The sequence below is a fragment of the Hordeum vulgare genome, chromosome 1H (genome assembly GCF_904849725.1).
Source record: "Hordeum vulgare subsp. vulgare chromosome 1H, MorexV3_pseudomolecules_assembly, whole genome shotgun sequence".
In the NCBI taxonomy this organism is placed as follows: Eukaryota; Viridiplantae; Streptophyta; class Magnoliopsida; order Poales; family Poaceae; genus Hordeum; species Hordeum vulgare.
This window is the reverse complement of record NC_058518.1, coordinates 454365599-454437687: the sequence shown is the minus strand read 5'-3', so window position 1 is coordinate 454437687 and position 72089 is coordinate 454365599.

The following is a 72089-nucleotide window of genomic DNA, read 5'->3' as shown; positions in this document are numbered from 1 at the left end:
CATCGCGTGACATTTCCCCAAAGGGGACACACACAGCAGCTAAGAAGGACACATGACGGTCAACCAATGTGTTCGGAGCAGTAGCGAACTACCATGGCTCATTGGATCACAAAGGGGCATTTCCCTGTAAGGAATGCTACTAAAGCCTACGGCTAGGTAATCGAACCCCATACATATCAAGTACGACACACGTACGCATGGCATACTGTATGTATAGATACATCGATGGCATCACAACATAACCATAAACATCCAAGCTTTATTTAAAAGGCTCGGAAGAGCCTCACACATAATATTACACAGTAGGGGTCTCACGACCCATCATAACATTAATTCAAGTTACAAGCCAGCGGAAGTAGATAAACTGTCTGAGTACAGACAGATGAAACTAGAAGGCACATGGCCTGACTATACTACATACCCACCCTAGGGCCAGATCATAGCTGGGATACCAGCTACTCGTCATCGTCGATGTCTAGGAAGAACCCTCCATTAGGGTCATTAACAACCTCTGCAACAATATTAAGCAAACATGAGTACTGAGGTACTCAGCAAGACTCTAGGATAACTATCTACTCATGCAATGTATCAAAAAGGAATTGTGGGGTTTCATGCGGAAAGCCAGCATTTGACTCGTGGCTAGACAACTTGCATTTTTAAATAATTTTTGACAACTTGATTTCTCGCACACGAGTCCACTAACACCACAACAATACTCCATCGTGGAATCATTCCGTCTTCATACGGAAATGTCGTCCACGACAATCACGCTTATTTTGACAATTTTATGAGTAGCCGTTAAAGTTATCTATGAATAACATAAGTCTCCAAGTAGTCCATATCCGCGGACGCGACTATTCGAATAGATCATAACCCTACAGGGGTGTACTTCTTCACACACGCTCTCGCCACTTATCGCCATGTGCACGTCATGCACTTCGGCAACCTTCAAGCGGAAGCCCAGCGAGGGAGTCGGCCACGACCGTTAACCACGCTAATACTTAGTCGAGGTCTATCGCCTATATGAGGGTAACCCGCAGGGAAGTCCGGCCGAGGTTTCCGCCACGGCCCCAAACGATGTGTGCGGGGTTGCCAAGCCCACCATCCACGTGCCACTTGGTACATCGTGCCACTGCCTACCGCATCACAGCCCACCTCTCAGGTCACCGCTATGCACGACCTCCAGCATGACTATAAACACCAGAAACTACTTGCAACTCCTGGACCGAGTACTAAGCGATTAATAAGTCGAGAGGGTCAATTAAGTATCCCAACGTGTGGTAGTATCTAGTCTTGGATTACATACACGGAACTCAGTTCCTAAGGACGGTTCCAATGAAACAACCCGCCATGTACTCCTACATAGCCTTCCACCGGTACCTTTACCAAATCATGTTCAACCCACAACCTTTACTTACTGAACACATTCTCACAGCTCTGTTCATCTTTCAAATGACAGACCATACACAACTCTAAGCATAGCATGCATAGCAGGATAAGGCACATCATGACTCAAGCATCTACCAGGTATGCTAGGTTGCAAGGTTCAGCTATTTACTGTGACAAAGATAGGTCATGCAAAGGAAGTGGGTTCAACTAATGTGGCAAAAGCATTTGAAGCATTTGATCCTAATGCAATAAGTAAGTACAGGAGTGAGAACATGAGATTTATCGGGATGATCAAAATGGTTGCTTGCCTTGTTGCTCAGAGGAGGGACAATATCCGTTAGTCGGATATTCGGTGGAATCCGGAGGAGCGGAGCCTACCGATAGAAATGACATCAATCAATAACAATCATATGCAACAAAATGATGCATGAGCATGGCATGAAGATGCATGGTGGTATGCTAATGTAGCTATCATTTATTAAGTTTGAAGTTGATTTGAATCAGATTCAAATATCACTTCAAACGAGGTATTCTCGAATACCATTTTAATTGATTCGACCTGATGCTCAGATCAACTTGTCTTTAACATGCATGGGAATGATATGTTAAGTTGATGGTTGTGATTGAACAATGTTTGATCATAGCATTTGAAGTGGAATTCAGATGATTTTCAAATTCCAACTCCAAAGCATTTATTAAATTTAACCTGTTCATTGTTCTACATGTTTGGTCCAGTAACATTTTCAAACATGTTTGAAATTGACATATTCAGATTCCTTGGATTTTTTTGATACTTTTTCATATATAAATTATTTTCATTGGAGTTACAGATTAATTTCTATGATTTTTAGAAGTTTTGGGTAATTTCTAGAATTCTTTTAAAACAGAAAAGCTACTTATTGCGTCAGCATGGCATCAGCAGGTCCAACTGGCCGTTGAAAGTCAAACCTGACTAGTGGGACCCACTGGTTAGTGACTCTAGTCAGTTTTAGATTAGATTTAAACTTAATTAGCTAATTAACAACACTGGACCCACATGTGAGTGACTTATTAGTTTAATTAATTTTATTTTTATTAACTACAATCATCCAGAGGTTGGCCCCAGGCGTCAGTGGCTCAGGCCAGCTGAGATCCACCGGCGGCGAGGTCGTCCTTGTCGGCGGTGAGCCTCAGCGACCACCAGAACGCGGAGGGGCTCGGAAACGGCGCACAGGCGGCCAAACTCTGCGCGGAGTGCACCAGAGGAACGACACGTCTCATTCATGTTCATTTTTGCACCTAGCTGGGGCTGATCTGGCCGGATATGACGCCGACGACGAGCTTGGCGGCGGCCGAAGCTCGGGCATCGTCGGGTTAGTCGAATCCGAAGGAGATAGGCACGGGGCTGAGCACCTACGGCATATACTCGACGACCTGAAGCTGCTGGTGGCCTCAGAAGGACGAGCCGTTCACCGGAGAACTTCCGGCGACGAGCTCCCGCGGCGGATCTCGTTGGGCTCCGGTGAAATCAGGGCTAGAGGAAGAGATCGAAGGGGGAAACTTGGGGGAAAGCTTGCTAGGCTCACGGAGAGTGCAGTGGAAGGCTTAGACGGCTCGGGGAGGCGCTGTGGGCGATGAATCGAACGAAGCTCGCCGGCGGCCAAAGCTCGAAGACGACGGTGCCGTGGGCGTTGCAGGGCTCGGGGGGTCTTCTTCTTCTACATGAATGACCAGCTCGTCGAGGCGGAGCGAATGGAGCACTCGGGGGGAGATCCTATGGCTAGAGGGCTCGGGCAGCTCGAGCTCGAGCTCCTGTCAATGGCGGCAGTGGGGCACGAAGCAACTGGGAAGAAAGGGGAGGAATGGATCGCGGGGATGGATAGGGCTGTCCTCGGGGAGGTTATGCCCGTCTTTCCAGCGCACCGGGACATCCAAGCAGGCACGGAGCTGCGTGGAGGCGCCGGGCGTCGCGGCGGCCACCTCCTTCTCCCATTGGCAAGGAGGAATACGACATGGGGAGCTGGGCCTGGGCCAGGTAAGCGACAGGTAAGAGTTTTGCATTTTTTCTTGTTTTGTTTTCTGATTTGCTAATTATTTTGATTTGCTATTTATTTCAGCTCCAAAATAGTTTATAAAATTATTTTGAACACACCAGAATATTAGTTGGAATATTTCCAACCATTCCTGAAGTTTTCAACATTTTTGAAAACTTAAAGTTTTTGAATTCAAATTTAAACTTGAATCCAGCAGCTTTGGAATTTAAATAAAATGCCAAATGTGTTATGAAGATAGTTTTCTTCACAGATTATTTGCTTTCAAGAATTATCAGAAAATTTGAACTTTTCTTGAGGCCATTTTGGGTTCATTGATTTAACAAGTTTGGAATTTCCTTTAAATTGAGAAGTGGCTAGGGTTTTTGAGTTTTTCTTCACCACCTGCTTTGATCTTGTTGCAATTTTGTTGGATGCAATGCAAAGAAGATATGAGCACAATGCTATACTTTGGTTAGGGTTCCAGGGATGTGACAAATCTCCATTCCCTCGCCACCCTAAATTTCGTAGGTGACGCCTGCTAAACACCCCTTTCTCATAGATCCCACCCCACACTCTAGAGCATTGCAACACAAGCCGGACGACGCTTCTTGGGGACCTCGGGGAGCGTGTGGCCAAAAGGAGATGGCAGAAGAAGGTTCATGCTACACCAAAATTGATGCTCATTGGGTGACGATTACACAAGAGGACTACGAGAAATTCAAGGCTACCAGTGGTGAACGTGAAACCAAGGTCAAGTCAAAGAAATTCAAGAAACTTTAGTCCAGGAACATCAGGGACCCCCACCTTGGAAGCCATGGTTATACGGGGAAGCAACCATGTGGGATAAGGAGGACGTAGAACGTGAGCATCAACAAGAACCACACCCCTTTGCAAAGCTCACCTACCAGCAGGAACATGACTTCATGAGGGCCCAGTACACGCAAGACAAGGAGACTGGGGAATGAACCACTAACGCCCGACGAGGGAGTTCATAAGACTACTGGTAATTATTATTTTACCACCTTAGCTTCTAGTCAAGTCGATCCCCTTGCTAGTTCCCTTCTAGGCCACTTTGGATTGCCCATGGTGATCTGCAGGAAAAATGAAGAAGCCTTTGTTGGGGAACATTGCATGGGAAACAAAAAAATTCCTACGCACGTGCAATACCTATTCATGGTGATGATCATCTACGAGAGGGGAGAGTGAATCTACATACCCTTGTCGATCACTAAGCAGAAGCGTATATAATGAGGTTGATGTAGTGGTACATCTTTGTGATCCAAATCGCAACCCGTTCCGTGATCTCATCATGATCCGTCCCGTGATCCCATCACGATCCATCCCGATCTAGTGCCGAACGGACGACACCTCCGCATTCAGCACACATAAAACTCGATGATGGTCACCGCCTTCTTGATCTAGCAAGAGGGATGGAGAGGTAGATGAGTTCTCCAGCATGGTGGCATGGTGGTGGTGGTGGTGGCGAATTAATCGAGCAGGTCTTCGCCAAGCTTCTGCAGAACTAATCCAGAGGAGTAAACGATCTAGAGGGAGAGAGGGATGGGCCTTTGCTTGAGGTGCAAAAAGCATCTCTACCCTCTAGTATATATATAGGAGGGAGAGAGGGGAGGAGGCAGCCCTAAGGCTCCTCCTTGGCTCGGCTGAATAGATGGAGGTGGAAGAGTCCACCTCCAATCCTACTCCAAGTAGGACTCCTTCTACTTGGAAACCTCCTATCATTTGGGTTCTTCCCTTCTTTTGCTCCTTGGCCGAAATAGCCTTATTGGGTTGGCCGCACGATCCCACTAAGGGCTGGTCCACCACCTTTAGGCCTATTGGGTTCTCTCCCGGGTGGGTGGCCCCTCCCAATAAAACCCCCGAACCCATTCGTCACTCCCGGTACATTATCGGTAATGCCCGCAAACTTTCCGGAAGCCAAATGCAACTTTCCTATATACCAATATTTACATCCGGAAACATTCCAGAGCTCCTCGTGACGTCCGGAGTCTCATCCAGGACTACAAACAACTTTCGGTTACCAAACTCACATAAGTTAATAATACCGAAACGTCACCGAACCTTAAGTGTGCAGACCCTGCGGGTTCAAGAACTATGTAGACATGACCTGAGACACTCTCTGGTCAATAAACAATAGCGGGACCTGCATGCCCATATTGGCTCCTACATATTCTATGAAGATATTTATCGATTGAACCTCTATGTCAAGGATTCAGTTAATCACGTATGTTGTTCCCTTTGTCCTTCGGTATGTTACTTGCCCGAGATTCGATCGTTGGTATCTCTATACCTAGTTCACCCTCATTACCGGCAAGTGTCTTTACTCGTTCTGTAATACTAGATCCCGTGACTAAATCCTTAGTCACATTGCTTGCAAGGTTTATTGTGATGTTGTATTACCGAATGGGCCCCGAGATACCTCTTGGTCTTACGAAGTTACAAATCCCAGTCTTGATCCATGCCAACCCAACAGACACCTTTGGAGATATCTGTAGAGCACCTTTATAGTCACCCAATTACATTGCGATGTTTGATACACACAAGGTATTCCTCTAATGTCCTCGAGTTGCATGATCTCATGGTCATAGGAACAGATACATTGACATGCAGAAAAATAGTAGCAATAAACTGACACGATCATATGCTACGTTCATAGTTTGGATCTTGTCCATCACATCATTCTCCTAATGATGTGATCCCGTTATCAAGTGAAAACACTTGTCTATGGCCAGGAAACCTTGACCATCTTTGATCAACGAGCTAGTCAACTAGAGGCTCACTAGGGACAGTGTGTTGTCTATGTATCCACACATGTATTTGAGTTTCCAATCAATACAATTCTAGCATGGATAATAAACAATTATCATGAGCAAGGAAATATAATAATAACCAATTTATTATTGCCTCTAGGGCATATTTCCAACAGCCTTGCCCTTCAAGACAATGACTCCTTATTCGTGGAGGATTCCTCTCCACCGATGTAGCTGACTAGGATTTTTGTAATTCTAGGCCTCCGATGTCTTATATAAATCGTAGTTGGGCTAGTCGATAGAAAACAAAAATCTCAGGGTAGATTATTTATACTCTATAGTTCGATACAAAGCAATAAACACAAGCATGGCATAGGGTTTTATCTCCTAGGAGAGCCTCAACATGGGTAAACCTCGTGTCCTTGTTACCACCGTATCTAGACGCCTAGTTCGGTACCCGTACCCAAGATCTGCCAAATTCAGCTTTGTCAGGAATGGATTCTGTCGGAAGCACCTATTCAGAGCCGATGCTTCAAGCTCGGCACTTTCGGCTTCAAGATGAAGTTCTTCGACAAGGGCAAGTCCATCATCAACCTCTATCGTTGTGATAACCACGGTAAGTGCCAGATGTATTCTCAATTAGATGTAGATTAGGTTATGAAGCACTATCATGAACTGATGTTTGTTATGGGCATGGGATGCCAAAATCAGGGGTTCAAAACCCTCACGCCTTGTACAATGATGGGGTGCTTAAATAAAGAGAATATTGTTGCATCTCAAAGAAATTTTGTTCTACAATGGGAGTGCTTCAAATTGGTGCTTATATTTTCTCTAAACCTGTAGCATCCATGAGGGAAGCAGAACGGTTATCTCCCCTAAGCACAGACTGGCAATAAAGCCAACATTTGCTTCCCGTCCCACTTCTAAGCCCTCTGTAAGCACCTGCATAGAATAAAAACCTAGTTTCAATCTATGTCACAGTTGTGTACGCACCTGCATTGTCATGGCCCGAGGTTAACAATGTGGAGGGAAATGGGATGCGATGCACAAAACACTCTTAATCACATTAATTAGTATGTGTGTGCTATTATGTGCTTTTGAATTTCATGTGTGTACGGTGCATAAGGTGGTAAGGTCGCCATATTTAAAAGGGATGGGCAAAACAACAAGGTTGCACAGAATCAAACACTTGTGCTTTGCATGTGCTCACTCCGTAAACATAGATGCAGTAACCAAGCAGCATGCACAAAAATGACATTCGATGAGATGCATGCTACCAAACGAGGTGCAAAAAATGGCTCAGTGCCTGTTTTTCCTTAGTCAGGCTGAGCCGACCCACAGATATAGAGAACCAAACAACCCCGTGAGTCTTGATCAAACCTAATTTCTTCATTGTTTATATGTGGTATAGATAATTGTTCATGCATTGCAATGATGTGGGGACCCCGACTCGTGAGTCATGATCACCGAATGAACGTGCACAGTGATCCCACATATAAATGCTCACTAAGCACACAGAAACTGAATAACAAGAGTCTTACATCCATTACATACCGTTTAGCTTGGATATGGCCTTTATGGCCAAGTCTTCATATATATACATCGGAAAATCTTCTTCGGTAGCGTTAACCCATGTCATCTGCCTTAACCCTACAAGCATTCTGAATGGGAACCGTCCTAGCTTGCGCGTACGTCACCGAGGTATTCTTCATCATACCCCGTTCCCTCATGCGTGGCCAATAAAATAACCAGCGGCAAGCCAACGTGTACTTTGAATGTACTCGCAAGCAACCCATGTTTGGAAAAAGGAAATAACAAAGCACAAAATAGCACTAAGTAGGTAATTCAGAGAAAGCTAATTTTGAGTGCAATGACATGATCAATCTTGTAAAAGCATGCATCATGGTGTTGCAGATATCCATATGAACAAGTTATAGATATCATCATAAGCAGAGGTTGAACGTCCCACGTTCATTTGCCATGCCAAGTCATCTGACTTAACTCAAGTATCATAGTAAGCAGGGGTTCAATGTCCCACGTTCATTCATCATGCGAAGTAGTCCGACTTAGCAAGTATCATCTTTCTCATATCATCACCTTTTCACGTACTCTCTCACACACACTTGGTTTATGCGGAAACGACTTGATGTAGTTTAAGAAGGATTATACAACTGTCCTTGACCGTGGACACGTCTCTTTTGAATAGTTTTACACTCTGCAGAGGTTGCACGCTATACCCACAAGACTCACGGAACTTCTGTGTCATCCACGACTCATGGTATTTTGCATACCTAAGGTAAGCACCCGAACAATGCCTTTCACCTAGTGACACTAAACAAAGAGTCCACTCGATTGGTACCCAGCCCTCATGATGTACATCATACGAGCCTCGCTCTAGATCATACCATCCATGAAGGGACCAACGGTGTGCCCGGTACCTGTAAAAACAGCTCATGGTCACCCTACCTGGCACGACCCCGTCACGAGAGTGACCACGCCACTCTCAACACTAGTAATGCGGGATCTCTGCTAGCATCGACCAAAGTAACCAACAAATCCCTGTTCCAATATTAGGGTATCGTGGTCGCATATGTAAGGTTGGAATGATCGACAAATCTTAAATCTAATCTCGTTTCTAGAACCACACACACGAAACTTTTCTCGGCACACCACTTCTTTCCCAAGTGGTCACCCATCTCAACTGCATCTCCCTTGGGTATCAGTGGCACGTGATGGGGTTTTTCGAAAAGCCTTTGAAATCATTTCTTTCATTGTCACCATGCATAGTCCCATCCCATTTGTGTAGCAACTACTAGAAACTAACTACATCCCACATGCGCAACCCGCATAGGTGGTAGGGTCATGCCCAAGTGCATGTTTTAACGAGGTGTTCCTTGGGGACAACCCAACAAGGGGCCTTTCATCCAACATGAATATATGCAAAGTAAGGTGCTATATGACATGCAAATAAAAGTTTCTTAGACATGGTCAAAGGGTTGCTTGCCTGGTTCAGCAAAGTCTTCGAGGTCTTCTCATGCCTCTCGTCCAACTCCGAGCACTTCGTCTATTTCGTCATCTATCGCCGGAATAACCACAATAAGCCACGCAACAAGCAGAAAAACAAAGTGCTCAATAAACAGTAGGTTTATTTTTCTTGGACATCCCTGGTCATAACGAAAATATCTAAAGTTGTTCCAAGGGATTTGGATCACCAGAGATTTTTGGATGGCGGAAATGGAAACATCACTGGCCCCACAAGGGGTCTATAGAAAAATTCTATTAAAATGAGTGGAGGCACTCATTTAATAGGGCATGATTGTAGAAACATTTAGGAAGTGATTTCACTGGATTTGCAGTTGGCATGAATGTTCTAGGGATTTTCCAATATGTGATAAATGGTAAAAAGGGATGTTCATTTGGTGCAACAGAAATATAGCAGAAAAAAATGTTGACTAAGGCTAGAAAAGTAGGGCATGATATTTAGAGCAATAATAAATTGGAATAACTCCATTTGGAGTTGATTTGAGCTCTCTAGGAATTTTGCAAGGTGGCGTTTGAATAGATCAAATTCAAATTTGAATTTGATCTCTACAGGAATTATTTTTGGAAAAGTGCAAAGCACATATTTGAATAGGCAAGGTTCTTAGAAGTTCCTGGAAATTTGAATAATTCAATTTGGACTTAATATGATTTAATTATGAATTAAATGGCTTCTCTATAAAAAGAATAAGGAAAAATAATGATTACTCGAGCGGGCCAAAGCCACGTGCTTAGCACAACTGTGACAGCCCGAGACCGACACTCCAAAAGATTCCCCTTTTATTCTGTTATCGCCTGGTTAATTATTGGTTGTCGCATTCATCATCGCATTATGCTCATCATCTGCATGGCATCGGCATTCCGTTGTCGTCAGTTTTCAAAACTTGCATCCGTTATTAGTTGTCGGTTCTCTCCGTTTTCGTCGTTGACCCTTTCGAGACCAACCACACACGCACGCACCCGCGGCTTCGTTAAAGTATTGATTTTAAAGTGCGTATAAATATTCTCGGATTGTGTTGAAACATGGCGTGCAGTCTTGTTTTAGTTTAGGTGGGCCACATGCCAAATTTCGTCGCAATCGGAGTCCATTTGATACCCGAACGGTTGACCGTAGCGACACCGTCTTCGGTTTATCGTTAGACATTCTTCGGTGTTTTAAATTTTGTTTCCGGGCTGCAAACCCCTCTCTTATCTTATCCCATCATGGTTACACAGCCCACCTAGCCTATTAACACCACCCCGACGTCCGGAGCCATCCAATCGAGATCGTACGGCTCGAAAACAGGTAAAAAAACCTAGCCCTAGACCTACCTTCTATAAAACGAAGGGTCTCCCCTGCTATTTTAGCCTCTCCCTCTCTCCTCCTCAAATCCCGTGCAGCGCAACCCCGCCGCCACCTGAGCCGCCGCATCAACCGCGCTCACCCAACCTCAGGCCCGCCCAGGCCCGCTCTTGGCCCGTGAGGCCCGAACCACCATGCCCCCTTGCATCCAGATCAAGAGGATCCCCGATCCAGCTGCCTCGCCTCCCACAGGACCTCGTCGGCCGGCCACCGGAGCACAGCCAGAGCCCCGACGTCATGCAGTCGCTAGGGTGGACCCCCCTTGTCGCCCTCTCCCCATTCTTCCCGTGCTCCTCCCTCTCCCTCTCATCTCTCCCTTCGTGCTCTGTGCTGGAAGCCATGGACGCCCGAAGCTCCACCATGGATAGCCTGCAGCTTGCAGCCCTCGCCCACGCCACAAGGTCCCGCCGAGGACCGGATCAGGCGGATCCTGGCCAGATTCGGTCGTCCACAAAGCTCGGACGCCTCGGCCTCGCCTACGGTTTCACATCCTCAAATATTTCTGAGTGTTAGAATCTGTTATTTTTGGCCAAGTTGTCTAAATGATTCTCTTGCATATGTTGTTCTTTTGTGGTTGGTCAAGTGCCATGATTTGTAGTGCTTGTTGCCCTCTCTCAAATGGTGCCACCATCTTGCCAACTAGGTTTTTCATCCTAGAGTTTCTTCTTGTAAAATATGCTATGAAGTTGTAAACTGTCGTGATTCCCTTTGTGAAATTGACTAAGTCTGAGAGTGTGTTGTTATTTTCATGCCATGTTTAGGGGATGCTACCATGTATTATGTGCAGTTTCAGCTCATGCTCATTGAGAGTGATTTGTATTAGTTGTTTACCTCTTTCACCATGTTAAATTTAATGCCATGAAACATGCCGTAGAGTAGAGTTTTATTTCCGTCAACATGCCACCAGGTTAAAAATTGCAAGAGTAAACTGAGATTTTTACCAAGTCCTAATCTCTAATATTTCTTGCCATGTTGGGAGCTTAATTATGAGTGACTCATAAACCTATATATGTTGATATTAGTTAGGTATTATTGTGCTCTTTTATAGCTTCATATTCATGTCTTGGTTGAACTTGTTGAGTGGCTGTAGCTACTAGTTTTCACATATTCATCTGTCGTGTCTTGAGAACGAGATACGCGACTCCTATCGGGTTCGTCGACACGTCGGGTGGTCTTGCTCGATTTGTCTTCACCTCCTCGAGGTATCTTGTGCATGGGCATTTCGGGGATACCTTGGGCTATCTCAAGGTTGAGGTTTTCCACTAAGCAATCCGAGGAGATCATGGGTTTTCTGTGGTCGAGGTTTCCTATGCAGCTTGTGGTAGTTTGTGATGGACTAATTGGAGCACCCCGGGAGGTATAACATCTTTCAGAAAGTCATGCCCGTGGTTATGTGGCAACTTGAAAACTTTGTTTAACATCTAGTTCTAGATAAGTTGAAGTAAACATAATTAAAATATGCCAACTGTGTGCAGAACTGTGACTATCTCTTTCATGAGCTCCTTCTCCGACTTAGGACACGGTGGGGTTATGACTGACGTAAGTAGGTGTTGAGGATCACTTAGTGATCATTATGTAGCTCACGACTGTCATGCATAGAACACTCACTTTACATTATGTTCTCGTAAGTTAGCCACCAAATATGCTTAGTGTTGCTGCAACCTCAACACTTACCCTTCCACACCCAATAACTTGCTTAGTTTCGGTATCATGGTCGCAAGATTGCTGAGTCCGTGTGGCTCATAGATTACTACGACACCACAGGTCCAGGTAACACCGATCTAGAGTGAAAAGGACGTGGATGTCGCCTAGAAGGGGGGGGTGAATAGGCGCTTTAAAATAGTTAAGGTTTAGGCTAGAACAAATGCGGAATAAAACTAACGTTTAATATGTCAAGGACAAAACCTACAAACAACTAGGCTCACCTATGTGCACCAACAACTTATGCTAAGCAAGATAAACAACTAAGTGATAGCAAGATATATTACAATAAACAATATGTCTATCACAAAGTAAAGTGCATAAGTAAAGGGTTCGGGTAAGAGATAACCGAGGCACGGGGAGACGATGATGTATCCCGAAGTTCACACCCTTGCGGATGCTAATCTCCGTTAGAGCGGTGTGGAGGCACAATGCTCCCCAAGATGCCACTAAGGCCACCGTAATCTCCTCACGCCCTCGCACAATGTAAGATGACGTGATTCCACTAAGGGACCCTTGAGGGCGGTCACCGAACCCGTACAAATGGCAACCCTTGGGGGCGGTCACCGAACCCGTACACGTGGCAACCCTTGGGGGCGGTTACCGGTACCCGTACAAATTGCTCGGGGCAATCTCCACGACCTAATTGGAGACCCCGACGCTTCCCGGAGCTTCACACCACAATGATTGAGCTCCGAGACACCACCAAGCTTCTAGGACGCCAAAGCATCCACGAAGAACAATATAAAGGGTACTAAGTACCAAAGGTAGTAAGCTTCTCAACTTCTCACTTCCACGTATCACCGTGGAGAACTCAAACCGATGCAACTAATGCAATGGCAAGAACACACGAAGTGGTCAATTCCCTCACACTCAAATCCCTCCACAACAACAAAAGCTATGGAGAAATATGAGAGGAAGAACAAGGAGCTCACAAAGAACTCCAAGATCAAGATCCAAGGGGTTCCCCTCACATAGAGGAGAAAGTGATTGGTGGAGATGTGGATCTAGAGCTCCTCTCTCTTTTCCCTCAAGAACAAGCAAGAATCATTGGAGGGATAGAGAGTAATCAAGCTCTAAGAATGTCAACAATGGAGGTAGAACAAGAGCTCAACGGATGGATAAGACTAAGGGGGAAGAAGACCCCCTTTATATAGTGGGGGAAGGAATCAGAACGTTACCCCCACTCTCTGCCCGAGCTCCAGCGGTACTACCGCTGGCTGCAGCGGTACTACCGCTGGCACTCCAGCGGTACTACCGCCAGCTAGCGGTACTACCGCTGGCACTCCAGCGGTACTACCGCTGGCCCCAGCGGTACTACCGTTGGGCCCCTGGTAGTGCAAAGGCACTACCACCGCCAAGAAAGTCTTCGCAAAAAGGTCCGTCCACGAACAACCGCTAGGCAGGCGGTACTAAGCTCCTGGAGCGGTACTACCGCTGACCAGGGGCGGTACTACCGCCAAATCTAGCGGTACTACCGCTAGCGGTCGAGCGGTACTACCGCTCGCCATTGAAACAGCCATAACTTTCGCATACGAGCTCCGAATCGAGCAAACCCAAGCTTGTTGGATTCAGGACGACAAGGGCTATCCAAACAGCGGCGGTTATGAAAATGCGGTTATGAAAATGCCAATGATATAAAGATGTGAGTCCTCTAAGAATGAAGAACAGGTAAAAACTCCAACATCGAAAACATCATAGTAGTTGCATATGGACTCCGTTTTCGATGAACTCGAGCTTGTCATGAAGATGACCATAAGCTCTAAAACTCACAAAGAGAAACACCAAATAAGAACCAAGAAGTATGATGCAAGGATGCAAATGGTTTGAGCTCTCAAAGAACGATATGATCAAGCTACTCACTTGAGAGCCCCCCTTGATACTACATCAATCTATCCTAAACAGAAAACCTATCAAGGGCAAACCTATACCTTGCACCTCGTCCTCTTGAGCTAGATGATGATGATCTTGGCTTCCTCAAGATGGACCACCTTTCTTGATTGCGTTGGCTTGACGAAGACTAGTTGATTGCTCCCCCATACTCACTATGGGTGAGCCACTCTTCAGCATATCTTCACAAGTCCATTGCCACCACAATGAACAGCGGGCTTCAAGCAAGATATCTTCGTGTTGATCCACTTGAACTTGCACACCGCCATCTTGATGACGATCACCACTTGACATCATCCTTCATGGGTTGTATGAGATCTTCCTCTAGACGCAAGCCCATGGAAACACACCTAACCCCCACATAGAACTCTCACGAAGACCATGGGTTAGTACACAAATACGTAATGGACAATGCTTACCATACCATGGGATCACTTGATCCCTCTCAGTACATCTTGTACGCTTTGTGTGTTGATCATCTTGATTTACTCTCTGTCTGAGATCTTGATCAACCATGTGTCTCTATGACCATTCTTTGGATAATACCTTGAATACCATCTTGGTCATCATATAAACTCCTTGAACCCAACAGATGGACTTCAAGAAGTGCCTATGGACAAATCCTATAAATGTAACTTAAGGCAACAATTAGTCCATAGGAATTGTCATCAATTACCAAAACCACATATGGAGATATATGCTCTAACATAGAGGTGTTTGACTCCACACAACTTCGGTGGGAGTTCGATGAAGGTAGTGGACGCATGTACGTGACATACCCTGTTGATTAAAGGACCTTGGTCGTCTCCTGGGATAGCGAGACAGAGTCATTGCATTTTTCCATTTATCTTGTCTGTAGCCGGACCCTGTTTTATGGATGATTGAATAATGTTATGTGATTTGTATCTTAACGTGTGGCTAGTGTAAGCCATTCCATATACTCATCTCTTCATGTATGTATTGCAATGATTTCTATACTTGTCAAACGCTAGGATGCGCCTCTTTCCACATTAAGGCCTTGTCCCCAAATATGGAAAGTGTGTCATCTTGGACGCTACACTTTCTCTCTTGTTTTGCTTCTCAATACAATGGTCTCTTGGAGATCTATTTGATGTAACTCTTTCTTTTGCGGTGTGTTTGTTGGGATCCGATGAACTCTGAGTTTATGACTAGATCTATGAAATTTTATCCATGCTTGATTATTATAGCCTCGCATTTCTTCTACGATATTTGGGTTTTGTTTGGCCAACTTGATCTTTTTATCTTGCAATGGGAAGAGGTGCTTTGTGATGGGTTCGATCTTGCGGTGCTCAATCTCAGTGACAGAAAGAGACATGACACGCATGTATCATTTCTATTAAGGATAAAACGATGCGTTCTATTTCTACATGAATAGATCTTGTGTACATCATGTCATCGTTCTTAAAGAATTACTTTGTTTCTCCATGAACTTAATACACTAGATGCATGCTGGATAGAGGTTGATGTGTGGACTAATAGTAGTAGATGCAGGCAGGAGTCGGTCTACTTGTCTTGGACGTCATGCCTATATACATGATCATTGTCTTGGATATCATCATAATTATTCGCTCTTCTATCAATGGCCCAATAGTAATTTGTTTACCCACCGTTTGCTATTTTGTTGAGAGAAGTCACTAGTGAAAACTACGGCCCCCGGGTCTATTTTACATCATCTATTTGCAAGATCTATTTTGCTATTCGCATTTCTAATTTATTTGCTCTTTTATTTTCAGATCTATATTATCAAAAACCCAAAAATACCTTGTTGTGTTTTATTTACCATTACTTTATTTGCATCTATCAATCTATATTTTTACTGTTTTATTTTACCCACGAGGTATTGACAACCCCTACACGTGTTGGGTTGCGATGATTTTTTATTTGTGTAGGTACTTCTTAAATACTCTTGTGAATCTTCCTACTGGATTGATACCTTGATTTCACAACTAAGGAAAATACTTGACGTCGCTGTGCTACATCACCCTTTAAGCTTGAAGGGAAGTCAACACAATCAACGAGGAGTCAAACAGCTGGAGCGCACGCTCGCCACAAAGATGCACTATCCTTGACGCCTCCAACTTGGTTTTTGCCATCATCATGAGAGATGCCTCTCTCGCGGATATGGTAGCTTCTCCCCTCAAGGCGGCTTCTGTTGCAACGGACGCAACACATTTTGTCAGTCGACAATGCCGAAACCTCGGTTAGAGCAGCGACCGAACGAGGATGGGACCTGCCACGGTAGTCGCAACCCCTGCCGCCTCGACGTGGTTATGGCTTTCATCACAAGAGACGCTCTCTTGTAGATATGATCGCTGGCCCTAGTTGAGTCGCCTCGTCCATGTCATCAACCCCATTGTCAAGGGCTCCCCCATTACGGTGGACCCTTCTGTCACCGGCTAGAGTCGTCACCATGGGCGACATAAAGGAGGTGGGGATGAAGATGTGCATGCTGCCATCTGATGTTGCAACACGAGATTTAGTGTAGTGCCCCATAGCCCATTATTTAAGAAGACGAAGAGAATTGCCCAACACATGGGGTACAACATAGGCTACCCACATGCACTCGACATCACTTATGCTTGAGGAAGGAACTCCGGCTTCGCCGTAACGATCATCAATGAGGTAGATATTGGGACAACCGCTCGAAGTTTATGTTGGTCTATGCCAAACAATCCACACAGACTATTGGCAAGGCAACTCTGATTTCGAAGTCAGAGCATGGAAAGGAAAATATGCAAGGATTGCGCTGCACATGATCCTCACAAACATACACCCATCACTTATCTTTGCGCCCACTCGAAGGTCGTGGCAGCTTCAACTCCAATGCAAAGGCACAAAGCCCTAAGACTTGCGAACACACTAGAAAGTTGACTAACAATCTATGTCGCAACCCAACCGTCACTCAATGCCATCACTGTTATCACAAGGCACCATGCGAGACCGCCCTCCCACCACCACACACCGCCGGTTGGCCACTTGCTGAACACAGTGTCGCACGCGTCCGACCATAGGAGAATGTGTATGAGCTCGATGACCTTCAAACAATGCCCCCAAGTGGGAGCGACGTGGAAATGACGTCGTTGTCCGCCTCACACCAGAGTCTTGGGCTTTCGCCCAAAGGGCATGAGCTAGGCTGGATGAAGAGAGAGAGCTCCACAACGCCCCTCTCTCCAGCAAGGAAGCAAGGCTTATAGATGTCTTGTCATCGGAACTAGCAATACGAGGAAGGATCTCACCTGGAGCCATCCACCCCCATCCCACACAACTAATGGCTGAAAAGCCCCATGAGCCTGCAAACCTGCTAGACCGCATACCTCTAGTGTGGCTACAACACCATCACCACACAATAGTCAGAAAACCATGTCGCTCGCAGAAGTAGATAAGCCAAATCTGACCGAATCGATGAGATCTTCCATCTCCCCATTGCTCCCATGATGCATCCTTCGTAAGCTTAGAAGTGCCGCCATGATCTTACCGAATCGACCAGATCTTGCATGTTTCTGTTGTGATGCATGCTCCATAAGCTCGGGTATCCCATGAGTCCCCGCGGAGCAACATGGGCGCCATCCTAAGGTTCCGTTTGAGTCATTCCTTGTATCAAACACTAGTACGAATAATGCTACTATTCACGTGGCAAAAACTGATCGATGACGCGGGGCAGCACACTAGTGATAAATGTTATTGGTGGTGTGCTAACACGTGGCAAGCCAGCAATAACACGAACAACAGTGACATGATACCACATGGCACACCACTAATAACCAAAAAGAATAATGACATGTCATTTTAGGTACACGTCCACTAACATCATCTCTATCTATCCGTACACAACAGTCGATGCGAAATTATCCAAAAGAGGTGAACAATGTAAAGATTAGGAATGAAAGTGTTTGTGCGAACACTTTCGTTCCTAATCTTTACACGTTATCAGCACTGTCTCTACCAAAAGAGCCATCACGGGACAGAGAAAGAAAAGGTGAGAACAATGGCAGAAGATTTGTCTTCCCTCGCTTTTGCCTTCGCGCGATTCATCCAGAAGGAGACCTACCGCCGTCGATTTCCTCGCGCTCAGGACCACGAGACCACCCATCACCGTCATGGACTTGGAGGATCCAGTGGCCCTAGACGCACCTTCTTCGCGAGGAAGAACCGCCGACGTGCTCGCTCCCGTCATGGTCGCCACGGCCCTGCACCGCCAGTGCAGCAAGCAGGACCGGGTACCCACGCTGTGCCCGTCGAGATAGTCGCGCCGGCGCCTCCAGCGCCATCCTTCGTCGCCCCTCCGATGCCGTCTTTTGTCGCCCCTCCGATGGGCTGGCTTCTCGCTGGATCGTCGGCGCCATTTCTGGGAGAGGAAGATGCTGGACTGGCTCCACCGCCAACACCGCCGTACTACCGCGGTCTCCGTGAGACCGCTCCACCCCTGCATCCACAACTCCCAACGCCGACTCCATCAGACGAGGATCCGATACACTTCTTCCCCCCTGGCTATGGACCGGTTCCAAGCGGGGATTGGGAAGTGATGCCAACGGAAGAGGAGCAGCAGTGGCTCACCACCGCTATGAAGAAAGAGCCCTCGGCTCCGGCTCCGGCGGACGGGACCAGCGCCCCCATCCTCGACATCAACGCAGACGTGGGTGTGCAGATTGAAGAGGCGGCTTCGTCGTCCACACCACCATCGGCAACGCGAGCAGCAACTCCGCCCCCGCCGCCTTCTACCCCACCGCCGGAAGCCCGTCGCATCTTCCGCCGCTTTGCGGCCGCCCTGGAGAGGACCCGCTCCGGCCTGAGCACCGGCTCGTGGGCTCCGGCGGGTTTCAACCTCCCCGGCTACCCCGCGGGAGGATCCCTCTTCCTCTGAACCGGGCCGCCTCGCGGCTGCGACGGTGGCTGGGCGCTGCGGCTGCTGCCATGGGAGAGGAGGTCGGCGTGGTGCTGTGGGGAGCGTGGTGAGGTGGGGAGCGTGGAGACGTGGGGACGGGAGAGAAACGGGGAACGAGAGAGGTGGAGACGTGGGGGACGGGGGAGAAACGGGGAAGAGTGCGGCGCCGAGAGGGAAACCCTAACTCGTGCGGTCGCCTCTTATCCTCTCCCTCTCTCTCGAAGGTTCCCTGGGCCGGGCCCTCCTCCACGTATCTCTCTCTGTCGGTGCAATGGGCCGACGCCTCTTTTTCCTCCCTTTTCCCACTGTCGGTTGCTCCTGGGCCTGATTCTCCTCTCCCTCTCGCTGCTAAAGATGGGCCTCCTTCTCTCAAATAAAATCAACAGGGCAAAACATCTGGAAAAAAAAGGTAGAGGCTGCTGGTGTTTTGGTATTTCCATCAGGAAAAAGCCCATACACTTATATTGCGTAGCAGCCTAGTTTTTTTTTTAGTGTGATATATTATTGTATTTGAACCTTAGTTTATTCTATGTCTCTGTTGTATTAGCAATTTGTATATACTTAGACTATGTATCATCTAAAAAATAAATAAAGTCTCAGACTATGTGTACATATTCTATAAGATTGCCTCAGCATTTTTCATTTTTTTTAGAATATGTAATTCTCAAGTACAACAATTTATTTTCACAATTCGAATTTTGGGAATCACAAGATAGATGAGGCATCTACTGCACTTTGCAAATTATCCTCATCACTAAAAGAATATCTTTGAGTGCTCTCCCAAATATGCGAATTGAAGTATATAGCATCAGCTATACTTGCAAATTTTGCTTCATCAAAGCATGTGTTGTTACTTATAATTTACTCTCATAGTAAAACTAAATCATGCATGAAATACCACTCAGGAAATGGCTGGCGTCATGAATCGTGAATTTCATGAACTTGAACTAGATGGTAGTAACTATTTACCATGGGCTATGGATGCAAAGATAGCCCTCGAAAGCCGTAAACTCGGTTTCACTATCACCACACCCGATGAAGGCGCCGGAGAAATCCCCACGGCAGCCAAATATACAGCTTTAAGTTTCTTAAGGCACCATCTTCATTCGGACTTGAAGTCAGAATATTTGATGGAAGAAGATCCACTAGTTTTGTGGAATTCCCTCAAGGAGAGATATGACCAACAAAGAGCAGTTATGCTGCCAGAAGCACAGAGAGAATGGTCCCTCATAAGGTTCCAAGACTTCAAATCTGTGGCAGCATATAACTCTGCAGTTCACAAGGTCAACTCAAAACTAAGGTTTTGTAATCAGGCAATTTCTGAAGAAGACCTTATTGAGAAGACCTTGTGCACTTTCCACCCCTCGATGAGGGTACTACAACAGCAGTACCGTCAACAAAAATACAAAAAGTATTCTGTGCTCATATACACTCTACTTCAGGCTGAGAAACATGATGAACTTCTCATGAAGAATCATCAAACACGCCCAACGGGCTCAATGTCACTCCCTGAAGCACATGCTAACACTCAGTTTACCAAAAAGAATTTCAAGAAATTCAATGGAAAGTGGAAAAAGAACAACAAGCAGAAAAGCTTTGGTCAATCTATAGGTAAAGGTCACTTCAAGAAAAATGACCGAAACACCAACTCCGAGATTTGTCAAAGGTGTGGATGTACTAACCATCGTACTAGCAAATGCCGAACTCCCAAGCATCTAGCGGATTTATACATAAAATCCATTGGGAAAGGCAAACAAGTTCATGGGAAAGCCGAAGCTCACTTCAACGCTTTACAACAAGAAGGAAACCTTGAAGCTAGCACTTCTCAAAGCGCTCCTAAGGAAACAAGGCAGAAGGATGAAGACCTTCTTGATATTGACAACCTGATGGTGGAATACACCCAAGACGCATATGGAGATCTCATATAATCTCCGCATCACTCATTTGATGTTATCAGCTATTTTATTGTAATAATGGATGTTATAATTTGTATAACTCTAAATAGAATAAAGTCCTACGGACCAATTGTATTATGTAGTTCAAACATAATATCATATTTCTATTTGTAACTGTAATATGAATACTTTGTATATGTATATTTATATGTGAGTAATATGAATAAAGTTTCCTAAAATATTCTCTTGCTCTATATAGATTTTGCGGGAAAATAATCCAATGGAAGAAGAATTATGTTTAGTGGACAGTTGTACCACTAACACAATTTTAAGGGAAATAAAATATTTCCAAACTCTAACTAAGAGAAAAGGGAATATCATGACCATCGCCGGTGGCGATGCATCAATTATTGGTTCAGGACGAGCCACACTTGTTCTACCTATGGGTACTACGATTGTAATTGAGGATGCACTCTTGTATCCTGAATCTACACGCACCCTTCTAAGTTTCAAAGACCTCAGATCAAATAATTTCCATCTGGAAACAATTTCTGAAAATAATTCTGAATATTTGCTTTTAACAAAAAGCAATGGGTCTGAGAAACAACTTCTTGAAAAATTCCCCTCACTTTCATCTGGATTATATTACAGTTATATAAAACCCGTACCACATGTTGCGTACAAAATATTTTTTCAAGATCTTGATAAATTCAAGACTTGGCATGATCGCCTAGGTCATCCTGGTATAGGGATGATGAGAAAAATTATTGACAATTCTATTGGTCACAGCCTTCCAACTAAATTTTTTCCAAAATCATCAGATTTTGTGTGCACCGCATGTGCAACTGGGAAATTAATTATAAGACCATCTTATCTTAAGGTAAAAAGTGAGTCACTTAACTTTCTTGAACGCATTCAAGGAGATATATGTGGTCCAATTCAACCACTATCAGGACCTTTTAGATATTTCATGGTGCTCATAGATGCATCTACTAGATGGTCACATGTATGTCTATTGTCCACACGAAATCATGCTTTTGCCAAGTTAATTGCTCAAATTATCAAATTAAGAGCAAATCATCCTGAAAATAGGATAAAAACAATTCGAATGGACAATGCCGCTGAATTCTCTTCACGAGCATTCAATGACTACTGCATGGCTATGGGCATTCATTTAGAACATTCTGTGCCTTATGTCGATACTCAAAATGGTTTGGCTGAGTCTCTCATAAAAAGAGTAAAATTAGTTGCTCGACCACTATTGCAGAATTGTAATTTACCAGCATCTTGTTGGGCACATGCGGTATTACACGCCGCAGATCTGATACAAATCAGACCAACTGCATATCATACAACCTCCCCACTTCAACAAGTACGTGGCACTCAGCCAAGTATTTCCCATCTGCGAAAAGTCGGTTGCGCAGTATATGTACCGATATCACCACCGCAGCGTACCACAATGGGCCCCCACAGAAAACTAGGGATCTATGTGGGTTATAATTCTCCGTCAATTATTAAATACCTTGAACCTCTTACACGGGACCTGTTTACTGCCCGCTACGCTGATTCAATTTTTGATGAGGACCATTTCCCAGCATTAGGGGGAGAATCAAACCACAAAGAATGCCAGGAAATAGATTGGAATGTAACAGGCATTCAGTCCTTAGATCCACGTACTAAAGAATCTGAAACTGAAGTTCAGAGGATCATAGATTTGCAACACATTGCAAATAATCTGCAGATGCATTTACTGACCATAAAGGTGTCACTAAATCGCATATTCCCGCTGTTAATGCACCAGAACGAGTGGAGGTACCAACTAAAACCACTCAAACCCCAAATGAGAGCAAGAGGGGGAGAAATCTGGTTAGCCGGAATATAGCTTCTCAAAAGCCTCCGCGGAAACAGAGGAAACCAAATCCTCTACTAGTAAATGCAATTCAGCCTCAAGTTGAAGGACACCAACCAGATGCTCAACATCTTGAACCCAGCATAAATGCGCATAAAAACATAATAGCTGGGACATCGGAACACCATGACTCTATTGTTGTGGGAAATCACATAGAGTCTGAGGGTATAAAAGAAATTTCCATAAACTATGTAGAATCAGGAGAATCATATAATAGAGAGACTACAATTGTCGACATATATTTTGCCTCTGAAATTGCTGAAACCCTTCAACTAGATCCAGAACCAAAGACCGTGAGGGAGTGCCTCAAGCGTCCTGATTGGCCTAAATGGAAGGAAGCAATTTAGGCAGAACTGCACTCGCTCAACCAAAGAGAGGTATTTTCCTCAGTAATACCTACTCCTCAAAATGTCTTCCCTGTGGGAGAAAAATGGGTTTTTGTTCGAAAAAGGAACGAAAACAATGAGGTGGTGAGATACAAAGCGAGGCTTGTAGCACAAGGGTTCACGCAGAGACCCGGCATCGATTACGATGATACATACTCTCCTGTTATGAGTGGAATAACGTTTCGATACTTAATATCTATGGTAGTACAAATGAGTTTATCCATGCAGTTGATGGATGTAGTCACAGCATACTTATATGGGTCACTCAAATCGGACATATATATGAAAGTCCCTGAAGGACTTAAAATGCCGAATCCAAAAGCAAATCGCAACGCATATTGTGTAAAATTACAGAAGTCACTATATGGCTTAAAACAGTCGGGTAGAATGTGGTATAACCGACTAAGTGAGTTCCTTATTCAGAAAGGCTACTCAAATAATGATGATTGCCCTTGTGTATTTATAAAAAAGTCCTCAAATGGATTTTGCATCATCTCGGTGTACGTTGATGACCTCAATATCATTGGAAGTATACCTGATATCGAAGAAGCACGCAATCATCTAATGGCGGAATTTGAGATGAAAGATTTGGGGAAAACCAAATTCTGCTTAGGCTTACAGCTTGAGCACCTTCCCTCAGGAATTTTAGTATACCAACCTGCCTATATTCAAAAGGTTTTGGAAAAATTTAATATGGATAAATCATATCCAACCAAAACACCCATGGTTGTCAGATCCCTTGATATGAATAAAGATCCTTTTAGACCTCGGGATAATGACGAAGAGATATTGGGACCTGAGTTCCCATATCTCAGTGCCATTGGTGCGCTAATGTACCTTGCAAATTGCACCAGGCCTGATATTGCATTTGCGGTAAATTTACTAGCTAGACATAGCGCTGCTCCAACAAAGCGTCATTGGACGGGAGTAAAGAATATCCTTAGATATTTACATGGCACAAAAGATCTTGGCTTATTCTATCAGAAAAACCAAGACATGACTATGGTAGGATATACTGACGCTGGCTATCTATCTGATCCTCACAATGCCAGGTCAGAGACAGGTTTCGTATTCTTATATGGTGGAACTGCTTTTTCATGGAAGTCAACAAAACAGACTCTCGTAGCAACCTCCACTAATCATTCTGAAATCATTGCATTATTTGAAGCATCAAAAGAATGTGTATGGCTTCGCAGGATGATTAACCACATTCAAACAGCATGTGGTGTTGGTTCATTAGGATCACCAACTATTATTTATGAAGATAATGCAGCTTGTATTGCTCAAATGCAAATGGGTTATATAAAAAGCAATATCACAAAACACATTTCTCCTAAATTATTCTATCCTCATGAATTACAGAAAAATAGAGAAATTGATATTTTGCAAACTAAATCATGTGACAATCTAGCAGATCTGTTCACAAAGTCTTTACCGAATTCAACATTCCAGAAATACATTCATGGAATTGGTATGAGACGACTTCGTGATTTGAAAAGTTCAGGGGGAGAAATCTCCTGAAAATATAACCCTTTTAATTATCATCAGGTAATGAATATTGTACTCTTTTCCTTTATGAGTTTTTCCAACAGGTTTCTCATAAAAGGTTTTTAACGAGACAATTAAATACAAGCATTGATGCATGCCATATCATGTTTCTCCTTATATTTTTCCTACTAGGTTTTAAAGGAGTTTTTCATGGCACATCTCATTGTACTCTTTTCATTATGAGTTTTTTTGAAATTTTATCTCGTAATGTTTTTAATGAGACAATATCTTCATTAAGATCATATGCTATACTTTCTATTTTTCCTATGAAGGTTTTTAAAGGAAAGTGTAAAGCATATTTATTGTTCTCTAAAACTCACTAATAATTTTCTCCTTCTTTGAAGGTTTTTCTCATATGAGTTATCAAGAGACAATAATCACTATATGTTGTATCATTTTCTCCTTATCATTTTTCCCACTAGGTTTAAAGGAAGTTTTAACAACATATCTATACATTTTCTCCTCATTTTTTTCCCACAGGGTTTTTGGGGGAGAATCTCAAGAATTGACTGATGGATATACAAGGAGCTTTCCATAGTGGATTACTCAAGACGGCGTTGTACAAGGGGGAGTGTTGCGAACCGACTAAACATGTAACGCAATTAGCGAACCATCATTAGGACGGGATTAGTCCGTTATTAGTCTGAACGTCGTACGGACGCATCCGTCCGTACGGACGCATCCGTCCGTACGGACGCCTTTTTGTACAGACGCCTTTACATCTCGCGTCCCAAATCCTTGTATAAATATCTCAGATCAATGAAAGAAAGATGATTCGCACAAACACTTTCGTTCCTAATCTTTACAAACAACAAACTATGGAGTCACACGACCAAATGTAAACCGACAAAAACATCTAACAAGCCCATATTTATTGAGAATATCTAACCATGCGACCAGCATGGTGAGCAATATCCAAATCACCTAAAACAATTGGCAACCTCTATACGACTACACCACTGGTTCCTTCTTGGCCAACAATAGTTTCTTCAGCAAGAAAAGAGCTGGAAATATCTACACGAACAACAGCAATGGTTCCTTCATCGGCAACAAATACTAAGTACTCCCTCCGTTCCAAAATATAAGACCTTTTAGATATTTTACTAGGAGACTACATACAGAACAAAATGAGTGAATATATACTCTAAAGTATGTCTATGTATATCCGTATGTAGTTGATAATACAATATCTAAAAGGTCTTATACTTAGGAACGGAGGAAGTAGATATCTACCCATCATAAATCTAATAACTCAAACAATAGTTGAAAAAGTAACAAAGTATAATAATGCGAAGTAAAACATCAGGATCATCGAGTAATCCTCCTGGCACAGCCGTCCTCCTGCACGACGGGCAGGTGAGGCTCCTCTTCAGCCACTCGTCGATGCAGCCGGCGTGGAAGACGTGGCCGCAGCGTGGCAGCCGCCGGCGCCTCTTGTCCTCCGGGTCCTGCGCCGTCTGCTCCATGCATAAGGCCACTCGCAGCCTCCGCCACATGCCGCCGGCGTCCGTCATCTGCTCCAGGCATATGCAGCAGCGGTCGCCTCCGGTTGTACTGGTACCCGTGCCGTCGCTTTCTCCCTCGCTGATGAGGCCCTGCTCCACATCGTCGCAGTTAGGGATGACGCCCTGTTCCTCCTCGTTGCAAATAGGGATGACGGCGCCCTGTTCCTCATCGTAACAAGTAGAATGCTCGTCGGCCTCGCTGTACAAGTTCGAGCCGTCGTCATCGGAGGAGGAGGAGGAAGAAGAGGAGGAGAGGTTGTCTCTGTTTTTAAATCGTGTTGAGATGATACAGTAGACGACATAGACGAGGCGGCAGCTGAAGGCGCAGCACCCGAGTGCGGTCGCATAGAATCCCAAGCCGATGATGAACTCGACAGGCGGCATTGGATCAGTAACGACCGCAAGGAGAGGTCGATGTAATAATAATCGCTTCAAAGAAGAGCGATTTGTGACCTTCTATTTACTACCTCCTCAATCTAGCATGTGCTGCTGTTATGTTTCAAGTATCTACAATCCTTATCGGTTTAGCTTTCTTGATCGGATCACAAAAAAATCGTTTGAAAGAGCTGAACACGACGTGGAATAGAGGGACTGTTCCTGGTTGAACGACCTAGATAGACCACAGGCCCATATGGCCTTTCTCTTCACGACTTACAATCTTATGCTCCGACGCCCATTAAATTAGGGGATGGATAAACAATTTAGGACTCTATAAGTGGGTGGATCCTAGCTACGATCTGACCTATTTTGGAAAAGTAAAGTTTCTTTGTAGCTCGTCCTATATAAAGCTCCTTATCCTCACCCTCCAACATTTATTTTGAGATCTATCCTTTCCATCTAACTTACTACAAGAAAAATTCCCGTTTTTATTTCTCTCAAACGAAATAACATATGGACTTCAAACTTTGCAGATCAAACAAACTTTCTAACAAAAATGTGTGAAAAACTTTCAGATTTTTTGGTTTGACATAAATATACAAAAAGGAGTTTTTTGATTAAAAAAATACTTTAAGCATTTAAAATGCATGAAAAAATCCGAAAGTTTTTTCCACGTCCTTGTTAGGTAGTTTTATTGTCCTTCAAAATTTGAAGTTTGTATGTTGTTTTGTTTGAAAGAAACAAATAGGACAAATGTGCCTGCACGGATCTTGATGCTAAAATGAATGGCTTAGATAAAGGGTACCATGGAGGTCGAGCTATAGAAACCACACTCGATTGGAAAGGAAAACCCTCGCGTTTGGTCGAACTTTCGGCCGGCTTGCATGCCACCCTGGCTGCCTGGCTCAAACGTGCAGACCAGCGTAGGCAGTGGGCCCGCACGATCGCTCTTTCCCTTACGCTCTTCATCCCCTACCTTCAATCGTTTTTTCTCCACACGCCGCAACCCTGCTTCTTCCCCTGTGTTGCCGCCGAGACACCACAAGATCTGTCGCCGGCGAGCCACCACGAGCCCCCTTGTCGGCGGCCGGTGCTCCCATAAGGATGACCGTGTGCTGCAACCATGGAGGACGGAAGCGTGTGACGACGGTGATCGAAGATGATCACGGGGGCTACAAACGTATTGGAAGAATGTCAGAACCAGCAAGGAGATGCCATGGTCAGACCCACGCGCATTCACAATTGTTGGAACTGTCACATAAAACAACTTTAAGAGTTGTTGAAAAAAAGTTTCAATCATAGATAGAGAAACCTTCAATCAGCAACCATAGCTGGATTTTTCTACTAGTGTCAAAGTTTTTTGCTACATCCATGAAGGTGAAGTTGCAACCTCACGACGCAGCGGTGGTGTTTTTCTGCAACTATAGTTGATTTTTTCTTCTACCGGGGAAGTTTTTTGCTACCTCCATCAAGGCGGAGCTACGACCTTTTGATAGCGATCATGATGATTTGATGCAACCATAGTTAGATTTTGCTACTGCCGATGAAGCTTTTTGCTACATCCATTTAACGGGGTTGACTGACTAGTGGTTGTCACCGATGCAATTCCGTGTAGCTAGGATCAACGACGAGGAGGAGTGCTACTGCAACAAAAGACCTTCCAATGGCGCCAGAAACGTGCTACGGCACCAGAAATCCTTCTGCTACGGCTACGCCTTAAGGGACTTCCTAGGCAAATATGCAAAGGATTTCCCCCGTGGCCTTGGAGCCTTGCGTTGGTGTTCCCTCGAAGCGGAAAGGGTGATGTAGCGCAGCGGTGGTAAGTATTTCCCTTAGTTTGAGAACCAAGGTATCGATCCAGTGAAGGATTATCTCAAGTGCCTGCACAAACACAAAATGCTTGCTCCCAACGCTATGAAGGGGTTGTCAATCCCTTATAGATTGTTCGCCAAGTGAGAACTGAAAGCAACAAAGTAACAAAGCAAAGTAAAAGCGAAAGTGGAAACGATAGGTGTGAATAGACCCGGGGGCCGTAGTGTTTACTAGTGGCTTCTTTCATGAAAGCAAGTAGATGGTGGGTGAACAAATTACTGTCGAGCAATTGATGGAACCGCGCAAAGTTGTGACGTCATCTATGGCAATGATTATATCTATAGGCATCACTTCCAAAACAAGTAGACCGATATTTTCTGCATCTACTACTATTACTTCACACGTCGACCGCTATCCAGCATGCATCTAGTGTATTAAGTCCAAAAGAACAGAGTAACGCCTTATGCAAGATGACATGATGTAGATGGACAATCTCATATCTACGACAAAGCCCACCTTGTTAGACTTGATGGCAACTACACGATGTGTGCGTTGCTGCCCCTACTGTCACTGGGAAAGGTCACCACACGGTAAGAACCCAAAACCAAGCACTTCTCCATTGCAAGAATCATAGATCTAGTTGGCCAAATAAAACCCAAGACTCGGAGACACTTACAAGGATATCAAATCATGCATATAAGAAATCAGCAAAGACTCAAATATATATCATAGATAATCTGATCACAAATCCACAATTCATCGGATCTCGACAAACACACCGCCAAAGAGGATTACATCGGATAGATCTCCATGAAGATCATGGAAAACTTTGTATTGAAGATCCAAGAGAGAGAAGAAGCCGTCTAGCTACTAACTACGGACCCGTAGGTATGAATTGAGCTACTCACGAGTCATTGGAGGGGCGATGATGTTGATGTAGAAGCCCTCCAACTCCAAAGTCCCCTCCGGCAGGGCGCCGGGAAGGGTCTTCAGATGAGATCTCGTGGAAACGGAAGCTTGCGGCGGCGGAAAAGTGTTTTCGAGGATTCCCTAATTTTTCTGTATTTTAGGGAATATATAGGCGAAGGAGCTAGGTCAGGGGGGCGCCAGGGAGGCCACAAGCCTGCTGGCCGCCGCCCCCCTGGTGGCGGATAGGGGGCTTGTGTGCCCCCTGTAGCTTTCCTGGCTTGGCCCTCAAGCCCCCTGGTCTTCTTTCGTTCGTGAAAAAATTATTTCGGTGATTTTATTTCGTTTGGACTCCGTTCCAAAATCAGATCTGAAAAGAGCCAAAAACACAGAAAAAACAGGAACTGGCACTTGGCACTGAATTAATAAGTTAGTCCCAAAAAAGATGTAAAAGGTACATAAAACATCCAAAGATGACAAGATAACAACATGAAACCATCAAAATTATAGATACGTTTGAGACGTATCAAGCAGCGACAGAGCTACAACCGGGGGAGCTACAACCGTCGTCGGTGAGAGTTACAACCGTAGGTGCAACTGTTGCATGGGTTGAGGTGACAATGAGGACAGTCGGCGAGGGTGAAGGATAAACTGAAAAGGGTGCGGACCGACAATGATAAGGCCGGCGAGGGTGGGGACCGATGATAAGGATGGCCACCAGAGGAGACTGGAGGCGCGGCGACGAGGATCCCGAGCAGGAGTTGCGGATCCAGCACGGGGAAGAAGAAGTCAGTGATGAATCATCTTTTGTTGCCCGGATCCAATGGCCACGTGGCTCGCATCCAACGGTTGGGCGCAACCGGGAGGTACTTTCAGCCGACGCGCCAGCGCCTAGCACCTGCCTTTATGAAAATGTTTCGCGACATTTAAAAAAATCACATTTCCAAAAATATGTTTGTGTCATTTTTAGAAAATGTTTGTGCAATTTAAAACAATTTCCTCGTAATTATAAAAAAGTTTTGTACCATTCAAAAATATTGTTCATAACATTTAAAAAAAAGTTCTATGGCTACACAAATGTTTTACACGTTTTTGTAGAGAAAATCAAGTCATTTATGCTAAGTTTTTAATGTGTATTAAAAATTATTTAACATGTGTTCAGAAAATATTAAATGTTTCTCCAAAATAGATTTAACGTATATTAAAAAAATGTTCAGCGTCTACTCAGAAAATGTTCAATGTTTATCGTACAAATGTTAAATGCATAGATGAAAATTGTTCAACATGTATTTAAATAAAGTCAGCATGTATTGAAAAATGAAATAACAAAAATAATAGGAAAAACTAATAGAGAAAAGGGAAAGAAAAATGATGGAAACAAATAGAGAGAGACACAATAAAACCCAAAGAAAATAAATAAAAGGACAAAGAAAATAAAAAAGCCCAAAAGAAAATCGTACAAAATATTTTAATACTCCTGCTTAAAAAGATTTTAAGACTGGTTGGTACCGGTGTACAACCGTCCCAAAACAGCTATACTGACACTCTCAGAGCATGTACACCGCTCCACTCTGGACCGATGCCTCATCTGCCACGTCTACATGTCCGGTGCCATCTCCTCCAAACCTGTTGCTTGTAGACCAAAACGGGCTCCTGCAAAAGAGCTCGGCTCTTCCCTGACAAAAGCACCAGGCAACCGCTCGGGCGACCCGGTGTGGATCTGGCGCCTCGCTCGGGCGACGTTGTGTGGACCACCCAGCAAAAACGCGGGAATCGGGGGAAGGGGAGAATGTAGGGCGCGAATCGGGAGAAGGCAAGGGCGAATCGGGGGAAAAGGAGAAGGGAGGGCGCGAATCGGGGGAAAAGGAGAAGGGAGGGCGCGAATCAGGGGAAGGGAGGGGCGAATCGGGGGAAGAGGAGAAGACAGCGCATGATAACCCACAAGTATAGGGGATCAATCGTAGTCCTTTCGACAAGTAAGAGTGTCGAACCCAACGAGGAGTAGAAGGATCTAACAAGTGGTTTTCAGCAAGGTAAAATCTGCACGCACTGACATTGTCGGTAACAAGTGATTGTGTGGTGAGATGATTCGTAGCAAGTAACAAGTAACAAAAGTAGCAACGGTGCAGCAAAGTGGCCCAATCCCTTTTGTAGCAAGGGACAAGCCTAGACAAAGTCTTATAGGAGGAAAAACGCTCCCGAGGACACACCGGAATTTCTGTCATGCTAGTTTCATCATGTTCATATGTTTCGGGTTCGTTACTTTGATAGTTTGATATGTGGGTGGACCGGCGCTTGGGTACTTCCCTTACTTGGACAAGCATCCCACTTATGATTAACCCCTCTCGCAAGCATCTGCAACTACGAAGGAAGAATTAAGACAAAGTCTAACCATAGCATTAAACTAGTGGATCCAAATCAGTCCCTTACGAAGCAACGCATGAACTAGGGTTTAAGTTTCTGTCACTCTAGCAACCCATCATCTACTTACTACTTCCAATGCCTTCCTTTAGGCCCAAATAATGGTGAACTGTTATGTAGTCGACGTTCACATAACACCACTAGAGGAAAAACAACATACAACATATCAAATTACCGAACGAATACAAATTCACATGACAATTATGAGCATGACTTATCCCATGTCCTCAGGAACAAAAGTAACTACACACAAAGCATAATCATACTCATGATCAGAGAGGTAATGAGTAGCATCAAGGATCTGAACATAAACTCTTCCACCGAATAATCCAACTAGAATCAACTACAAAGAGTAATCAACACTATTAGCAACCTTACAAGTACCATTCGGAGTCGCGAGACGGAGATTGGTTACAAGTGATGAACTAGGGTTTGGAGATGAGATGGTGCTGATGAAGATGTTGATGGTGACGAGTCCCCTCCGATGAGAGGAGTGTTGGTGATGACGATGGCGATGATTTCCCCCTCCGGGAGGGAAGTTTCCCCGGCACGATCGTTGATACGTCCATTTTGCATCATGCTTTCATGTTGATATTTATCGCTTTATGGACTGTTATTATACTTTGTGGTACTATACTTATGCTTTTTCTCTCTTATTTTGCAAGGTTTATTTGAAGAGGGAGAATACCGGCAGCTGGAATTGTGGACTGAAAAAGGAGCAAGTCTGAGTCCTCTATTCTGCGCAACTCCAAATGCCCTGAAAATCAACGTGGAATTTTTTGGGAATATATAAAAAATACTGGGTGAAAGAAGTGCCAGAGGGGAGCTACCAGGGCCCCACAAGCCTGGTAGATGCCACCTACCCCCGTGGCGGCGGCTACAGGGCTTGTGGGCGCCCTAGTGGCCCACTGGCCCCCCGCTTCTGCTATATGAAGGGTTTCGTCCAGGAAAAAATTAGGGTGGAGCTTTTTCGTGGATTCTCCGCCGCCACGAGGCGGAACTTGAGCATAAGCAATCTACTGGTCCAGCAGGACGATCCTGCCGGGGAAACTTCCCTCCCGGAGGGGGAAATCGTCGCCATCGTCATCACCAACACTCCTCTCGTCGGAGGGTAGTCATCTCCATAAACATCTTCATCAGCACCATCTCCTCTCCAAACCCTAGTTCATCTCTTGTAACCAAACGTTGTCTTAATTCTTCTTTCGTAGTTGCGGATGCTTGCGAGAGGGGTTAATCATAAGTGGGATGCTTGTCCAAGTAAGGGCAGTACCCAAGTGCCGGTCCACCCACATATCAAACTATCAAAGTAACGAACGCGAATCATATGAACATGATGAAACTGGCATGACAGAAATTCCCGTGTGTCCTCTGGAGCGTTTTTCCTCCTATAAGACTATGTTCAGGCTTGTCCCTTGCTACAAAAGGGATTGGGCCACTTTGCTGCACCATTGCTACTACTTGTTACTTGTTACTTTTCACTTGCTACGTTTCACCTCACTACACCATCACTTGTTACCGCTACTTTCAGTGCTTGCAGTTATTACCTTGCTGAAAACCGTTTATCAGAACCTTATGCTCCTCGTTGGGTTCGACACTCTTATTTATCAAAAGGACTACGATTGATCCCCTATACTTGTGGGTCATCAAGACTCTTTTCTGGTGGCGTTGCCGGGGAGCCAAGCACCTTTGGTAAGTGGAATTTGGTAAGGAAACATTTATATATTGTGCTGAAATTTATTGTCACTTGTCACTATGGAAGCTGTTCCCTTGAGGAATTTGTTCAGGGTATATTCACCACGAACGGAAGCACGAGGGGTTGCTCCTCAACCTGAGGTACCTAATGAAAATATCTTTTATGAAATTCCTTCGGGTATGCTTGAGAAACTGCTGGCTAATCCTTTTACAGGAGATGGATCATCACATCCAGACATGCATCTAATCTATGTAGATGAAGTTTGTGGTTTATTTAAGCTTGCAGGTTTGCCCGAGGATGAGGTAAAGAAGAAAGTATTTCCTTTATCTTTGAAGGATAAGGTGTTGACATGGTATAGGCTATGTGATGATACTGGATCATGGGACTACAATCGGTTGAAATTGGAATTTCATCAAAAGTTTCATCCTATGCATTTAGTACATCGTGATCGGAATTATATTTATAACTTTTGGCCTCGTGACAGGGAAAGCATAGCTCAAGCTTGGGGGAGGCTTAAACCAATGCTATATTCATGCCCCAATCATGAGCTCCCGAGAGAAATTATCACTCAAAACTTTTATGCTCGACTTTCTCATGATGATCGTACCATGCTTGACACTTCTTGTACCAGTTCTTTTATGAAGAGGGATATTGACCACAAGTGGAATTTATTGGAAAGAATCAAACGTAACTCTGAAGATTGGGAGCTTGAAGAAGGTAAGGAGTCAGGTATGAATTTCCAGTTTGATTGCGTTAAATCTTTTGTTGAAACAAACACTTCTAGAGATTTTAGCGCTAAGAATGGACTTGACTCTGAGATAGTAGCTTCTCTATGTGAATCTTTTGCTGCTCATATTGATCTTCCCAAAGAGAAGTGGTTTAAGTATCATCCTCCTGTAGAAGTCAACATAGTTAAACCCAATCTAGTTGAAGAGAAAGTCATTGCCTTTAGTGATCCTATTGTTCCTTGTGCCTACACTGAGAAACCACCTTAACCTGCTAGGAAAAAGGATTATTCTAAAGCTCCAACTATGATACGTAGGGGTTACATTAGACCACTTGCACCCCCCTGAGGAAATTAGAGTTGAACCTAGTGTTGCTATTATCAAAGATCTCTTAGCCGAAGACATAGGCGGGCATGTTATCAAATTCTGTGAGGACTCCGCTAGAATTGCTAAACCTCACACGAAAGACAAATACGGACCTGTAGTTGGCCTGCCCGTTGTTTCTGTCAAGATAGGAGATCACTGTTATCATGGTTTATGTGATATGGGTGCTAGTGTTAGCGCAATACCCCGGTCCCTATATGATGAAATCAAAGATGAGATTGCACCTGCTGAGTTAGAACCCATTGATGTCACTATTACGCTAGCTAATAGAGACACTATTTGCCCTGTGGGAAATGTGAGAGACGTAGAAGTCCTGTGTGGTAAGACGAAGTATCCTACTGATTTCCTCGTCCTTGCTACTGCACAAGATAGCTTTTGTCCCATCATATTTGATAGACCCTTTCTCAACACTGTCAATGCTCATATTGATTGCATTAAACAAACTGTCACTGTTAGTTTCAAGGGTGTGTCTCATGAATTTAACTTCTCTAAGTTTGGAACACAACCCCATGAAAAAGAGTCGTCTGGTAGGGATGAGATCATTGCTCTTGCCTCTATTGCCATACCTCCTACAGATCCTTTAGATCAATATATGCTTGAGCATGAAAATGATATGCATATGGATGAAAGAGATGAGATAGATAAAATTGTTTTAGAACAATATCCTATTCTCAAGAATAATCTGCCTCTTGAACTGCTTGGGGATCCTCCCCCACCAAAGGGTGATCCTGTGTTCGAGCTAAAACAGTTACCAGATACTCTTAAGTATGCCTACCTTGATGAGAAGGAGATATATCCTGTTATTATTAGTGCTCACCTCTCGAATCACGAAGAGAAGAAGTTATTAAAAACTTTGAGGAAGCACCGTGCTGCTATTGGATATACTCTTGATGATCTTAAGGGTATTAGTCCCACTCTATGTCAGCACAAGATTAAAACCGATCCTGATTCTAAATCAGTTGCTGATCATCAAAGGAGATTAAATCCTAGGATGAAAGAGGTCGTGAGAAAAGAAATATTAAAGCTGCTGGAAGCAGGAATCATTTATCCTCTTGCTCATAGTGATTGGGTAAGTCCAGTACATTGCGTACCTAAGAAGGGAGGTATCACCGTCGTTCCTAATGATAAGAATGAACTAATCCCACAGAGGATTATTACTGGCTATAGGATGGTGATAGACTTCCGGAAACTGAACAAGGCAACCAGGAAAGACCATTATCCTTTGTCGTTTATTGACCAAATGCTAGAAAGGCTATCTAAACACACACACTTCTGCTTTCTAGACGGTTATTCAGGTTTCTCGCAAATACCTATTGCACAATCTGATCAGGAGAAAACCACTTTCACCTGCCCCTTCGGTACCTTTGCTTATAGATGTATGCCTTTTGGCTTATGCAATGCACCTGCCACCTTCCAAAGATGTATGATGGCTATATTCTCTGACTTTTGTGAAACGATTGTTGAGGTTTTCATGGATGATTTCTCCGTTTACGGTTCTTCCTTTGACGATTGCCTCAGCAACCTTGATCGAGTCTTACAGAGATGCAAAGATACCAACCTCGTCTTGAACTGGGAGAAGTGCCACTTCATGGTTATGAAGGCATCGTCTTAGGACACAAAATCTTTGAGAAAGGCATTGAAGTTGATAAGGCTAAGGTTGATGCAATTGAGAAAATGCCTTGCCCCACAGATATCAGAGGTATACTAAGTTTCCTAGGTCATGCTGGTTTCTATAGAAGGTTCATTAAAGACATCTGTAAGATTTCTAGGCCTCTTACCAACCTCTTGCAGAAGGATGTTCCTTTTGGTCTTGATGAGGATTGTGAGGAAGCTTTCGAAATACTTAAGAAGGCCTTGATAACCGCACCTATTGTTCAACCACCTGATTGGAACTTGCCCTTTGAAATCATGTGCGATGCTAGTGATTATGCTATTGGTGCTGTTCTAGGACAAAGAGTTGACAAGAAGTTGAATGTCATTCACTACGCTAGTAAAACTCTAGACGGTGCCCAAAGAAACTATGCCACTACGGAAAAGGAGTTTTTAGAAGTCGTGTTTGCATGTGAAAAGTTCAGATCTTATATAGTTGACTCCAAAGTCACTATTCACTCCGATCATGATGCTATTAAGTACCTTATGGATAATAAGGACGCTAAGACTAGGCTAATCAGATGGGTTCTCCTACTACAGGAATTTGAATTGCGCGTTGTTGACCGAAAGGGTGCTGATAACCCTGTAGAAGATAACTTGTACAGGCTAGAGAATGTCCTTGATAACCCACGACCTATTGATGACAGCTTTCCTGATGAGCAATTGAATGTCATCCGCACTTCACATAGTGCACCGTGGTATGCTGATTACGTAAACTATATCGTAGCCAAATACATACCACCCAGTTTCACCTACCAGCAAAAGAAGAAATTCTTCTTTGATTTGAGACACTACTTTTGGGATGATCCTCACCTTTATAATGAAGGATTAGATGGTGTTATTAGACGTTGTGTGCCTAAACATGAACAGGGACAGATCCTGCAGAAGTGTCATTCCGAAGCCTACGGAGGACACCATGCTGGAGATAGAACTGCTCATAAGTTATTGCAATCAGGTTTCTATTGGCCCACTCTCTTCAAGGATACCCGTAAGTTTGTCTTGTCTTGTGACGAATGCCAAAGAATAGGGAACATCAATAAGCATCAGGAAATGCCTATGAACTATTCACTTGTCATTGAACCATTTGATGTCTGGGGCTTTGATTATATGGGACCCTTCCCGAGTTCCAATGGGTATACTCACATCTTAGTCGCTGTTAATTATGTCACTAAGTGGGTAGAAGCTATCCCCACTAGAAATGCTGATCATCGCACCTCTATTAAGATGCTTAAAGAAGTTATTTTCCCAAGATTTGGAGTCCCTAAATATCTGATGACTGATGGCGGTTCACACTTCATACATGGTGTTTTCCGCAAGATGCTCGCTTAGTATGATGTCAACCATAGAGTTGCATCTCCTTATCATCCTCAGACAAGTGGTCAAGTGGAGTTGAGTAATAGGGAGATCAAATTGATCTTACAAAAGACTGTCAATGGATCTCGATAGAATTGGTCTAGCAAACTTGACGATGCACTATGGGCTTATAGGACTTCTTATAAGAATCCCATGGGCATGTCGCCGTATAAAATGGTTTACAGTAAGGCCTGTCATTTACCTCTTGAGCTGGAACACAAAGCTTATTGGGCAATCAAAGAGCTCAACTTCGATTTCAAACTTGCCAGTGAGAAGCGGTTGTTTGATATCAGCTCATTAGATGAATGGAGGGCCCAGGCATATGAGAATGCCAAGTTGTTAAAGGAAAAGGTTAAGAGATGGCACGATAAAAGAATACAAAAACGAGAGTTCAATGTAGGTGATTATGTCCTGCTATACAATTCTCGCTTAAGATTCTTCGCAGGCAAGCTTCTCTCTAAATGGGAAGGTCCTTACGTTGTCGAGGAAGTATATCGTTCCGGTGCCATCAAAATCAATAACACGGAAGGTAATTTTCCTAGAGTGGTAAATGGGCAAAGAATCAAGCATTATATCTCTGGTACTCCCATAAATATTGAGACCAATATCATCAATGTCATAACTTCAGAGGAGTACATTAGGGATGTTTATCAGCCTGTTTCAGACCCTGAAAACGAAGAGGTATGTGTTTCAGTAAGTAATTGGACTCCGAAACTTTTCCAGTAGGAAATTTCTCTGTTTTGGAATTTATAGAAAATTAGAAAAATAAAAAGCAGTCCGGAGAGCGCACGAGGCGGCCACAAGCTTGGTAGCCGCCCCTGCCCCCCCTGGCGGCGGCTACAGGGCTTGTGGGCACCTCGTGTGCCTCCCGGACTCCGTTTTCTTGCGGAGCACTCCTTCTGGTCCAGAAAAAATCATTATATATATGCCCGAGGGTTTTGATCTCCGTATCGCGCAGTTTTCCTCTGTTTTCGTTTCGAGCCTGTTGTCTGCCGCAGATTTAGAGCAAAGATGTCTTCTCAGGATTCAGAGGGGGAGAGCGATGTGGCTGATTACCTTGCTAACCCCAAGGTCTATGGGGACTTGGAACCATATGGCTGGACCACTGACGAGGAAGAGGACTATGATCCCAAGGGGAAGGAACAAACGAGTTCCGATGAAGAGGAGGCTCCTCTACCTCAACCTAGATGCACTCATGTGGAGTTCAAGAAGTCAAGCCTCCCTGACTCAAGGAAGAAACCTAAGAACTTGTTTATCCCTTCTCGTTTCTTGCAGGAGAGTAAGCAGGAACTGTGTCAAAGGGTTTTGAAGCTTGAGGAGGAAAATGATGATCTGAGAGAGCAGAATTTTATGCTCAAGTGGAAATTAGACAAGCTCAAGACCTCTTCAACAACTCCACCACCATCACCACCAAAGGAAGACAACTAAGCATTGGTATGGGCAATCCCCTTGGCTTTTGCCAAGCTTGGGGGAATTGCCCTGGTATCGTATCACCTTTGTATCTTTTGCTTTTATCTTTGTTTTAGTTCTTTCCTTTTCAGTTTTTACTTTCTTCTCTTAGTGGAATAAGTCTTTAGTGTTTAGTTTGAGTCTTTTGCCTTGTGTCTCCCCTGATGTATTCGAGCTTGCGAGTTATATAATAAAGAGTATCTTAGTCAAGGGCTTTGTTTTGTGTCGTGATCAAAACTATGAAAAGAACGATAGCATGAAAGATCATGAGATGATCCTATGGAAAGTGATAGCTTCACTTATAACAAGTATGATGATTGAAACTTGTTGAGAATAGACCAACATAGACCCCAGTCATTGTTGCAATTAATAAGAATTAAGAAGGAAAGAGAGGTTCAGATATAAATATATCATTTTAGACACTTTTTACAATTGTGAGCACTCACCAAACTATTACATGCTTAGAAGTGGATGTTGGACAAGGAAGACAACTTAATGAATTGTGTTTGCTTGGTACCAAACAATGTTATATGCCTAGAGATCCTTTAGCATGTGACAATTTCTTCCACCTCATTTTAGCCAAAACTCCCGCACCAAGTAGAGATACTACTTGTGCATCCATAAACCTTCGACCCAGTTTTGCCATGAGAGTCCACCAGACCTGCCTATGGATTGAATAAGATCCCTCAAGTAAGTTGTCATCGGTGCAAGCAATAAAAATTGCTCTCTAATATGTATGTTCTATTAGTGTGTGGAAAATAAGCTTTATAGGAACCTGTGATGAGGAAGACACAAAAGCGACAGACTGCATAATAAAGTTCTTTATCACAGGAGGCAATATAAAGTGACGTTCCTCCGCACTAAGAGGACATGCATCCAAACCTCAAAAGCGCATGACAACCTCTGCTTCCCTCTGCGAAGGGCCTATCTTGTACCTTTACTTTTTGCCCTTGGAAGAGTCATGGTGATCTTCACCAATTCCTTATTTTGCCTTTGTCTTGGCTACCGTCACATGCTAGGGAAAGATCTATATTCATATATCAACTTGGAGATTAGTACTTATGCTTAATTATTGTTGACTTTACCCTTGAGGTAAATGGTTGGGAGGCAAAACTATAAGCTCCTATCTTTCTCTGTGTCCAGCTGAAACTTTGATACCATGAGTACCACGTGAGTTGTAACAATTGTGGAAAACAAAAGAGATGATTGAGTATGCAGGTTTGCTTTACAAGCTCTTATTTGACTCTTTCTGATGTTATGACAAATTGCAATTGCTTCAATGACTATGGACTATTGTTGGCTACTTCTCGGTAAGGTTTTTGTTTCATACTTTGCTTTGTGAAGGATTTGTTACTTTCCCATAAGAATCTTTATGATGTATTGTTGTTCTATTTGTGATCATGATGCCCTCATGTCTGTATTATGTTTTATCGACACCTTCATCCCTAAACATGTGGACATGTTTATGGATCTTGGTTTTCGCTTGAGGACAAGCGAGGTCTAAGCTTGGGGAGTTGATACGTCCATTCTGCATCATGCTTTCATGTTAATATTTATCGCTTTATGGACTATTATTATACTTTGTGGTACTATACTTATGCCTTTTCTCTCTTGTTTTGCAAGGTTTATTTGAAGAGGGAGAATACCGGCAGCTGGAATTCTGGACTGGAAAAGGAGCAAGTATGAGTCCTCTATTCTGCGCAACTCCAAATGCCCTGAAAATCAACGTGGAATTTTTTGGGAATATATAAAAAATACTGGACGAAAGAAGTGCCAGAGGAGAGCTACCAGGGGCCCACAAGCCTGGTAGCCGCCACCTACCCCCTGGCGGCGGCTACAGGGCTTGTGGGCGCCCTGGTGGCCCACTAGCCCCCCTCTTCTGCTATATGAAGGGTTTCGTCTAGGAAAAAAATAGGGTGGAGCTTTTTCGTGGATTCTCCGCCGCCACGAGGCGGAACTTGAGCAGAACCAATCTAGAGCTCCGGCAGGACGATCCTGCCGGGGAAACTTCCCTCCCGGAGGGGGAAATCGTCGCCATCGTCATCACCAACACTCCTCTCGTCGGAGGGGAGTCATCTCCGTCAACATCTTCATCAGCACCATCTCCTCTCCAAACCCTAGTTCATCTCTTGTAACAAATCTCCGTCTCGCGACTCCGATTGGTACTTGTAAGGTTGCTTTACTCTTTGTAGTTGATGCTAGTTGGATTACTTGGTGGAAGAGTTTATGTTCAGATCCTTGATGCTACTCATTACACCTCTGATCATGATTATGATTATGCTTTGTGAGTAGTTACTTTTGTTCCTGAGGACATGGGATAAGTCATGCTGATAATAGTCATGTGAATTTAGTATTCGTTCGGTATTTTGATATGTTGTATGTTGTCTTTTCCTCTAGTGGTATTATGTGAACATCGACTACATAACACTTCACCATATTTGGGCCTAGAGGAAGTCATTGGAGAGTAGTAAGTAGATGATGGGTTGCTAGAGTGACAGAAGCTTAAACCCCAGTCTATGCGTTGCTTCGTAAGGGCCTGATTTGGATCCACTAGTTTAATGCTATGGTTAGACGTTGTCTTAATTCTTGTTTCGTAGTTGCGGATGCTTGCGAGAGGGGTTAATCATAAGTGGGATGCTTGTCCAAGTAAGGGAAGTACCCAAGCGCCGGTCCACCCACATATCAAACTATCAAAGTAACGAACAGGAATCATATGAACATGATGAAACTAGCATGACAGAAATTCACATGTGTCCTCGGGAGCGTTTTTCCTCCTATAAGACTTTGTTCAAGCTTGTTCCTTGCTACAAAAGGGATTGGGACACTTTGCTGCACCGTTGCTACTACTTGTTACTTGTTACTTTTCACTTGCTACGTTTCACCTCACTACACCATCAATTGTTACCGCTACTTTCAGTGCTTGCAGTTATTACCTTGCTGAAAATCGTTTATCAGAGCCTTCTGCTCCTCGTTGGGTTCGACACTCTTACTTATCGAAAGGACTATGATTGATCCCCTATACTTGTGGGTCATCAATTGTCCTGCCGGAGCTCTAGATTGGCTCTGCTCAAGTTCCGCCTCATGGCGGCGGCGAAACCACAAAAAAGCTCCTCCCTGATTTTTTTTCTCGACGAAATCCTCCATATAGCAAAAGAGGGGAGCAAGTCGGCAGTGGGCTGCCCACAAGCCCCCATGGCGCGGCCTCGGGGTGTGGCCGCGCCGTGCAGCCTTGTGGGCACCCCATGGTGCCCCTCTGTCACTTCTTCGGCACAGTATTTTTGATAAATTGGGGAAAAAATCCCCGTTGATTTTCACAGCGTTTGGAGTTGCGCGGAATAGGCATCTCAACTTTGCTCCACTTTCAGGCCAGAATTCCAGTTGCCAATATTCTCCCTCTTCATGTAAACCTTGCAAAATAAGAGAGAAAAGGCATAAGAATAGTACCGTGAAGTGAAATAATAGCCAAAGAAGCGATAAATATCAACATGAAAACATGATGCAAAATGGACGTATCAACTCCCCGAGCTTAGACCTCGCTTGTCCTCAAGCGAAAGCCGAGATCAATAAATATGTCCATATGTTTAGGGAGAGAGGTGTCGACAAAACAAGATACGAACATGCATGCATCATGATCAAGCTCAGAACAGCAATACCAACATATAATCTCTCATGCTAAAGTGATAATTCCTTCACAAGGTAAAGCATGGATCAAGAACCTTACCGAGAAGTAACAACCGATAGCCTTTAGTCATTGAAGCAATTGCAATTTATCACAACATCAGAAAGAGTCAAATAAGAGCTTGTATAGAAAATCCACATACTCAATCATTCTTTCGTTCTCTACAATTGCTAAAACTCACGTGGTACTCATGAGATCAAAGTTTCAGCTGGACACAGAGAAAGATAGGGGCTTACAGTTTTGCCTCCCAACTGCTCACCTCAAGGGTAATGTCAACAATAATAATTCATGAATGCCTAACTCCAAGTTGACATATGAATATAGATCTTTCCCAAGCATATGACGTTAGCCAAGATAAAGGCGAAATAAGGAATTGGTGAAGATCACCAGGACTCTTTCAGAGACAAAAAGTAAAGGTACAAGATAGGACCTTCGCAGAGGGAAGTAGAGGTTGTCATGCGCTTTTGAGGTTTGGATGCGTGTCCTCTTAGTGCGGAGGAACGTCACTTTATATTGCCTCCTGTGATAAAGAACTTTATTATGCAGTCTGTCACTTTTGTGTCTTCCTCATCACAGGTTCCTATAAAGCTTATTTTCCACACACTAATAGATCATACATATTAGAGAGCAATTTTTATTGCTTGCACCGATGACAACTTACTTGAGGGATCTTATTCAATCCATAGGTAGGTATGGTGGACACTCATGGCAAAACTGGTTTGAAGGTTTATGGATGCACAAGTAGTATCTCTACTTGGTGCGGGAGGTTTTGTCTAATATGAGGTGGAAGCAATCGTCACATGCTAAGGGATCTCTAATCATATAACATTGTTCAGAGCCAAGCAAACACAATTCATTACGTTGTCTTCCTTGTCCAACATCTACTTCTAGGCATGCAATAGTTTAGTGAGTGTTCACAATCATAGATGGTGTCAGAGATGATATATTTATATGTGAACCTCTCCTTCTTTATCACTTCCTATTAATTGCAACAATGACCAAGGTCTACGTTTGCCTACCCTCAACAAGTTTCAATCCTCATTCTTTGTATATGTGAAGCCATCACTTCCCATAAGATCATTACATGCTCTTTCATGCTTTTGTTCTATTCTCACTCTTTTGATCATGGCAAGAGGCAAAGCCCTTCAACTAAGACACTCTTTATTATATGGCTCACGAGCAAGAATACATCGGGGGTGACACAAAGCAAAACTCAAGACTGAAACACTAAGACTTTTAAACTACTAGAGAAAAAGAAAACTGAAAAGGAAAACTAAAACAAAGGTAAAGGCAAAAGATGTGATGGTGATACGATACCGGGGCAACTCCACCAAACTTGGCAAAAGCCAAGGGGATTACCCATACCAATGCTCAGTTGTCTTCCTTTGGTGGTGATGGTGGTGGAGTTGTTGAAGAGGTCTTGAGCTTGTTTAATTTCCACTTCAGCATAAAATTCTGCTCCCTCAGATCATCATTTCCCTCTTCAAGCTTCAACACCCTTTGGCATAATTCATGCTTACTCTCCTGCAAGAAACGAGAAGGGATAAACTGTTGGAAATATGCCCTAGAGGCAATAATAAAATGGTTATTATCATATTTCCTTGTTCATGATAATCGTCTATCGTTCATGCTATAATTGTATTAACAGGAAACAGTAATACATGTGTGAATGAATAGATCACAATGTGTCCCTAGCAAGCCTCTAGTTAGCTAGCTCGTTAGTCAATAGATGATCATGGTTTCCTGATCATGGACATTGGATGTCATTGATAACGGGATCACATCATTGGGAGAATGATGTGGTGGACAAGACCCAATCCTAAGCCTAGCACTAGATCGTGTTGTTCGTATGCTAATGCTTTTCTAATGTCAAGTATCTTTTCCTTCGACCGTGAGATTGTGCAACTCCCGGATACCGTAGGAGTGCTTTGGGTGTATCAAACGTCACAACGTAACTGGGTGACTATAAAGGTGCACTACGGGTACCTCCGAAAGTGGCTGTTGGGTTGGCACGAATCGAGATTGGGATTTGTCACTCCGTGTGACGGAGAGGTATCTCTGGGCCCACTCGGTAGAACATCATCATGAGCTCAATGTGACTAAGGAGTTAGTTACACGATGACGTGCTACGGAACGAGTAAAGAGACTTACCGATAACGAGATTGAACAAGGTATAGGTATACCGACGATTGAATCTCGGGCAAGTTCTATACCGACAGACAAAGGGAATCGTATACGGGATTAATTGAATCCTTGACATCGTGGTTCATCCGATGAGATCATCGTGGAGCTAGTGGGAGCCACCATGGGTATCCAGACCCCGCTGATGGTTATTGGCCAGAGAGGTGTCTCGGTCATGTCTGCGTGTCTCCCGAACCCGTAGGGTCTACACACTTAAGGTTCGATGATGCTAGGGTTATAGGGAATTGTTATACGAGATTACCGAAAGTTGTTCGGAGTCCCGGATGAGATCCAGGACATCACGAGGAGCTCCGGAATGGTCCGGAGGTAAAGATTGATATATAGGACGGATGGTTTCGGACACCGGAAGTGTTTCGGGCATCACCGGTAACGTACCGAGACCACCGGGACCACCGGAGGTGGTCCCGGGGGACCACCGAAGGGGGGCTGCGACCCCAAGAGGTAAGATGGGCTAAGTGGGGGTGGGAACCAGCCCCTAGTTGGGCTGGTGCGCCTCCCCACTCAGCCCATGGCGCAGGGGAAAGAAAAAGAGGGGGGAACCCTAACTTAGGTGGGCCTTAGGGCCACCAGAGGGGTGCGCCACCCCTCCTCCCCATCTGGCCGCCACAAACCCCATCTGGGAGGGCTGCCGCACCCCCTAGGGTGGGAACCCTAGGGGTGGCACCCCCTCTCCCCTTCCCCTATATATAGTGGGCACTTTTGGCCTTTGGAGGACACAGTTTTCCCTCTCCCTCGGCGCAGCCCTGCACTTCTTCCTCCTCTTCTCTGCCGGCGCTTGGCGAAGCCCTGCCGAGAGACCTCGTCTCTCCACCAACACCACGCCGTCGTGTTGCTGGTCTTCTTCCCCAACCTCTCCCTCCTCCTTGCTGGATCAAGGTGCGGGAGACGTCACCGGGCTGCACGTGTGTTGAACGCGGAGGTGCCGTTGTTCGGCACTAGATCGGAATCGCTGCGAGTACGACTCCATCAACCGCGTTCTAGCAACGCTTCCGCTTAGCGATCTTCAAAGGTACGAAGATGCTCTTACCCCTCTCTCGTTGCTGGTGTCTCCATAGGAAGATCTGAACATGCGTAGGGAAATTTTTGAATTTATGCTACGTTCCCCAACAGTGGCATCCGAGCCAGGTTTTCTATGCGTAGATTCTATGCACGAGTAGAACACAAAAGTTGTGGGCGATGGTTTGTCAATTTGCTTGCCGTTACTAGTCTTATTCTTTTCCGGCGGTATTGTGGGATGAAGCGGCCCGGACCGACCTTACACGTACGCTTACGTGAGACTGGTTCCACCGACAAACATGCACATCGTGCATAAAGGTGGCTAGCGGGTGTCTGTCTCTCCTACTCTAGTCGGATTGGATTTGATGAAAAGGGTCCTTATGAAGGGTAAATAGCTTTGGCATATCATTGTTGTGGCTGTCACGTAGGTAAGAAGGCGTTCTTGCTAGAAACCCAAATCAGCCACGTAAAACTTGCAACAACAATTAGAGGACGTCTAACTTGTTTTTGCAGGGTTTGACATGTGATGTGATATGGCCAAAGTTGTGATGTTGCATGTATGATGTATGAGATGATCATGTTATTGTAATAGGTTTCACGACTTGCATGTCGATGAGTATGACAACCGGCAGGAGCCATAGGAGTTGTCTTAATTTATTGTATGAGATGCAACGCCATGTGCTTGCTACTTTTACTTCATTGCTAACGGTTAGCCATAGTAGTAGTGATAGTAGTAGTTGGCGTGAAGACTTCACGGAGACACGATGATGGAGATCATGATGATGGAGATCATGGTGTCACGCCGGTGACGATGATGATCATGCGATGCCTGAAGATGGAGATCGAATGAGCAAAGATGATAATGGCCATATCATGTCACTATATGATTGCATTGTGATGTTTATCATGTTTTACATCTTATTGCTTAAAACGATGGTAGCATAATAAGATGATCCCTCCTAAAATTTCGAGAACGTATTCCCCTAAGTGTGCACCGTTGCGAAGGTTCGTTGTCTCGAAGCACCACGTGATGATCGGGTGTGATAGATTCTAACGTTCGCATACAACGGGTGTAAGCCAGATTTACACACGCAAAACACTTAGGTTGACTCGACGAGCTTAGCATGTACAGACATGACCTCGAATACAAGAGACCGAAAGGTCGAACATGAGTCGTATGGTTGAATACGATCAGCATGAAGTTGCTCACCATGGTGACTAGTCCGTCTCACGTGATGATCGGACACGGGTTAGTCAACATGGATCATGTATCACTTAGATGACTAGAGGGATGTCGATTTAAGTGGGAGTTCATACTTAATTTGATTAAATGAACTTAATTGTCATGAACTTAGTCTAAAAGTTGTCTTTATAAATATTGTAGATGTCCAACGTCAACCTCAACTTCAACGCATTCCTAGAGAAAAACAAGCTGAAAGATGATGGTAGCAACTATGCGGACTGGGTTCGCAACCTGAAGCTCATCCTTGAAGCAGCTAAAAAGGCTTATGTCCTTAATGCGCCGCTAGGTGACCCTCCCGCTCCCGCAACAGCCCAGGACGTTCTAAACGTCTGGCAAGCGCGGAGTGATGACTACTCTCTGGTCAGGTGTGGCATGTTATACAGTTTAGAAACGGGGCTCCAAAGACGTTTTGAGCAACACGGGGCATATGAGATGTTCCAAGAGCTGAAGCTAGTTTTTCAAGCTCATGCCCGTGTCGAGAGATATGAAGTATCCGACAAGTTCTTCAGCTGTAAGATGGAGGAGAACAGTTCTGTCAGTGAGCACATACTCAAAATGTCTGGGTTACACGGTCGTCTGACTTCACTTGGAGTCGAACTTCCGGATGATGCTATCATTGACAGAATCCTTCAGTCTCTCCCACCAAGCTACAAAGGCTTTGTGCTTAACTACAACATGCAAGGGATGGAGAAAACAATTCCCGAGTTGTACTCGATGCTCAAGTCTGCAGAAGTAGAAATCAAGAAGGAGCATCAAGTGTTGATGGTCAACAAGACCACTAGTTTCAAGAAAGGCAGGGGTAAGAAGAACTTCAAGAAAGACGGCAAAGTTGTTGCCGCGCCCGGTAAGCCAGATGCCGGGAAGAAGAAAAAGAACGGACCCAAGCCTGAGACTGAGTGCTTCTATTGCAAGGGAAAGGGTCACTGGAAGCGAAACTGCCCCAAATACTTAGCGGACAAGAAGGCCGGCAACATTAAAGGTATATTTGATATACATGTTATTGATGTGTACCTTACCAGCGCTCGTAGTAGCTCCTGGGTATTTGATACCGGTGCTGTTGCTCACATTTGCAACTCAAAGCAGGAACTGCGGAATAAGCGGAGACTGGCCAAGGACGAGGTGACGATGCGCGTCGGGAATGGTTCAAAAGTCGATGTGATCGCCGTCGGCACGCTACCTCTACATCTACCGTCGGGATTAGTTTTGAACCTCAATAATTGTTATTTAGTACCAGCTTTAAGCATGAACATTGTATCAGGGTCTTGCTTAATGCGAGACGGCTACTCATTTAAGTCAGAGAATAATGGTTGTTCTATTTATATGAGTGATATGTTTTATGGTCATGCTCCGCTGGTGAATGGTTTATTCTTGATGAATCTCGATCGTGATGTTACACATATTCATAGTGTGAGTACCAAAAGATGCAAAGTTGATAATGATAGTCCCACATACTTGTGGCACTGCCGCCTTGGTCATATCGGCGTTAAGCGCATGAAGAAGCTCCATACTGATGGACTGTTAGAGTCTCTTGACTTTGAATCATTTGACACATGCGAACCGTGCCTCATGGGCAAGATGACTAAGACTCCATTCTCAGGAATAATGGAGAGAGCCACCGACTTATTGGAAATAATACATACCGATGTGTGTGGTCCAATGAACGTTGAAGCTCGCGGTGGTTATCGTTATGTTCTCACTCTCACCGATGATTTGAGTAGGTATGGGTATATCTACTTGATGAAGCACAAATCTGAGACGTTTGAAAAGTTCAAGGAATTTCAGAGTGAGGTTGAGAATCAATGTGACAGAAAAATTAAATGTCTACGATCTGATCGTGGAGGAGAATATTTGAGTCACGAGTTTGGCACACACCTAAGAAAGTATGGAATCGTTTCGCAACTAACACCGCCTGGCACACCGCAGCGCAACGGAGTGTCTGAACGTCGTAATCGCACTTTATTAGATATGGTACGATCTATGATGTCTCTCACCGACTTACCGCTATCATTTTGGGGATACGCATTAGAAACTGCAGCATTCACTTTAAATAGGGCACCGTCTAAATCCGTTGAGACGACACCGTATGAACTGTGGTTTGGCAAGAAACCTAAGTTGTCGTTTCTTAAAGTTTGGGGCTGCGATGCTTATGTGAAGAAACTTCAACCAGAAAAGCTCGAACCCAAAGCGGAGAAATGCGTATTCATAGGATACCCTAAGGAAACTATTGGGTATACCTTCTATCTTAGATCCGAAGGTAAAACCTTTGTTGCCAAGAACGGATCCTTTCTAGAGAAAGAGTTTCTCTCGAAAGAAGTAAGTGGGAGGAAGGTAGAACTTGATGAGGTAATTACACCCCCTCTCGAACAGGAAAGTAGCGCAGCGCAAGAAGTTGTTCCTGTGGTGCCTACACCGACTGAAGAGGAAGTTAATGATGATGATCATGAAGCTTCGGATCAAGTTACTACTGAACCACGAAGGTCCACAAGGGTACGCTCCGCACCAGAGTGGTACGGCAACCCTGTGATGGAAATCATGTTGTTAGACAACGGTGAACCTTCGAACTATGAAGAAGCGATGGCGGGCCCGGATTCCAACAAATGGCTTGAGGCCATGAAATCCGAGATAGGATCCATGTATGAGAACAAAGTATGGACTTTGGTGGACTTGCCCGATGAACGGCGAGCCATAGAAAATAAATGGATCTTCAAGAAGAAGACTGATGCAAACGGTAATGTAACCGTTTACAAAGCTCGACTTGTCGCAAAGGGTTTTCGACAAATTCAAGGAGTTGACTACGAAGAGACTTTCTCTGCCGTAGCGAAGCTGAAATCAGTCCGAATCATGTTAGCAATTGCCGCCTTTTATGATTATGAAATTTGGCAAATGGACGTCAAAACAGCGTTCCTTAACGGGAATCTTAAGGAAGAGTTGTATATGATGCAACCAGAAGGTTTTGTCGATCCTAAAGGTGCTAACAAAGTATGCAAGCTCCAGCGCTCCATCTATGGGCTGGTGCAAGCATCTCGGAGTTGGAACATTCGCTTTAATGAGGTGATTAAGGCGTTTGGGTTCATACAGGTTTACGGAGAAGCCTGTCTGTACAAGAAAGTGAGTGGGAGCTCTGTAGCTTTCCTCGTACTATATGTGGATGACATATTGTTGATGGGGAATGATATAGAGATGTTGGAGAGCATAAAGGCCTATTTGAACAAGATTTTTTCAATGAAGGACCTTGGAGAAGCTGCATACATATTAGGCATCAAGATCTATAGAGATAGATCGAGACGCCTCATAGGTCTTTCGCAAAGTACATACCTTGACAAGATACTGAAGAAGTTCAATATGGAAAACTCAAAGAAAGGGTTCTTGCCAGTTTTGCAAGGTATGAGATTGAGTAAGACTCAGTCGCCGACCACGGCAACAGATAGAGAGAAGATGAGTTCTGTCCCCTACGCTTCAGCCGTGGGCTCTCTAATGTATGCCATGCTGTGTACCAGACCTGATATAAACCTTGCGATAAGCTTGGTAGGGAGGTACCAAAGCAATCCCGGTGCAGAACACTGGACAGCGGTCAAGAATATCCTTAAGTACCTGAAAAGGACTAAGGAAATGTTTCTCGTTTATGGAGGTGACGAAGAGCTCGTCGTAAAGGGTTACGTCGACGCTAGCTTCGACACAGATCCGGATGACTCTAAGTCACAAACCGGATACGTATATGTGTTGAATGGTGGGGCAGTGAGCTGGTGCAGCAGCAAGCAAGAAGTCGTGGCAGCATCTACATGTGAAGCGGAGTACATAGCTGCTTCAGAAGCGGCTCATGAAGGAATTTGGATGAAGGAGCTCATCACCGACCTTGGAGTGGTTCCAAGCGCGTCGGGTCCTATGACACTCTTCTGTGACAACACTGGAGCCATTGCCATAGCCAAGGAGCCCAGGTTTCACCGGAAGACGAAGCACATCAAGCGCCGCTACAACTCCATCCAGGACCATGTCCAAACTGGAGTGATAGATATTTGTAAAGTACACACGGATCTGAATATTGCAGACCCGTTGACTAAACCTCTTCCACGAGCAAAACATGATCAACACCATGATGCTATGGGTGTTCGATACATCACAATGTAACTAGATTATTGACTCTAGTGCAAGTGGGAGACTGTTGGAAATGTGCCCTAGAGGCAATAATAAAATGGTTATTATCATATTTCCTTGTTCATGATAATCGTCTATCGTTCATGCTATAATTGTATTAACAGGAAACAGTAATACATGTGTGAATGAATAGATCACAATGTGTCCCTAGCAAGCCTCTAGTTAGCTAGCTCGTTAGTCAATAGATGATCATGGTTTCCTGATCATGGACATTGGATGTCATTGATAACGGGATCACATCATTGGGAGAATGATGTGGTGGACAAGACCCAATCCTAAGCCTAGCACTAGATCGTGTTGTTCGTATGCTAATGCTTTTCTAATGTCAAGTATCTTTTCCTTCGACCGTGAGATTGTGCAAATCCCGGATACCGTAGGAGTGCTTTGGGTGTATCAAACGTCACAACGTAACTGGGTGACTATAAAGGTGCACTACGGGTACCTCCGAAAGTGGCTGTTGGGTTGGCACGAATCGAGATCGGGATTTGTCACTCCGTGTGACGGAGAGGTATCTCTGGGCCCACTCGGTAGAACATCATCATGAGCTCAATGTGACTAAGGAGTTAGTTACATGATGACGTGCTACGGAACGAGTAAAGAGACTTACCGATAACGAGATTGAACAAGGTATAGGTATACCGACGATTGAATCTCGGGCAAGTTCTATACCGACAGACAAAGGGAATCGTATACGGGATTAATTGAATCCTTGACATCGTGGTTCATCCGATGAGATCATCGTGGAGCTAGTGGGAGCCACCATGGGTATCCAGACCCCGCTGATGGTTATTGGCCAGAGAGGTGTCTCGGTCATGTCTGCGTGTCTCCCTAACCCGTAGGGTCTACACACTTAAGGTTTGATGACGCTAGGGTTATAGGGAATTGTTATACGAGATTACCGAAAGTTGTTCGGAGTCCCGGATGAGATCCAGGACGTCACGAGGAGCTCCGGAATGGTCCGGAGGTAAAGATTGATATATAGGACGGATGGTTTCGGACACCGGAAGTGTTTCGGGCATCACCGGTAACGTACCGGGACCACCGGGACCACCGGAGGTGGTCCCGGGGGACCACCGAAGGGGGGCTGCGACCCCAAGAGGTAAGATGGGCTAAGTGGGGGTGGGAACCAGCCCCTAGTTGGGCTGGTGCGCCTCCCCACTCAGCCCATGGCGCAGGGGAAAGAAAAAGAGGGGGGGAACCCTAACTTAGGTGGGCCTTAGGCCCACCAGAGGGGTGCGCCACCCCTCCTCCCCATCTGGCCGCCACAAACCCCATCTGGGAGGGCTGCCGCACCCCCTAGGGTGGGAACCCTAGGGGTGGCACCCCCTCTCCCCTTCCCCTATATATAGTGGGCACTTTTGGCCTTTGGAGGACACAGTTTTCCCTCTCCCTCGGCGCAGCCCTGCACTTCTTCCTCCTCTTCTCTGCCGGCGCTTGGCGAAGCCCTGCCGGGAGACCTCGTCTCTCCACCAACACCACGCCGTCGTGTTGCTGGTCTTCTTCCCCAACCTCTCCCTCCTCCTTGCTGGATCAAGGTGCGGGAGACGTCACCGGGCTGCACGTGTGTTGAACGCGGAGGTGCCGTTGTTCGGCACTAGATCGGAATCGCTGCGAGTACGACTCCATCAACCGCGTTCTAGCAACGCTTCCGCTTAGCGATCTTCAAAGGTACGAAGATGCTCTTACCCCTCTCTCGTTGCTGGTCTCTCCATAGGAAGATCTGAACATGCGTAGGGAAATTTTTGAATTTATGCTACGTTCCCCAACATAAACAAGGTCTTAGGCTTCTTCCTTGAGTCAAGGAGGCTCGACTTCTTGAACTCCACATGCGTGCGTCCAGGTTGAGGTAGAGGAGCCTCCTCTTCATCGGAACTTGTTTGTTCCTTCCCCTTGGGATCATAGTCTTCTTCCTCATTAGTGGTCCAGCCATATGGATCAAAGTCCCCATAGACCTTGGGGTTAGCAAGGTAATTAGCCACATAGCTCTCCCCCTATGAATCCTAAGAAGACATCTTGACGTAGATCTGCGGCAGAAAACAGGATCGAAACGAAAAACAAAGGAAATCTGCGTGATGCAGGGGTCAGACCAAACGGGGGTATATATAATGATTCTTTTCAGACCAGAAGGAGTACCCCGCACGAAAACGGAGTCCGGGAGGCGCACGAGGTGGCCACAAGCCCTCACGGCACGGCCAGGGGGTGGGCCCGCGCCGTGCAGGCTTCGTCTCCTCGCTCACTTTCCGGACTACTTCCAATTTTTGTATTTTTTTCTAATATTCCAAAACGGAGAAAAATTCCTATTGGGAAAGTTTTGGACTCTGTTTTCTTACCGAATCACATACCTCTTCGTTTTCGGAGTCTGAAACAGGCTCATAAATGTCCCTTAGGTATTCTTCCAGAGTTATGGTATTGATGATATTGCTTTCAACATTTATGGGAGTACCTGAGTTATAATGCTTGATTCTCTGCCCATTTACCACTCTCGGACAATTACCTTCCGTGTTGTTGATCTTGATAGCACCGGAACGATATACTTCCTCAACAACATAGGGACCTTCCCATTTAGGGAGAAGCTTGCCTGCAAAGAATCTTAAACAAGAGTTATATAGCAAGACATAATCACCTACATTGAACTCATGCTTTTGTATCCTCTTATCATGCCACCTCTTAACCTTCTCTTTGAACAGCTTGGCATTCTCATATGCCTGAGTTCTCCACTCATCAAGCGAGCTAATATCAAATAACCTCTTCTCACCGGCAAGTTTGAAATCAAAGTTGAGATCTTTGATTGCCCAATAAGCTTTATGCTCTAGCTCAAGAGGTAAATGACATGCTTTCCCATACACCATTTTGTACGGAGACATGCCCATGGGATTCTTATAGGCAGTTCTATAAGCCCGCACTGCATCATCGAGCTTCTTAGACCAATTCTTTCTAGACCTGTTGACAGTCTTTTGCAGAATCAGTTTAATCTCTCTATTACTTAGCTCTACTTGACCACTGGACTGAGGTGATAGGGAGACACAATTCTATGGTTGACATCGTACTTACCAAGCGTTTTACGGAAAGCACCATGAATGAAGTGTGAACCACCGTCGGTCATTAGATATCTAGGGACTCCAAATCTAGGGAAGATAACTTCTTTCAGCATCTTGATAGAGGTGTTGTGATCAGCACTACTAGTGGGGATAGCTTCTACCCACTTAGTGACGTAATCAACAGCAACTAAGATGTGAGTATACCCATTGGATTTGGAAAAGGCCCCATATAATCAAAACCCTAAACATCAAATTGTTCAATAACAAGTGAATAGTTCATAGGCATTTCTTGACGTTTGCCAATATTACCTATTCTTTAACATTCGTCACAAGACAAGACAAACTTACGGGCATCCTTGAAGAGAGTGGTCCAATAGAAACCTGATTGCAATACCTTGTGTGCAGTTCTATCTCCCGCATGGTGTCCTCCGTAGGCCTCGGAGTGACACTTCTGTAGGATCTGTCCCTGTTCCCGTTCAGGTACACAACGTCTAATAACACCATCTACTCCTTCCTTATAAAGGTGAGGATCATCCCAAAAGTAATGTCTCAAGTCAAAGAAGAATTTCTTCTTTTGCTGGTACATGAAACTAGGTGGTATGTATTCGGCAACGATATAGTTTGCATAATCAGCATACCACGGTGCACTACGTGAAGCATTGATGACATTCAATTGCTCATCGGGAAAGCTATCATCAATAGGTTGTGGGTCATCAAGAACGTTCTCCAACCTAGATAAGTTATTTGCTACTGGGTTATCAGCACCCTTTCTGTCGACAACGTGCAAATCAAATTCTTGTAGCAAGAGAACCCATCAGATAAGTCTAGGTTTAGCGTCCTTCTTCTCCATGAGGTACTTAATAGCAGCATGATCAGTGTGAATAGTGACTTTGGAATCAACTATGTAAGACCTGAACTTTTCACATGCAAACACGACTGCTAAAAATTTCTTCTCCGTAGTGGCATAGTTTCTCTAGGCACTGTCTAGAGTTTTACTAGCGTAGTGAATAACATTCAACTTCTTATCAACTCTTTACCCTAGGACAACACCAACAGCATAATCACTAGAGTCACACATGATCTCAAAAGGCAAGTTCCAATCAGGTGGTTGAACAATAGGTGCAGTTATCAAAGCCCTCTTAAGTATTTCGAAGGCTTCCTCACAATCATCGTCAAAAACAAAAGGAATATCCTTTTGCAAGAGATTGGTAAGAGGCCTAGGAATCTTAGAGAAGTCTTTAATGAACCTTCTATAGAAACCAACATGACCAAGGAAACTTCTTATACCTTTGATATCTGTGGGGTATGGCATTTTCTCGATTGCATCAACCTTAGCCTTATCGACTTCAATACCTCTTTCAGAAATTTTATGTCCTAAGACGATGCCTTCATTAACCATAAAGTGGCACTTCTCCCAATTCAAGACAAGATTGGTGTCTTTACATATCTGTAAGACTCGATGAAGGTTGTTGACGCAATCATCAAAGGAAGACTCGTAAACAGAAAAGTCATCCATGAAAACCTCGACAATCTTTTCACAAAAGTCAGAGAATATAGCCATCATACATCTTTGAAAAGTGGCAGGTGCATTACATAAGCTAAAAGGCATACGTCTGTAAGCAAAGGAACCGAAAGGGCAGGTGAAAGTGGTTTTCTCCTGAGCAGATTGTGCAACTAGTATTTGGGAGAAACCAGAATATCCATCTAGAAAGTAGAAGTGTGTGTGTTTGGACAGCCTTTCTAGCATTTGGTCGATAAAAGGCAAAGGGTAATGATCTTTCCTAGTGGCTTTATTCAATTTCCTAAAATCGATCACCATCCTATAGCCAGTGATAATCCTCTGTGGGATCAATTCATCCTTATCATTGGGGACAACGGTAATGCCTCCCTTCTTAGGAACGCAATGCACCGGACTCACCGAATCGCTATGAGCAACTGGATAAATGATACCTTCTTCTAGGATCTTTAGTATTTATTTTCTCACTACTTCCTTCATCTTAGGATTCAATCTCCTTTGATGATCAGCAACTGGTTTGAAATCAGGATCAGTTTTAATCTTGTGCTGGCATAGAGTAGGACTAATGCCCTTAAGATCATCAAGAGTATAGCCAATAGCAGCACGATGCTTTCTCAGAGTTTCTTCTTTTCTTCGTGCTCAGAGAGGCTACCACTAATAATAACAGGATATATCTCCTTTTCATCAAGATAGGCATACTTAAGAGTATCAGGCAACTGTTTAAGCTCGAACACAGGATCACCCTTTGGTGGGGGTGGATCCCCAAGCAGTTCAACAGGCAAGTTATTCTTAAGGATAGGATATTGTTCTAAGACAAGTCTATCTATCTCATCCCTTTCATCCATATGCATATCATTTTCATGCTCAAGCAAGTATTGCTCTAAGGGATCAGTAGGAGGCACAACAATAGAGGCTAAGGCGATAGTTTCATCCCTACTAGGCAACTCCTTTTCATGAGGTTGTCTACCAAACTTAGAGAAATTGAACTCATGTGACACACCTTCAAAGCCAACAGTGACAGTTTGCTTCTCAAAATCAATATGAGCATTGACGGTATTGAGGAAGGGTCTGCCAAATATGATGGGACAAAAGCTATCTTGTGCGGTAGCAAGAACGAGGAAATCAGCAGGATACTTCGTTTTACCACACAAGACTTCAACGTCCCGAACAATTCCCATAGGGCAGATAGTATCTCTATTGGCAAGCTGAATAGTGACATCAATGGGCTCTATCTCAACAGGTGCAATCTCATCTTTGATTTCATCATATAAGGATTGAGGTATTGCACTAACACTAGCACCCACGTCACATAAACCATGATAACAATGATCTCCTATCTTAACAGAAACCACAGGCATGCCAACAACAGGCCTATGTTTGTCTCTAGCGTGAGGTTTAGCAATTCTAGCAGCATCTTCACATAAGTGAATATTATGTCCCTCAACTTCTTCAGACAGAAGATCTTTGATAATAGCAATGCTAGGTTCAACTCTAATTTTCTCAGGGGTGTAGGTGTTCTAATATAGCCTCTACGTATCACAGTTGAAGCTTTATAATGATCCTTTATCCTAACAGGGAAAGGTGGCTTCTCAATGTAAGCACTGGGAACAAGAGGATCACTATAGGCAATGACTTTCTCTTCAACTGGAGTGGGTGTAACTACATTGACTTCTAAAGGAGGATGATATTTAAACCACTTCTTTTTGGGGAGATCAATATGAGCAGCAAAGGATTCACACAATGAAGCTACTATCTCAGAGTCAAGTCCATACTTAGCGCTAAAATCACTAAAGGTATTTGTCTCAACAAAGGATTTAACACAATCAAACGTGAAATTCATACCTGACTTCTTACCTTCTTCAAGCTCCCAATCTTCAGAGTTGCGTTTAATTCTCTCCAATAAGTTCCATTTGAAGTCAATATCTCTCTTCATAAAGGAACCAGTACAAGAAGTGTCAAGCATGGTGCGATCATCATGAGAAAGCCGAGCATAGAAGCTCCGAATGATAATTTCTCTCACGAGCTCATGATTGGGGCATGAATATAGCATTGACTTAAGCCTCCCCCAAGCTTGAGCGATGCTTTCTCTGTCACGAGGCCAAAAATTGTAAATATAATTTCAATCACGATGTACTAAATGCATAGGATAAAACTTTTGATGAAATTCCAATTTCAACCGATTGTAGTCCCATGATCCAGTATCATCACATAGCCTATACCATGTCAAGCCTTATCCTTCAAAGATAAAGGAAAGACCTTCTTCTTGACCTCATCCTCGGGCACACCTACAAGCTTAAATAAACCACAAACTTCATCTACATAGATCATATGCAAGTCTGGATGTGATGTTCCATCTCCTGTAAAAGGATTTGCCAGCAATTTCTCAAGCATACCTGAAGGAAATTCAAAGCAAATATTTTCAGTGGGTTCAGCAGGTTGAGGAGCAACCATTCGTGCTTCCGTTCGAGGTGAATATACCCCGAACAAGCCCCTCAAAGGATTAGTATCCATAGCGACAAGTGACAATAAATTTCGGCACACTATATGAATGTTTCCTTACCAAGTTCCACTTGCCAAAGGCGCTTCACTCCCCGACAACGGCGCCAGAAAAGAGTCTTGATGACCCACAAGTATAGGGGATCAATCGTAGTCCTTTTGATAAGTAAGAGTGTCAAACCCAATGAGGAGCAGAAGGATCTGACAAGTGGTTTTGAGCAAGGTAAAATCTGCATGCACTCAAATTGTCGGTAACAAGTGATTGTGTGGTGAGATGATTCGTAGCAAGCAACAAGTAACAAAAGTAGCAACGGTGCAGCAAAGTGGCCCAATCCCTTTTGTAGCAAGGGACAAGCCTGGACAAAGTCTTATAGGAGGAAAAACGCTCCCGAGGACACACGAGAATTTCTGTCATGCTAGTTTCATCATGTTCATATGATTCACGTTCGTTACTTTGATGGTTTGATATGTGGGTGGACTGGTGCTTGGGTACTTCCCTTACTTGGACAAGCATCCCACTTATGATTGACCCCTCTCGCTAGCATCCGCAACTACGAAAGAAGAATTAAGACAAAGTCTAACCATAGCATTAAACTAGTGGATCCAAATCAGCCCCTTACGAAGCAGCGCATAAACTAGGGTTTAAGCTTCTATCACTCTAGCAACCCATCATCTACTTACTACTTCCCAATGCATTCCTCTAGGCCCAAATAATGGTGAAGTGTTATGTAGTCGACGTTCACATAACACCACTAGAGGAAAAACAACATACAACATATCAAATTACCGAACGAATACCAAATTCACATGACTATTATTAGCATGACTTATCCCATGTCCTCAGGAACAAAAGTAACTACTCACAAAGCATAATCATAATCATGATCAGAGGTGTAATGAGTAGCATCAAGGATCTGAACATAAACTCTTCCACCAAGTAATCCAACTAGCATCAACTACAAAGAGTAATCAATAGTACTAGCAACCTTACAAGTACCAATCGGAGTCGCGAGACGGAGATTTGTTACAAGAGATGAACTAGGGTTTGGAGAGGAGATTGGTTCTGCTCAAGTTCCGCCTCGTGGCGGCGGCGAAACCACGAAAAAGCTCCTCCCTAATTTTTTTCTGGATGAAACCCTCCATATAGCAAAAGAGGGGAGCAAGTGGGACAGTGGGCTTCCCACAAGCCCCCATGGCGCGGCCTGGGGGTGGCCGCGCCGTGCAGGCTTGTGGGCACCCCCTGGTGCCCCTATGGCACTTCTTCGGCCCAGTATTTCTGATAAACTCGGAAAAAAATCCTCATTGATTTTCGAGCGTTTGGAGTTGCGCAGAATAGGTATCTCAACTTTGCTCCACTTTCAGGCCAGAATTCTAGTTGCCGGTATTCTCCCTCTTCATGTAAACCTTGCAAAATAAGAGAGAAAAGGCATAACATTAGTACCGTGAAGTGAAATAACAGCCAAAGAAGCGATAAATATCAACATGACAACATGATGCAAAATGGACGTATCAGCGCACCTCGTGCCCAGCCCGCCGTCGACCCTGTCCAGCCAGCCCACCGTCGACACTCTGAGCCTGCCTTTGTCTCTGATCTGAGGCACGAACAAGAGAAGCCCGATCTAATTTGGTCTTCCTGCCCAATCCTCAGCCTATCGTCGGCGTCGTCCTCAGCCTGTCGTCGAATCGTCCTGCAGGTGTGTGATTTCCTTTGTCTCTTCCTCTTCTTTGCTTAACTGAATCTGGTTCAGCAAACTGAATTTGGTCTTCAGTAAATTGATGTTCTTGCAGTTCTAATCTCATGTGTGGTAATGATGTGCACGGCAATTTGATCCCAGTGGTAATTGATACGCAGCTGCATTGCGATTTGCGAGATCGAGTAGTACTGTACTAGTTTACCATTGGTTGGTTTTGTTTTCCACCCTAAAGTACTTCCTAGAATACTCTGTATACACATTCATTCTACCGTGCACTTTTAGGATGCGTGGCAGACCTGTGAGTAATTCTTGTTTTTCAACTTGGATCAGGTCGGGTACTATATATTGTGATTTGTGAATGATGATCCATTTGAAGGTCTAAAAGGACCGAGACCGTGGGCATACATCATAAGTATTTATGTCACCCAGCTCATTCCTTAATCAGGGAACCCTTAAGGAATTGATTCAGATATGCTAGGATTTTTCTATGTTACAGATTACTTCACCATATCTGTTAGTAGAAGTATCTATTGAAGTTAGTTAGTAGAAGTATTTGTTATGTTAGGATTTTGCTTTCTTTAATTGTGGAATGAGTGTTACTGTTCTAATTAATAACTTAGAAAATGGCCATGTCCAAGATTACAGTTCCAGGTGTAGTTGTGTGCATAATTCTTACTACTTGATATTTAAATTGTAGCTCAACTTGCAATATGTCACAATCGAGTTCCGATGAGTTCGAAGATGACACCGTTGACCCGACGGAAGTATTCTCGCTAGAAGATTACTTGGAACAACAGAATATTCTCAACAACTTTGTTGCACAAATACCTACCAATATTCATGATGCACTAGCAGCTCCAAGTACTAGGCGCCGGTCAGCCCCCAGGACATATATTGACAGGAAGAGAGAATTTTACAACCAACTTCTCATAGCAAATTACTTCTCTGATAATCCTACCTATCCCGATTACTACTTTCGAATAATTTGTGTGTGTCTGTGTGTGTGTGTGTGTGAGAGAGAGAGAGAGAGGAGTGAGTTTTAAGACTATCTTCGAATTGTATGTGTTATCGAGAGTGTTTCAAGACTGTCTTTGAATTTACTCTAGATTATACATGCTGACTTGTGTTCTTTATTTTCTTCAGTTCCATGTACTACTTCACTAAACCATGAACTTCAGTTTCATGTACTATTTTCTCTTTCAGCTGCAATGGAATACCGTCCTCCAAATGGTTTCATGAGCTTCCTTCAAGGCAAAAGTCATTCAAACTTCACATTGCCAACCCCTCAGCAGCTTGGTTTCCAATATCCGATGTTCTGCATGCAGCCGCCGCCACCAGCCAAGCACCACCCTCTTCCATCAACGTCTGATCCAAGGACCTCAACTCCATCCAATGAGCGAAAAAGAGTCACAACTGATGTGGAAGGAGATGATGAAGATAGACAGAGGTTATATTATACAAAAGATGAGGACATCAGATTGGTAAGCCCCCATAATTTTTTTAAGTTGGTTCTCCTATTTTTATACTCCTAGACATGCATCTTGTCTTTTGTTCAGTCAAATTTAGTGGTATGCTTACTTGCATGTTTACTTCCTTTGTGCAGGTGAGTGTTTTGTTTCGCAACTGTGTGAATCCTATCGATGGGAATGCAAAGAAGGGAGAATACTACTAGAAGGAGGTTGCTAATACATTCAACAACACAACTGAGAGTGACCGAAAGCGGGATGTGTAGCACCTCAAGAACCATTGGTACAAAACAACAAAGAAGGTAACCTCTTTCAATGACTGCTATAACTAGATGAGTGGCACCTATGCGAGTGGATGGTGCGATAAACAATTGATGCAGCAACTCTCTAGACTTGTACCACAGCCGCAATGGACACCATTTCACATATGTGCATTGGTGGGAAGCTGTGAAAGACAACCAGAAGTGGAAGATTCATGTATACACAGAAGGAGATGGAACAAAGAGGTCAGCGCCAACACCAACTTAGAATGCTCAGCGTCCCCCGGGAACAAAGAGGGCGAAGAAAGCCACAGGAAAAGAGAAGGAAGCCCCTATTGAGATGAATAACATGAAAGAACAGATTGAGGCCTTCCTACAAGCACAAGCTGACACTAAGGTCCAAACGAATGAGATGATGGAATTGCAGAGTCGTTTATCTGCTCAGAAGGTAGAAGCTAATCGACTTGCATATGAGGCAGCAAAGGAGAGGAATGTGTCGAAGTTAGCTGAGGAAAGAACCAAGTTGTTTGACAAGTTCACACAGATGTTGAGTGCCGACACTACAACAATGGAGCCATGGGCAAAGGAGATGCATGTGAGGGCTGTCACGAGATTGGGGGATCAACTTTTCAAGGAGGGATAGAAAGTATGTAGTCCAACTTGTTTGTCTCTCCTTTGTTTAGATGATGTGTGTGTTCTGTAAGCTGATTGAAACCTACTCAACTTATCTGCTAACGTTGGTAGTTAACTGAAGCCTTCTGTCTATTGCTCAAGTGATGTGATGTGTTGAACTAAACTGTAGATATGTATTTCCTTGACTGAAACCAGACTGTAGATATGTATTCATTTGACTGAAATTGAACTAACAGTTGATATTCATTTGTCGGCCATATATTGATTTTGAGTTACTACAGTAGATAAACTATTCATTTTAGTTAGATTCATTTATTTCCTTCAAACCAAACGACCAACTTAGAAAAAATGTTGTGTTTTCATTCCTCCGTTTTCCACATAGTTTGTGCCATGCTAGTTCTAAATATACTCTAACATGTGTCTTCCTTGTTATGGATGTTGTGTAGATATGTGTACAGCAAAGGGGAGTTTCATGTGCAAGGAAGCATAGAAGATGTGAGACTATTTTGTTTTGGATGAAAAGGGCCAACGGATACACCAACAAATTCAGTTTGAACATTGAATAAATATGATATGCGTGTTTACAAATCTTCTCTTGTGCTTGGAAACCTTAATATTGTTCTATTACTGTGCGATTTTTTGTGTCATGGTCAAGAAATACTTGTTGTTATATTTTGGATATAAAAAATTGCTGGTAAGAATGTTCTATTGTTGTGGGATGTTCTGTATCATGGTTAAAACATAATTGTTGATATCGGTTGGATATCAAAACTGTTGCTTTTTTGTTTGGGGATCAAGTTTTTTTGATGACTTTCAGTGTGTAAGCTTGTTGATATTGTTGATTCAAAAGGTTGATGGTAATGTTTAAATGTACTAAAGGTTGCATGTGTTGAAATGTAGCTGTAAAAGAAAAAGTAAGATTATGTCATTAAAGGAAGTAGCTTCCATTGGCTAATTATGGCACACACTAGTAGCTTCATTTTAATTTATCTATGTGGATGGCTGGGGCAGCACCTTGGTGCTGCCTCCATTGTACATGTCCTCAGCAAGCGTGTCGGTGGCTCACACAGCCACCCCATTGCGCTCGTTGTGCAATTAAACACGCTTCCGCCCTCACACCTATGTGTGCTAGTCTAAGAGCATCTTTAGAAGATCTCGTATAATGCATCGATTTATAAAATAGTCATTAAAATATGTGTTCATGTAAAAAAAGTTGTTCGATCAGACCCTGCAAACACGTTGGATCCGTAAATATTTTTGCGGGGCGCGGTAAAAAGCTTCTTCCGACCTGCAAAAACACAGTTTTCACGTCCGTTTCTACGAAGCCATGTATCGAGATAAAGCAGTTGGCGGGAGCCCAACTACCACGAAAACTTCCGCGTCCGCCATCGACGTCCACCGTGCGCCACCCCGGACGTCCCTGTACGCCACCCCGCCCGTCCTGGCGGCCTCCCTGCTCGTCCTGGCCAGATTCGACGTCGACGACGAAAGCTAGCTGGCTAGCTCCTCGCTCTTGGATGGATTCCACGACCGGAGCTAGCTAGTAGCTCGTTGATGGATTCGTGGACAAAGGAGCTAGCTAGCTAGCTAGCTCCTGGATGGATACAAGACCAGTGACTCCGTATTTAGCTGTTTCATACATTCTTCGCCGGCTTTTAGAAACAAATTTAGTTGACCATGGACACGGGCGAGGTACGTTTCCGTCGGCTTTTAGAAACAAATTTAGTTGGCCATGGACACGGATTAGAGCGAGAAGAAGATGTGGGGGGAAATGTAAGCGAAAATTGGATTACACTATAAGTTTAAGAGGTTGTTCGTGGAAGTGCAGACATGCCCTTAATCGAGTTTTAGTGTTAATGACAACACATACATAGGAAACTAATCTCATTTGTTGAGTGTATCTCACGATGGCAAGTACTCTTAGTAGATCGAGAATTATGTGCCAAGGTGGCTTGAGAAGATCGGGACTTATATGTTAAGAAGGCTCGGGATTGAGAAAAGATGATGTAGCCTATCCTTTTAAATTTACTATTCTTGAGTATAGGGATCCCGCACTATTAAGAGGGGATCACAGGTTTTGCGATGAACTTGCTCATACTACATCTCTACTTTTCTGCTCATACCACATCTCCACTGCTCTGCTTTTATCTCAAAACAGAACCAATGCCTCGGACATTCGGCTTCCTCCGGACGTCCGAGGGCCGCACGCCCGACCACTTTGGAAAACCGGAACCTTGCACCAGAGAAATTTGAGTCAAATAACTCGGACTTCCGGCCTCCTCCTGTCGCCCGAGGGCCGGACGTCCGACCTCCTTCGGTAATCCGGTGCCCTTGAACAGAGCCAATGTCTCGGACATCCGGCTTCCTCCGGACGTCCGGTCCCTATTCGACTACATAGTGGTTCCTGATACATATATACATCCCTCGGACGACCGACCCGTGTCAGACGTCCGAGCCCTTGTGGGCGTCCGGACATCCGAGAACTGTCGGATGTCCGACCACTGTCAGACTTAAGTGACCCCAACAGTTGTTTTAGTCTCCCCACTATATATACCCCCCTCCCACTTCGTGAGAGGGTGTTCAACATAGCAAGAACACTTATAAGAACACCTTTCTCCTCACTCACTCTTGCCTACACCCAAACTTAGATCCAAAGAGCATTTGTGAGCCCCTTTGAGTGTTGTTCCAATCAAAAGATAGATCGTCTCTTTCTCCTCCTCTCCACCAAAGCGATTTGTGATTTGAGCAAGTTTTGAGCAATCCCCGTGATCTTGTTACTCTTGGAGGTTGGAGACTCCTAGGCTGTAGGAGTCTTCGGAGAGGAATCAAACCATTGTGATTACCCCGCGAAAAGTTTGTGAGGGTTTGGAAGCCACCTCAAGGCTTACCACTAGTGGTTGAGAAACGCCTTCGTGGTGTTGTTTCAAAGGGATAATAGGGTGAGCCTTCGTGGCGTTGGTGTGCCTTCGTGGTAACATCCGCCCCTCTAACGGTGACGTAGCTTCCCTCCAAGGAAGTGAACACCGGGATACATCCTCGTCTCTCTTGGAGTTTCGGTTATCCCTAACCCTAACTCTCTACTTGTGTTAATCCTTATTACGTACTTGCATTTGATTATTCTTTACCGGCTGCCTTACTTTACTCTAAGTAGCGTACTCTTTGTCTTTGCAATTATTAGGCTCACGCTCATATTCCGCACCATTGCCTAAAATTGCTAAGTAACTATTAAAATTTGGAACTGTACCTATTCACCCCCCCCCCTCTAGGTCCATCTCGATCCTTTTCAATTGGTCTCAGAGCCTCGTGCTCTATTCTTGTGGCTTAACCACCCTAGAGCGAGATGGACGGGACTCCCATTACTGTAGCTCCAGTGGAGAGGGACGAGACTTCCATGGAAGTCAGGTCCTTCACCTCTGAGGACCTGGAACGGGCCCTTTCCAAGCAAAAAGAGGAGCATGATGCTTCTCTTGAGGCCTTGGTCCAAATAAGACTGGCATCATTAACCACGGGGACAGCCATGTCACCGAGGGCCTCAGGGAAAAATGTGCATGGTTCTTCATTTGGCCAACAACCTCCAGGCAATAACCAAACCAGTGTTCCATGGCTTTATGCTAGATCTCAAGTTGAGAAACCTAAGTACAATCCTGGAGTAAAACCTCCTTTGCTTGATGAGAATTCCGATTTTGCTTTGTGGAGAGTTGGTATGCAGGATCATCTTAGGTACGCCAATGATGAGATGTTGGACATCGTCGAGCATGGCTACCATCCTGTAGATCCAAGGTGCCTCACTCCCACAGAAACTTATGACAAGCATCTCAACGACACTACGATCATGTGCATAAGAAAAGTAATGAATGACAAGAAAAGGAGACCTTACATACACATCACAAGCGCCAAGGAATTGTGGGATAGCATTATAAGGACCAAGACCAGTACCTCCACTCTTCGGCTTGCTCAATATGAAATTGCCAAGGGGCAATTGCAGAACTTCTGTATGGAAAAGGGTGAATCTCCCAAGCAACTGCTAGAATGGCTCATGACTCTCGCCGCAGACATTGAGTCATGTGACTGTGACAAGACGCAAGATGGTTTCAACCTGACCAAGAGATTTGTCGTGGACAAGTTACTTCATGCCCTTGCTCTGTACCACCATCAAATGGTGTGGGACATAAGGGAGCACCATGGGTTCAAAGAAATGACCTCAGATGACATCATATCCACTTTCCAATTATTTGAATAGTCAAAGGCAAATGCAACAAAGCACCTTGCCATGCATGGCACTCCAACATCAAAGATCAATCTTGCTTTGAAAGCCAAGCATGAATGTGACGAAGAAGAAAGTGAAGAAGAAGAGGGTGATGAAGACTGCGAAGATGGTGATGATGCTGACTCTGATGAAAGCCGATCTTATGAGGACATTGCTCTCTTTGTAAAGAAGTTCAATGCAGGAAAATTCAAAGGAAGATTCCCAAAGAAGAAAGTAAGAAAATGCTATAACTGTGAGGAAACCAACCACTTCTCCCATGACTACCCTTATGAGAAGAGAGAAGATAAACCAAGGTTTTCGAAGACCTTTGTAAAGAAGAAATTGCCAAAACCTATGAACTCCAAGCTCAAGAGAAGAGACGGAAGAGCAATGGTTGCACAAGAAGAATCAGATCCAGAAGACGTTGGTGGGGTTGCCGGAGTAGCTCAGGATACACAAAACACCTTGAGGCTAGTCAACAAAAGTGGTGATGTTGTTCACTACAATTATATGAAAGACTACAAGGGAAACGCCCACAAGTGTTTGATGGCAAAGACTGCCATAGAAGATGAGGAAGACCAAAGCTCCCATGATAAGGTTAAGGTAACCCCACGGTTAAACTCTTTCAGTCTACCTTCTACCTGATCTGATGAGTACCTTGATGCGGAAGATCACTATGAGGACAATGACTTAGATCATCCTATGTTTGCCAAAATAAACAAATTTATGTGCTCTCTTAAAGGAAAGTAGCTCACTATGTTTAGCATACTTATGGAAATGGTGAGTAAGCACACCAATACCATCAAGGAACTCGAAACCTTCGTCACTGAGGAGAAGGAAAGGAATGAAATCCTTGAGCAGAAAGTCCTGTATGAGGAAGCACAAAATGATGCATTATGCTCAAAAGTTGGTGAAAACCTTGATAAACATGCTAACGATCTTGCCTCCTTGAAAAAGGCTGAATCTGTGTGCAAAGAGTTATTAAATGATAAAAACCGACTTGTGAATTCTCATGCTTCTCTTTCTAAGGACTGTGAGCGCCTATCCTTGTCTCTCAAGGACAAGGAAGAGAAACTCACTGTTCTTACAAAGAGCTTTGAGGCACTCAAGGTTACTTATCTTGACACTCTAGCTAAGGCTTACTCCTCACCTATTATTAATGTTGATACCTGCACTGCTATCTCTAGTAGTGAACTGGCATATATTCTTGAGGAAAACTGTTCGCTAAAGGCACAGCAAGATAGAGGTCTCATGACATGTGCCCAAGGACAAAAGACTCTCAATGAGATCTTAAGTCAACACAATGAAGTCTTTGCCAAGGAAGGGCTTGGGTTCAATCCAAGCACCGCCAAGAAAAGTGTATCTCCTCTCAAGTGCACCACCCCGCTTAAAGAAATATTTGTACGAGAGGGACACAAGGAGAAAGGTAAGGTTGTGAGTGGGTCGGCCACTAGGGGTTTTCCCACTCTCAGCAAGACAACTGAATTCATGCCTCCATCCTATGTACTTCGCAAATCAAAGGAAGGAGAGGTTTATGCTAAATTCGTTGGTCCCCGTAATGCATTCCGGTTTTATGCTATTTGGGTCCCTAAGACTCTTGTAACTAATGTGAGAGGCCCCATGACGAAATGGGCACCTCAAACTAAGTCTTAATTCGTGTACAGGCTGTTTTCTCCGGAGGAGTCAAATGGGTGATCGACAGTGGATGCACCAATCATATGACCGGAGATAGTAACTTGCTCTATGACTTCCTGCAAGCCATTCTACCATACATGAGCATTGTACTCGGTGGAGGGTCGAAAGGGCAGGTAATTGGGTTGGGCAAGGTGGCAATCACTAATGACATGTCTCTTGCAAATGTCATGCTTGTCCAATCTCTTCAATATCATTTGCTTTCAGTTCGCCAATTTGCTTCCGTTGGTTATGACACACTATTCGGACTAACGGATGTGAAAGTCTTTAAGAGAGACACTCTCGAAGTGGACTTTGTTGGAGAGTCGGATGGAAACCTTTACACGGTTGATTTCTCGAAAGAGAGCACTTTCCATACAACTTGTCTGATGGCCAAGGCTGACATGGGATGGTTGTGGCATCGCCGGCTCACCCATGTCGGCATGAGAAATCTTCAAAATCTCTTAAAAGGCAATCACATCCTTGGACTAACTAATGTATCTTTTAAGAAAGATCGTGTGTGCAGTGCATGCATAGCTGGGAAGCAACATCAATCAAAACACCCACCCAAGAATATTGTATCCACTTCAAGGTCGTTAGAGCTCCTTCATGTGGATCTGTTTGGGCCTCCTTCATGGGAAAGTCTTGGTGGGAAAAGTATGGACTAGTCATTGTTGATGATTACTCAAGATACACATGGGTATTCTTTCTCAAGTCCAAGGATGAGACGAAGATCACCTTCATTGATTTTGCCAAACAAGTCCAGCGGAAGTTTGACAAGGACATCAAGGCAATAAGAAGTTATAATGGCTTCGAGTTCAAGAATTACACCCTAGAAGAATTTCTTAGTGATGAGGGAATTGAACATCAGTACTCCGCACCTTACACCCCTCAGCAAAATGGTGTAGCAGAGAGGAAGAACCGGACACTTGTGGAAATGGCAAGGTCCATGTTAGACGAATACAAGTCACCACATAGTTTTTGGGCTGAGGCTGTCAACACAGCATGTCATGCATCAAACCGGCTTTTCCTTCGACCAATATTGGAAAAGACTCCATATGAGCTCCTAACCGGGAACAAACCCAATGTCAAGTACTTTGGTGTATTTGGATGCAAGTGTTTCATCAACAAACAGGACCGATTAGGAAAATTTCAATCCAAAAAAACTGAAGGGATTTTTGTTGGTTGTGGATCAAACTCTCACGCCTACAGAGTCTACAACAAATCCACTGGATGTGTTATAGAAACCTGTGACGTGACGTTTGATGAATTTAACCGCTCCCATGGGGAGCAAGTTGATCTAAGTGATGCAGGTGAAGAAGATTCCTTGCAAGATATCTTGAACATGGGTGTAGGTGCACTTCTTCCAATGGAATAAAAACCCCATGATGATGATGAAGATGATGAGAGTATTTCTCATCCTCAAGACAGTTCACTGCCCGTACCTCCACAAGATACTAGCACACATATCATGCCAGTTGTTGAGGATCAAGTGGGAGAACATGTCTCTCACCCTGATCACACTCAAGAACAAGTTGACCTTCAAGAGCTAGACCAAAGTATGGATATGGTTGATGATGAACCTCAACAGGTGCAACGCGGAGAGGAATATCTTCAACCACACGTTAATGATCCATATGTTGAGGACGTTGATGATGGAAACGAAGTCGAACCTCGTGAAACCCTGACCTCCATCATGCCACGTGTGGCCGGTCGTGTTGATATTGATCAAATCCTCACCGGCGTGTCGGAAGGTAGAGTGACTCGTAAACAATTAAAAAACTTTTGTGCTCACTTTTTGTTTGTCTCTAGTACTGTGCCACACATGGTTCAGGATGCATTGTGTGACAATGACTGGCTCCTTGCTATGCAAGAAGAGTTAAACAGTTTTACACGCAACGAAGTATGGTCATTGGTAGAACGACCAACTGAGGAATACAATGTCATTGGAACTAAATGGATCTTCAAGAACAAGGAAGATGAGAATGGGACTGTCCTCCGCAACAAGGCAAGGTTAGTAGCACAGGGGTACTCCCAAGTTGAAGGTTTGGACTTTGGTGAGACTTTCGCCCCTGTTGCTCATCTTGAATCCATTCGCATTCTATTGGCCTATGCTGCTTTCAATGGTTTTACTTTGCATCAAATGGATGTGAAAAGTGCTTTCCTTAACGGTCCTCTACAAGAAGAGGTATATGTAACACAACCACCTGGTTTTGTTGACCCCCATCACAAAGACCATATGTACAAACTTCACAAGGCTCTGTATGGCCTCAAACAAGCACCCCGTGCTTGGTACGATCATCTTAAGAAGTTCTTACTCGATGATGGCTTTGTGAGAGGGGTGATCGATCGCACTCTTTTTACTACGAGGGAAAATGGTGATTTGATCTTATGCCAAATCTATGTAGATGACATCATTTTTGGTTCTCCCAACATCCATTTATGCAAGAAGTTTGCGGCCTCCATGAGCAAGACCTTTGAGATGTCACTCAACACGGACTTGAAGTTCTTTCTTGGGTTTCAAATACAACAATTTCATGAAGGAATTTTCTTGTCTCAAACTAAATACCTCAAGGACATTCTAGAAAAATTTGATATGACAAATGCTAAACCAATGAAGACACAAATGGCCACAGATGTTGTTCTAAATGAAGACACCAACGGTATTCCTTTTGACCCATCTACTTACAGCTCTATGATTGGTTCTTTACTTTATCTTTGTGCATCTAGACCGGACATCATGTTAAGTGTAGGCATATGTGCTAGATTTCAAGCTTCCCTTAGGGAAAGCCATCATACGGCGGTGAAGCATATTCTTAGATACCTTGTTCACACCCCAAAGTTAGGTCTATGGTACCCTAAGGATGCAAAGTTCGATCTTATTGGGTACTCCAATGCGGATTGGGCTGGTGACAAAGTGGGTCGGAAATCCACTTCCGGTGCATGTCAGTTTCTTGGACGTTCCTTGGTAAGTTGGTCCTCGAAAAAGCAGAATTGTGTTTCTCTCTCCACGGTCGAGGCCGAATATATTGCAGCCACAAACTGTGCAACCCAACTGCTATGGATGAGGCAAACCCTAAAGGATTATGGCATCACGTATTAACACGTGCCTCTTCTCTGTGATAATGAAAGTGCCATAAAGATCTCCGAGAACCCCATTGATCACCCTCGCACAAAACATATTGATATTAGGTATCATTTCTTGAGAGACCATGTGCAAAAGGGTGACATTGATATTGCTCATGTGGGTACCGACATGCAGCTCGCTGACATTTTCACCAAGCCAATTTGCGTAGCAAGATTCTGTCAACTTAGGCGTGAACTTGGAATCTTGGAGCTTGATAACATAACTTGAAATCCTGTACACATGCACACACTCACATTATGTTCTTGTCTTGAAGTCGGCATGCATTTAGGGGGAGTCACTAGCACTCACAACATAATTTTTGTTTTAACCCTATAATATGCATAAATCAACTACTTTCCACAAGTAGTATATATAATTCTTGTAGGCAACTGTGTTGGGTGTCCCTTGTGATAAACCATGTCAAATCACCTCATCATCCAAATCCCAAAAATTGCCTCTGCCTACTTCTCTCTCGGTCGTGCGACGAGTCTCGGACGTCCGATGGCTAAACACACTCCGGACGTCCGGCACATGTCGGTCGTCCGACGGCTGATGCTCTCCGGACGTCCGACGCCCGTCAGATGTCCGACACATCGGGAGCCTTGCCCTAGC